General features: G+C 40.2%; 1 protein-coding gene and 1 long non-coding RNA gene across 4 annotated transcripts; both read left to right on the top strand.

Annotated features, from left to right (window-relative positions):
• Positions 1–8,068: 8,068 nt before the first annotated feature.
• On the top strand, positions 8,069–10,966 carry LOC144377051 (uncharacterized). The gene is made up of 2 exons (XR_013437618.1): positions 8,069–8,993; positions 9,773–10,966. It is a non-coding gene; the product is annotated as an uncharacterized LOC144377051 (long non-coding RNA).
• Positions 10,967–45,372: 34,406 nt separating this feature from the next.
• On the top strand, positions 45,373–69,385 carry Api5 (apoptosis inhibitor 5). Of its 3 annotated transcripts, none has more exons than XR_013437617.1 (15): positions 45,373–45,592; positions 51,767–51,928; positions 53,089–53,182; positions 53,760–53,825; positions 54,496–54,647; positions 55,730–55,936; positions 56,551–56,655; positions 57,788–57,877; positions 58,860–59,041; positions 59,747–59,840; positions 60,314–60,370; positions 62,872–62,948; positions 63,451–63,587; positions 67,257–67,334; positions 69,103–69,385. XR_013437617.1 is itself a non-coding variant. In XM_078046207.1 (15 exons), exons 1-14 carry the CDS (start codon positions 45,524–45,526, stop codon positions 67,332–67,334), a joined length of 1,575 nt encoding a protein of 524 aa, XP_077902333.1. In that variant the 5' UTR covers positions 45,373–45,523; the 3' UTR covers positions 69,103–69,385. The 3 variants fall into 3 exon arrangements, 2 of the variants coding, with proteins under 2 accessions (XP_077902333.1, XP_005330101.1); XM_078046207.1 differs by having other exon boundaries at positions 67,252–67,334; XM_005330044.5 differs by having other exon boundaries at positions 67,257–69,385.
• Positions 69,386–72,089: the final 2,704 nt, after the last annotated feature.

The following is a 72,089-nucleotide window of genomic DNA, read 5'->3' as shown; positions in this document are numbered from 1 at the left end:
TAGATGGGGGTTACCAAAGGCCAGAGAGGGAGTGGGGTGAGATCAAAGGGTGCTAAGTTTAGCTAGATAGGAGCAAGAAGCTCTGGTGTGCTATTATTGCACTGTAAGGAAGCTGCAGACAGCGGTGATGTACTATCCATTTCAAAAAAAATAATAGAAGGAATGATTTTGAAAGTTTTTACCATAAAGAAATGATAAATATTTGAAGAGACAAATGTGTTTAACCTGATTTAAACATTATGCAATGCATACATATATCAAACTATGACATGGGCCAGTTGGATTCATGCACTCCTGTTATCCCAGCTACATGGGGTGGCAAAGCAGGGGTATCACAAGTCTGAGCCAGCACCAAAAACTTAGTCATATTCCATTGTGTATATGGACCACATTTTCTTTATCCATTCATCTGTTGAAGGGCACCTAGGTTGGTTCCATAGCTTAGCTATTGTGAATTGGGCTGCTATAACCATTGATGTGGCTGTGTCACTGTAGAATGCTGATTTTAAATCTTTTGGATATGTACTGAGGAGTGGGATAACTGTGTCAAACGGTGGTGCCATTCCTCCTTCTTTAAGGAATCTCCGTACTGCTTTCCAGAGTGATTGCACTAATTTGCAGTCCCACCAATAATGTATGAGTGTACCTTTTTCTCCACATCCTCCCCAACATTTATCGTTACTTGTATTCTTGATAATTTCCATTCTGGTGGGAATGAGGTGAAATCTCAATGTAGTTTTAATTTGCATCTTTCTAGTTCCTAGACATGTTGAACATGTTTTCATATATTTGTTGACCAGTAGTATTTCTTCTTTTGAAAAGTGACTGTTTAGTTTCAACTGTCCTGTGTAACTAAAAAGAACAAATATTTCCTTTTAATTGAAAACAAAATTAGTGAGTCCCTAAGTCAAAATTAAAAAAAAAAAAAAACAATTTAAAAGGACTTGCAACGTAGCTCAGAGATGAACTCCCCAGGATTTAATCCTCTGTGCCACACCTGATTAACACGTGTAGATTTATGTTTTTAAGGATCAGTTAAAAATAAGTTTTAATAAAAGAAAAACACTACACCAAAATCAGGAATCCTTGTCCAAAATGAAGAATAACTTTTTTAATGCTACATAATCGTTATTTTTATTTTTAGCTATTTCATAATTATTGTGACAAATACAATTTTTTATTTTTTATTTGTTCTTTTTAATTATACATGGCAATAGAGTATATTTTGACATATTTATACAAACATGGAGTATATCTTATTCTAATTAGGATCCCAGGCTTGTGGATGCACATGATGTGGAGATTCACTGTGGGGTATTCACATATTTACCTCGGAAAGTCACATCAGGTTCAAACTTTTCCAGATCCGTTGTAGCAAACAGTCGCAAGCAGAACAGTTGTCCTCTGAGGTGACCCTGGAGACCGCTAGCTCATGAGAGACCTGACAATAGTAAAAGGCAGAGCAGGAGCCACAGGTATGGGAACGTGCCACTCAGTGACAAATTATCTGGAAAAGAGGCTCATTCCAACCAAGACAGGTTGCCTCACAGGGCAAGAACAGCATCATTAGCCCCCAAGAGTTGAGTACTGAATCACACAAAAAAAAAATTAGGAGGACCTCCTGCCCATGAGAGATCTCCCTTCTCAGCTTCACTAGGCTGTTAAATCTAACCTACCCAGGACCATATCTTGTAACCCTGATGTCACCCAGTTGTCTAGCAAATGCAAACTGTCAGTAACGAGGAAGAATAAATGAGAAAGTATGAACACTGGAATTCTGTTGCCACTAGAATAAATGATGTGGCTTGTATGCAATAAACTGCATTTTTGTTCTACAAATCAAGTATTTCTATTCCAAAATTAAGGAATAATTAATTTTGGAATAGAAATATTTGCAAGGTGTAAGGTGCTTTTGGACAATTTCTAGAAAGTTTTCCAGTCTGGAAAGATCCCTTACATATAGCACAAAACTTTGCTCAGGGCTCAGCAAATGGAGCAAAGTCCTTGGTTTCAGCTCCTCCTCACCTCTCAGTCTTGGTGTTTTGTGCAGTGCCAAAAATGACAGCTGTATACAGCAGTCCCAACAGAAAACTGCACAATGGAAGAATGGAAACCCAGCCAACGGCCTGCTTATTTCAAGGAATACTTAATAGTCACACACACATTGAAATTCCAGGCCACAGTAGAAGGTGTGATCAAGAGATCAGGGCTATATGCATGGCTGATCCATGACAATTCTGAGCAGCAATCCAGCCACATCAATGGTTATAGCAGCTCAATTCACAATAGGGTTCTCTTCCTTGTCTCACCTTAATTTTCTCATGTGCGCTTGATGGTTTCCTAAGACACCTCCAGCTCTGATCTTCAGTTATTTAAAACAGACTGGTACAAAAAGCATAGAGGGCAGCATTCTTTGCAAAGCAATCAACAATTTTTTTAGAAAAAAAATCACGGGAAAAATCCTGATCACCACCAAAATGTCCATCAATAAGGGTGGACATAAAGAATAGTACAACTAGGCACAACAAAAATTGGCAATAATTTATAAATGAGCAATTCAAATCTATAGTGAATGATATAGAATAACATGCAAGATATAGTGTTAAATGGGGAGGGAGGCTGTTGGAAATATAGGAAGATATATATGATTTAAACACACAGAATATACACTGATTTTCATTAGCACTCTCTCAGTGGGATAGCACAACAAGTATTCACTAGTACTAAAGTGTATGTTGGAGAGATGAGAGGTAAGAAGGAACTTTTTAACTTTTATTTCCTATATTCTGGGAGTTTCCAAATTTAATCATGAGCATTGCTTACTTTGGGGATTAAAAATAAGACAATAATATTTTTTATTAGGATATCAACAATTAAGATCAAAATATAGAGGACTTTTTGTTACCTCCAAAAATTTCACACCATTTTCTGGACATTTGGTTCTTCCAGGGTCTGCCGCATTTTTGTTGAGGATGCACCCCCCAGGGGTTGTTTCCACACGTCAGCATTCCCTGAGATGCCGACCCAGCCAGGTTCCAGGTCAAGGGCCTTCCTCCTCTGCTCCTCTCTATGGAGGACCAGGCGTCTCATTGCAGCCTTCTGTGAAATAGCTTGAGGGTTTTTCCAAAGTCAGGCTCTCTCTTCTAGATACTAATTAAGAAGCCACAGAGACAGTAAGAGCCACTGCAGGAGACTTGGAACCAGTAAAGACAATTCATTCGAAAAGGTGAGGCCCATCAGTCATCTGGAAGCTACGATTCCCACGGCTGGTACTTGTCAATTGCCGATCTCCATCCACTGTAATGGTACCTGTTCCTGTTGAGGGTGGACTAAATGTCAATGTGGTGGCCTCCGTCCCCGATCACTTCACAGGGCAGTGGTCCCTACTGACATCTCCCGAGGAAAATCTAGTCTTTCAACACCCCCTCCACTCTGGTTTCCCCTTCTATTAAATGGGGTCCTAATTCTTGCCTCTGTTGCTTTTAGAGTGAAAAGAAATCAATCAGGAATGACCAAAATACTATGTGTCTATAAAACACAACAAAATAATCACAGCTATTATAACTTTAAAAACCCATCAGGGCCTCCAAATCACTTGGGGAAAGCACTTTATATGTGAATATAAATCACACCATCTGCTGCACTCTCTTAATTTTAATAAGATTACTGCCAAGTCTACCCAGCAAAGAAAAAAAGAAAATAAGACCATTTTCAGGTTTATCAAGAGCTTTGGGCTTCTTCACCTCACTGCAACTCAGATTTGCCTTCTAAGATTTGCTTCTTCCCCAAAGATATTCTTTCAGATTGACTTTATAACTGATTGATTTTAAAAAATGATATATATATATATATATATATGTATATATATATATATATATATATATATATAGAGAGAGAGAGAGAGAGAGAGAGAGAGAGAAGAGAGAAGAGAGGTAGAATCACTGAACGCCCTCTCCCAATGCTGAAAAAAAAAAAATTAGAAATGAGATTTGGATTGCCTTATAGGATAGAAAGAATTTTTAGAAATTAACCAAACTAGATAATTAATTCTTAAGAAGTTGATGAAACAAACCAGAAAGTAAAGGACCATCCTCTCACATGAATATGTGTAGGCTGCTTCCTCTTCTTTCAATAGCTATTTCTCAGGCACCTGGTAGGAGGCAGTGGGAAGTAGCGCAAAGAGCACAGGCTTGGAAACAAGAATATGTCTGTCTCTACTGCTTCCAGTCCTGTGCCTTTGGGCCAATTGCTTTATCTCTCTGATCCTTAGTTCTCTCATGTGCTAAATGAGATTGTCAAGCTTTCTTTTTACTTATTTATGTATGTATGTGGGTAGGTAGGTAGGTATTTTTTTTTATTAGTACCGGGGATTGAACTCAGGGACACTCAACCACTGAGCCCCATCCCCAGCCCTTTTTTGTATCTTATTTACAGACAGAGTCTCACTGAGTTGCTTAGCGCCTTGCCATTGCTGAGGCTCCTTTGAACTCATGATCCTACTGCCTAATATTAATATTAACACCCTGATTGCCAAAGCCTCCCCATCAAACTTTCTTGACAGAGTTGTTTGAAAATGAATTTAGACACCTAGAAAGTACCTAGCACAATCCCTGATGTATGGGAGACAGTATATGCGAGTTATTCTCATTCTCTGTCCCATGCAATGGTTGGAGAAGAAATAACAAATAGAGGACTGATCCTCAAGGGCCTCGTCACCTATTAGAGTCACTTTCCTCCCAATTCTGTTTTTTTATTGACACATGAAGACTAATAATAGTGGGATTCATTGTGATGTGCTCAGTTGCACATGCACATAACACAATTTGACCAATCTCATTCTTCCATATATTCCCTTTCTCTCCCCTCCTCCCTCCCCCATCCTCCTCCTCTACTTCACCAGTTTTCCTTTTATTTTTATGAGGTTGACTTTTCTTTTTCTCCTTTTTTCTCTCTACCTTCCACATATGAGAGAAAACATGTGACCCTTGACTTTCTGAGTTTGTCTTCTTTTGTTCAACATGATGGTCTCCAGTTCCATCCATTTTCCTGCAAACAACATAACTGCATCCCGCTTTATGGCTGAATAAAACTCCATTGTGTATATATATATACACCAGATTTTCTTTATCCATTCTTCTGCTGATGGATACCCAGGCTGGTTCCATAACTGAGCTATCGTGAAATGAAGTTCCACAGAAGAGAGACTAGGAATGGAACCACCCTATGACCCAGCTCTACCACGCCTTGCTATTTTTTCCTAAAGAATTAAAGTCAGCCTACTACAGCAATATGTGCACCTCCACCATCATACCAATCTCTGTCTCGAGCAGGGAAGCACTGAGTCATGCCTAAATCAGGAATATTAATAACTCATCTGTTTCCAAATCACAAATAGCTGAATCACACACACAAAGGAGCATCAGAAAGCGAGAAGAGCTTTCCGGAGGAAAATGGGGGCCAACCCTGAAACACAAAACTGCATTACACCAATTATTCCTGGTCCAGACTGAGGTGCCTGGGTACGATGGATAATTAGAGCCCCTGCCCCCAGTCTTCTTGTTGACATGACTGGTGCTATTTAATGTAATTACATTACCGTAAAATGATGAGTTTTCCCATAATGGGTAGTTACAGCCTAATTGTGACTACACAGAATATTAACACCCTCATGGCCAGAGCTTTCCAAAAGCATGAACTAAGTCAATGTTTCCCTTCTCTCTAGCCAGCAAAATGAGAGAACTAGAGCTTTTCTAGCATAGCCTCTCACGTCTACCCTTGCTTTTCTTCATGAATCAGCTCCCTGCCCCTGATCTTTCAAAGGATCCCATTTTAGCCCCTTGAGGACACAATGTCATGCGTTTCCCACGTCCTTCCCTGTCAAAGCCTGCTCTGCAAACCAGAAAGCACCTGACAGATTCATTTCATTTACTAGTATTCTTGAGAGTGACGCAGGCCCTGTCCTAGTCTGGCCTGGCCCACTTCCTTTCTGTGTCACCTTCACCAGGCCCTTTGACCTTGCTAATTCTTAGTTTTTTCATCCGTATGATGGAGATTATACCACTCACCTCAGGGTACCAACGTAATGATTTGAATAGGCATAGAAGTCATGCTGGTTGAATTTTAGGATAAACAAAATTAACAGGATCCCATTCCCAGGATTATTTCTATTTTTAATGGGACATGTATACTTGGAATTAAGCTAATCAGGGTTGTTAATCAACAGGTAGATAAAATATTTGAGGAAGCAGAGGTTACTCCAGAACTCCTTATATGTTATATAGTAGTATCTGCCCACTTAAGAGACACAATAGTATAAGGTTTAAATGCACAGACTCAGATGGCCCAGGACCAGTTCCTAGCTCTGCCACTTTCTAATTGTGTGACCTTAAGCGACTTTACCCATCTATGTTACAGTCTTTATCCACAAAATGGAATATTATCAATAGCACTTAATCCCCGGTGTTACTACATGGATCAAGTAAGTTAAAACATATAAAGCTAATAGTGACTGGTCTGTGGTGGCACTCAATCAGTGTTGATGTTATGATCATTGTTCTGTAGACCACTGATCTAATTGTGTCATCACTGATAAAACAGAGGACATAACACTAGAGCAGAAGAATATCTCCTTGCTTCAGGAAAGCTACAAATGTCAACTTGGAAGAGAAATGGAAGGTTTATAGACATTAAAACAATAACTCATCTTTATGAAAAAATGTAACACTCTGAGTCATTATGAAAAGAAAAAAATGAGCTTTCCAAAATCCCACCAATAATATAAAAGTGTTAGTGTCTCTTGGAGGCCTCAGGCCACTGTGGGCTGGACCAATCAAAGTGCTCAAAGACAGCCTAGAAGATAAGGCCACAAATGAAGAACAAACACAAAAATAAACAATACATTATCATTTTTAAACTCAAAGGTTAGAATAAACTACAGTGGAATATAAATCTATATTTCTCCTTTTCAGGTTAGACCCGTCCAATGAGAGGCTTTCAACTAGTCTCTTATTGCCTTGTACTTAGGAAGGTGGTTGGAAATATTGAAAAACCAGAAACGTGCCTCTTGAGTGTTGTCTCATCATTAACATAGAGGTGAATGTAAAGGTGAAATAGAACTTGTTAAATGAGAGGGAACAGGTCACTCCCCGCCCCTTTTCATTTTCTCTATCCAGTACCTACTTTATCATAGGAAAGCTATTACCTTCCCCAATACAAACTAACCCTGAGGTTTATGTGAGTGACTACAGTCTCACCGATCCCAACCCAGGGCCCCTAATTATTGGTACTCGACTGAGCCCCAGATCCAAACAGGGCCACTGATACTCTACGTGACCCTCCTCCAGGGAGGCCACCTGATTTCTTCTATCACCTCAGGCCAACCTGATACCTTCCAACAACCAGCCACAGATTGTGAGATTAAGTCCTTGTCAATGGCAGGAGCTATAAAACATACAACATTGTTACTGATGACCACGATTCCCATCCATGGGAAATAAAGAAAAAAGAAAGAAAGGGAAAATCTTTATTCTGTGAGAAAGAATAAAGATAACAAACAAAGGTCATAATAAAGTAACAAACAAAGGTCAGGCTAATGATGTCCCAGTCCTTGTCCTGGTTTTCTGGCCTGTCAGGTCCCTATGACTTGGTTAGCCAGCTTCTCTTCGATTGCATAAGCTCACCAATTCTCTTTCTGACAAGTTGTATTTTTGTCTCTTGGAACCAAAGGAGATGTGATGGATGTACCCCTAAGTCCTGGCAAAAAGCACGCTGACATCCTTAAAAGTTGTAAGTGGATAAGTACTTGATGCCTTCACGGGAAACCTTCTCAACAGCTTTCACAAAAGGAAGAGATGGGCTGTGTGAATAGTTAATCTAAGAGGCTCAGGAAGGGTCCTGGGCCTTCTCTCCCCTCAACCTTATTTTGTCACTTGAACAGCTCCTTTGGTCTCTTCAACTCAGAGTCTTTCCCATTTATAAAACAAAGGGACGGGATTACAAGACTTCTAAGGCCCCTTCATGCCTGCAACTTTTGAGTTTTCAGTTTCATTTCTCAAAGTCAATTGCTTCTGAGCTCCCAGGATTCAAGGGCATTCGTCTGGCAAGACTTGTTTTTCGAAACTCCTCCTTCCCATTCTGTTTTTCTCAGTCTGGAAGCTGCAAGGGAAAAAAAAAAAAAAAAGTCTGAGTTGGCATCTGACCCAGTCCCATCCTTTCTTCGATTAATTGGAACATTTCTGGAAAACTGACTGGAAGGCTCAGCCTGGTTGGTAAAGAGGGGATTAACAAGAGTCGCTCATCAGCAGGAGAAGACTAACGAAGAAATGGCAGAAATGGTACGTGGAAGGAGAGGCCTGTAACCTTGGGGAGGGATTCTCCAGTGGCTGAAGACGCCAAGGCCTAGGAGAAGGAGGTACAGAGATCAGCCTGGGGGTGCACTCACGGAGAGAGGCAGCCTTAATAAAGGCACTTGGAATTTGTTCAGACCCATCTGCAGGGAGCAGATGTCGCCAGGAGCTCAGGCTGGGATGTGAGCCAAGGTCGAAGAAGGAGTCAGGAAAACCCTAGTGACAGATCCGCAGAGCCGGCGGCCATGTCTGTTCCAAAATGAAGCGCCCACTCCCAGCGTTGGCAGCGGGCTTGGCCGTGTCTGAGGAAGGTTGGAAGGAAGAGGGAAGGACAAGGACGGGAAGAGCCTGCCACGCAGAGGGCAGCCTTGCCCGCCACGTCTGAAGATGGCATGTTTTATGGCGGGAGCAGGCCACCTCTCGCCTGCTAATGACAGGAGGAAGTTCCTAATGAAGTTACTTGCTCTGATCACTGAATGACTGATTTCCAGTTACGCTGCTTGTGAACACACGGCTGAAAGCCCACGTGTTCACTGAGGTGGCATAGGGAGACTCTGACTCCACAGTTAACTCATCACACGTGGCAAAGAATTGAGAGGAGGCAGCACTAACAGGCCGTGGTCACCCGAACCCCCTGGGCCTGGTCAGGTATTTGGGAATTAGGAAAAAGGGGAAAGGAGAGAAGAGGGCGAGAACTGTCTAAAGACAGGAAAGACGCCCCAGAGGATAGTAAAGCCACTCATGTGCCCGACACCCAGCCTCCGCCACCCCCTGTACCCAGCCTCACACCCCACCCTTGGAAGCTTGGTCCTCTCCAATGTCAGTCAACCCCACTCTCATGGCAAATTTGCCAAATGCTGATGGCCTGCTTACTGTGTTTGCCGGCTGGTGAGCCTCTTGCTACAGTTAAATAGAGGAAGAAAGAAAAACAATTTTTTTCCTCCAAGTGTGTTTTTTAAACCCTTCAGAAGGGCATACCTCCTGTAAGGCCACAGGCTCACCTATGGCCTCACGGGTGCACGCCAGGAAGGAGATCCACAAGCCAGCTCAGAGGCGACAGGCTACATCCCACTTCCTGGGGCTGAGGCTGCTGCCATCTGCATCTGAGTCAGTCAGGGACCTAGCGCACCGCAGGGCCCGAGCAAGCCAGCCAGCGCTGCCAAATTACAGAGCAAGGAGCACTTGGGGCCGTGGGACGGGGAGGGAAGGAGGAAGCTAACTGATAGGTTGCAATCCTGTCTGCTGCAAAGCCTGTTAACCAAAGAAGCTGCCATCCCTTCATCCCTCCCACTCCTGCCTGAATGTACACTAATTGAAAATTAAGTTTTCAATTTGAAGCCATTTTCTAATTCCGTCTCATTCAGGAGCAGTTAGAGCCCCGGTGTTTTGCTAAATTCCCAACGTGCTTTTTTCACGCATTCCCTCAGGAAGCCAACAAAAGAGCCTCCCCAACATGTTATTGACAGCAGCAGGCAAAAAGGTCTGTGTCCAGGGAGAGAGTCTGGCAGGAGCCAAAGAAGGCAGTGCCTGATCCAGGCTGAAGATTCGGCAGATCATGCCTGGGAAGGTATGTCCTGTTCCCTTCCACTCTCCCAGGTAACCATGTTGCAACCCTGTAAAGGGCACCCACACTCCTCACCATCCTGTCCCCTGTGCGTGAGAAAAAACCTCGGCAAGAAAACTGGAAGTTCCTTGTGGGTAGGTGCTTTGAAACATGTAGATGGCACCAACCACCTGAGGAATGGACCCTAAACCTACTTAAAAGGACAGGAAGCCTCGCAGACTTCTTGGAACTCCCTATTGAGAACTGAAAAGTTTTGCAAGTTGGTTTATTTTAGCTTATGTTTTTTAAAACTTTTTAGGTTGTGACTATTCCAGAACAAAGAATAGATCGTGTCTTGATTCTTTTGGCATGATTTTTTCTGCAAAGCTGTGTGATTGCACAATAGGGCCTTCTTCGTTTCATCTTTAACATTCTCAGTGAGATCAAATAAGACATTCATTTTTCAAAGATATTTAAAGGGTTCCTCGGTTTTTCCCAAAGGACTCCTTAAGCATTTGATCTTCTAATCATCTCCTTGAGAAAGCTCAGGGGTCCTCGTCCTTATCCACTTACCCGGTTTTTAAGGGTTCTTCCTTATCCTGTTTTTCCAAGGATTCAGGCAGCCCTCCAACATCCATGCCATTGACTTCATGAAATCCTAATCCTTTCGAAGTACTTCCAGTCTCACTTTGCAAGTGACTACTGTTGAATCTGCATTACACCATTAGATGTTCACCTTTCATAAATTATCAAAAGCCTGACACCCACCCACAAAGACATGGGCGATAGAAAAGAATAGAGGCTAGCACTGACCAAAAGGAATGGGGAGCTATTGATGTGGAGAGTTTATTAGTGGAAACTTCACCTGCAAATCATTCCCTGAACAATGTCATAGGGCCCCCAGGATGTGCCAAGTAACTCAGATATCGGCCACAGGTTGTTACCAAGCGGTGATTTCAAGATGATCTAATTCTAATGGATGGTTGGGCAACAGGAAGGGGGAAGGAAGGAGGCTTTGTTTGGAAGATTAATTAATTAAGTGCTTCCCAAGTATCATTAAATAAACTATGATAAATGACCCAAGCATTATGCCCTTCTCAATACCTATGACAAACAAGAATCTCACATGCCTTGATTTAAATGTAGTTCTGAAAATGCAAATGTCAGGATGAATTGGGACTTCAGTGACATACACTGTGGAGTGCCTGCTAGAGAAATCCAGAAATCTGAGAGACAGAAGGAAACGGGTGCATAATCTGTGTGCACTTGCCTAGGGTTTGGAGAGTGGAGAGAAGAAGAGAGACATGCAGAAGCTTAAGAAAAGCAAGGTTCTGAGGGTAAAAAAGAGTGGAGGAAATTTAAAGCCCAGAATAGAGGGGAAAGATTCAATGAATTTAAAGGTCAATTCATTTTGCTGAAAGGGGACTAGGACAACAGCTACAGAAATTGATGTTTACTAGTAAAATTGGGTGTTTCGCAGTTTTAGTCTTATAGAGAATGTAGATTCAACAGGAAATTTGAAGAGCTTCTCTTGGTTCAAAGTCTGGCTCATCTGCTGCATGAATGCAAAGAAGTGAACTGACTTCTCTGACAGTCTCCTTCAAAGAGGTGTTTGTTTGTTTGTTGGGGTTTGTTTTGGTGGGGGGCAGGTACCAGGGATTGAACTCAGGGGCACTCGACCACTAAGCCACATCTTCAACCCTATTTGGAATTTTATTTAGAGACAGGGTCTCACTGAGTAGCTTAGCACCTCCCTTTTTGCTGAGGTTGGCTTTGAACTTGCAATCCTTCTGCCTCAGCCTCCTGAGCCACTGGGATGACAGGCATGCACCACCCCACCCAGTTTTTCAAAGAGTTTTTGAGGATTAGAACTAATACCCATGTTATTATTATATATAGTATATATTATCTGTGCATATTAATCATATGCTACATGGCAGTTAGGAGAAGGAGGAAGAGGAGGAGGAGGAGAAGAAGAAGGAGGGGTAGGATATGGATAAAAAGTAGCCAGACCACCAGGGAGAACTGTTAGGCTGAGCCAGGACAGTTGCTAATCCCAATCCCGTTAGAAAGCACATGGTTCTCTATACACAGGACTCAGGGCAAGGACTGAGAAACAGGCTGCGGAAGTGAAGCCAGAGGAACATGCAGCAGTCCCATGAGCTCTCAGGGTGACCCGTAGTGGTGAAGGGCAGCTCCCTCCAGATGCACCTGCACAGCCTCAGCCAGCGGCCCGAGGATGTATACAGGAAAAACTTTGTCATTCTTGACATTGTAAGATAAATGGCAAGAAAAGTAAAACGTAATTGCAGTATCAAATCTCGGGGTAGACAAGGGAGATTCAGAGGCAAATTCCAAGTGCCCTGAAAAATGTTAAGAATAACAACAGCTGATGCTTTCGCCCTGGGCCCTTGTCTCAGGTTGGTCCCCTGGAAGCAGAGCCTGAGGCTGAATTCAGATGCACAGGATTTACCCAGCCTCCGCTCTCAGGAGAGATCTGAAAGAGTGAGGCAGGGAGGGAAAGCTGAGCAAGGGTGTGGTCTCAGGTGACAGCAGGCGTTGGCCAGGACACCCACCAGGGAGAGGAAAGCAACCTCCAAGCACCTCCAAGATGGTTGCCTTCCACTGAGAACAGATCTCCATGGAAGGTCACTGGTGTGAGCTGTCAGCCATGGCTAGGAACAGTGTGCCAGGCATAAAGGGGTCTGAACGGGACACCAACAGTTTCTACTACCACACTCCTATAGGTGCTTTATGTGGGTTAAAACATGGCAACCCTGACGGGCGTGGTGGCACACACCTGTAATCCCAGCAGCTCAGGAGGCTGAGTCAGGAGGATCGAGAGTCCAAAGCCAGCCTCAGCAAAGGTGAGGTGCTAAGCAACTCAGTGAAACCTTGTCTCTAAATAAAATACAAAATAGGGCTGGGGATGGGGCTCAGTAACCAAGTACCCCTGAGTTCAATCTCCAGTACCCCCCCCAAAAAAAAAAGAAAACATGGCAACCCTGTGAGGTTCTCCTTCGAGGCACAGAGGCTAGTGAAGCTCAGACAGTACAGGTAATCACATCACTGGGCAACACAGCCAGGATCTGAGCTCCTCCATGCTGGTTCCGGAACCCACACACCTGACCACACTATACTGCATGTTGATACTGTTCAGGTTGAATTGTGCCCCCGACCCCAATGCATTAACATCCCAACCCCATCAGAATATGACTTTATTTGGAAATAGGTCATAATTAGCCAAGTTAAGATGAGGTTATATAGAGTTGAGTGGGCCTTTAATCCACATGGCTGGTATCTCACACAAGAGAAAAAAAAAAAAAAAACATAAAGACAGGAGTAGAGATCGGAGTTATGGAGCTACAAACCAAAGGATGTCACCAACTACTAGCAATCGCCAGAAGTTAGGAAGAGGCCGGGAAGGACTGTGCCCTACAGGTTTCAGAGGGAGAAGGGCGAGACCTTGATTCCACAGTTCTGGCCTTCACACGGGGACATGATGCATTTCTATTGTTTTAAGCCACCCAGATTGTGGTAGTTTGTTGTGGGAGGCCAACCTGGTACATGACCAGCATTTGTCTCCCCTTCTGGTTGGTGTGGTATTGTCAGTCACCTTGTGATCTGGTTGCCTAGGTAACCATAGAAAGTAGCCCCGATCTTCAGGGTGGAGCAAATGTGTCTTCATGCATGGGCATGCCTTCCTACAGCCCCAGGGATCCAGCTCAGCTCACCTGTTCCTTTGTGATGTATATTACCCCTTTGCCCTGTTTGGGGTAGAATGTTCCCTAGAAACGCCCTTTGTGTGTCCCCTTCTTACTCTGCCCTTGGGTGTGGCCTACCCAGATGTCAGTCACCTGCTGACAGCAGACATCAGGAAGCTAGACTTCACCCCTTGCCTCATTTGAATGGCTTCTCCTCAAGAAAAGGGGTCAGCACGTGCGGGATCTCTCTCTCTCTCTCTCTCTCTCTCTCTCTCTCTCTCTCTCTCTGGACCCCTAAAGTCAGAGGAGCCGTCACAGAACCCCCAAAGAAAAAGGTATTTCTGTCTCTTGTGTGGTTATTTCTCGCTGTCCTGTTCCCCCTGAATGTTTAAGTCGCTGGGAACTCGACAGTTTGTTATGGCTGCCTTAGAGAACTAACACAGATACCCAGAGAAGGTACTAAATGTTGGGAAAGAAACCATCTTGGTATAATTATCGTTCTGGTTTAGATAACAGGTATGCCCCCGCAAAAGCACATGCAAGACAGTGTAGCAACATTCAGAGGTGAAATCATTACATTATGAGAGCTGTAACCTAATCGTGGAATAATCCATTTGATGAATTAATAATTTGAAAGGACTATTGTACAGGGTGGTAAATATTGAGAGGTGAGGAGTGAATGGAGGAAGTAGGGCACTGGAGGTGTAACTTTGCGGTTTATATTTTACTCCTGGCCACCCCAGCACCTCTCTCTCTCTCTCTCTCTCTCTCTCTCTCTCTCTCTCTCTCTCTCTCTCTCTCTCTCTCTCTATCTCTCTCTCTCTCTCCCCCTCCTGGTTGCCATGAGCTGAGCAGTTTTCTTCCACCATGCCCTTCCACCATGCCCTTCCACCATGATGTTCTGCCCCTCCTGGGCCCAGAGTGAGCCAATCATGGACCGAGATCTTTGAAAACATGAGCCCAAAATAAACTTTCCCTCCTCTCAGCCGTTCTTATCAGGTATGTTGGTCGCAGCGAGGAAAAGATGACTAACACAACTATTAACTTTAAGGTCAAAGTATCGATTTACTCCAAAGAACATTATAATCACACGCAAGGATTTCAAAATGACATATATATGAGGAATTTATACCACCCTCAGGGGGGACTTAAACTGCGTTGTTGTTTAAGCGCTCAGTCTTGACATCGTCTTGGTTTGGGTTGTAACTGTAGATCAGTCATTTGCGTAGCAGCTGTGTGGCCTTAGGCAAGTGTATTGACTGCTCTCTCCTTCTGTTTCCAAGTATCTTCTCCTTAGAAGAGAATTATATGAAATAGCACGTTTAGCATTTACCATAGGGGCCTGGTCCACAGCAAGCACTGAATAAATGTTGGCTATTAGTTCTGCTTCTCCTTTGAAATCCAATCACAGTGACACAGAAATCCTGAGCCCACATTTCAGCTATCAGCTATATTCTGAGATGTCTGTGTAGATCTTATTCTAGTGTCCCCAGCTCTGCATGAATTGGAGCTAAAGGGTTGTTGGAAAGGTGAACCACCAAATAGGACAGGTGTGTGTTTATACATAGCAATGTCCCGGAGGAGACTTATTACCGACAATCTGTGATGTCAGGGCAAGCTTCATCTCCACTGAGTTAGAAAATGGATCACAGGTTGGGGGGAGGAAGCATGTCCCTCTGCTCTCTGATAGGCCAGAAATTTTCAATGTTTAAAGAATATACCAGTCCCCTGGGCAATGATTAAAATGCAGGGTCTGGTTCTGCAGGTCTGGGATGGGGCCTGACATTCAATATCTCCAAGAAGCTCACCAGCGGTGCCCACACACACGGTGAGTCCAGATCTTATACAAGCATCTAGCTCTCTCAGAAAACACGGAGAGATTTCGCACTGAGATGAGGTTCACTTCATAGCCATTAGGGCTGTGTCCCCTCTGGGACTGAGTGAGATTATGTATCTCTGTTTGGGGAACAAAATGGAAAGTCTTTTATTATCAATATAAATTTTGTATCTGAGCTTGCTGCACTGGGGATAAATAAGTACCATCAAAAGTGCTCTGGAGAGGTTCTCTGGGGTGGGGATGAATGCCTATTTGTGCCCTGGGGGGGGGGGGTGCTTACAGCTTCCCCTGGGATTCCCTCACTCTGAATTGTTTCCAACACTCCCCGGTGGGCTGGTCCCACATCCCAACCAGCATTTGGCTGAAGAGTACATGCTGGATAAAGAAAACTGACGGAGACTTATCGCCACCTACTGGATCAGGAAGGAAAAGTAAGGGTACACTTGCAGTAAAGTGTCTCATTGATTGCAGCTGTTATGTCTGAGAACCGCCAGAGAGAGGGGGTGCATGATAGAACTGCAAAGGACCACGGAGACTGTACATTCACTCTCTGAGCAGGGAGTTCAACCTGCAGCCTAAACCACCTAAGCCTGATGCCGTCTCATCCTTCCGTCTCTTTCCTGGAAGCAGGAGTTATTTTTCCAAGGGGGCTCATTGTGTGTAGGGGCGATATCCATATTACCTCATTTAATCCTCAGGACAACCCTCAAGTTAAAAGCTATTGTTACCATTTTTTTCAGAGGGGGAAACAGGCTGACGGAACTTAAGGAATTTAAGGTCAGCCAGGTATAGGTAGAAGCCTGGAGGTACACCTGGGCCTATTTTCTCTCGAAGCCTGAACTTTAACCAGTACCCTAAAGGCAAGTAGGGACCTGACCGTTCCCCCTAGTACCTAGCCGTGTAGGAAAGGCACAGTCACTAAAGTGGGGAGCCAGGCTGCCCTTCTACTCCCTTGCCTGCATCCCCACCGATACTGAAACACAGCCTTAACCTTGGTTTTTGGAGAGGCTCCAAAGTTTAGTCTCTCTCTCTCTCTCTTTCTAACCTGCAAGCTGAGGTATCTTCAATCCTTCCTCCACCCTAGAATACAGATGCCACTGTCTGAGTTTCCTGGGACTGTCATAACAAAGCATCACAAACTAGGTGGCTTATAACAACAGGAATTTATCCTCCACCAGTTCTGGAGGCCGGAAGTCTGAAATCAAGAGCTGGCTTGTTGCCCAGATTGTAAAGCCTGGCTTTGCTGCTCACTGGGGTGCCATCCTGGATGTGCTACTCAACCCCCGTAGGTCACAGGGCCCTCTCCCATAAACTGAAGCATGACAATGATAACTGCACCTACCCATGGGGAGTGGCAGATTATGAACACTTCAAGAGTTAGAGCCGTACTTGGTGTGCTATATAATGCTCAATAAATGTTACCTAAGATCATCTACTTCAGAGCTCTGAGAAGGATTAAATGATGTACTGCATTTAGACCCTGAGTCTCACTGCATGCTCAATAAATTCATTATTATTTTATCATCATCGTCATCATCATTTACACGAGGTTCATAGGAAGAGGGTGCTGGGCTCCAAGCAGAGAGACTCCACAGGCAGGAAAATAGAAAGAGCCAGTTTTCACGAAGCAGGGATTGTACAGGTAACACTTTGTACCTGGTGACCTGAATTAAGCCTCCACATTGTCAACTCCCCAGGGCAACATCGGTGCTGCCTTCCCTCCCACACAGGACCCTGCCATCTTCCAGCCTCCTGATCTGTCCCCTGGGTCTCTCCCTCAGGTCCTCTGTGCAGTGAGCGGCACAATCACTCCACCTCCGCCCTTCCTTGGGTCCATGCCAATAAGCTTCTTTCCTAAAATTTCTTTAAAATTCTGATTCCTAATCATTTCAGGAAACATGAAATACAACGAACTGGGGAGACGGCCTGTGTTCCTTAACTTAGGACTTTATCCCAGGTGCTGTCCCTGCTCTCGAAGCCTGAACTTTAAGCAGTCTCCGAAAGGCAAGTAGGGATCTGATCATTCCCCTTAGTACCTGGCTGTGTTCTTTCAGACTCCCCCTCTTAGGGCTGCCCACAAGTTCAAAGGTCTCCTCTCTCTTATTTCTTATAGTGGTGTGCACTAAACCTCTGGTTATATCAGCCCCAGGCCTTCCTCACATGCACAGTCTTACTACGTAGGTGTAATTTAGACTCACAGGAATAATTTGCATGCGTTCACGCAAAACAGATTTATCCGACACATACTAAGGGCAGATGCTACTCCTGGCTCTGGGGATACAACACTGAGAACACTGAGTTTTGCTTTCCAATAAGGTAGCTACCAGCTACATATGGCTATCTACATTTAAAGGATTTAAAATCAAACACAGGTCCAATATAGTTTCTCAGTTTCACTGGTCACATTTCACGTACCCAAAAGCTGCAGGTGACTCTTGACCACTATATTGGACAATGCAGACATAAAATATCTCCAATTTTGCAGAGAGTTCCATCAGAGAGCACAGGTTCAAAGCGGGAGAGAGACACTGCGCAAATCCATATATAAACTGATTAACTGTTTCTCCCAGCACCTCTAGAAAGGGTGTCATCCATCTTAATGAGCCTCTGACCCACTTTGGAAAATTGGTACCCAGCTACCTTGCACCGTGAAGCACAAAAAAAGCAGAGAAAGGGAACGCCATTTCTCAAACACCTCTTCCCTGCCTGGACTCTGGACCCAGGTGGACACCACAGTACTGAGACTGAGACTCTGCAATTTCACGGCCCCAGAGCAGTTACACCGGAGAGAGGCTTAGCTGAAGTCACTCTGAACAGTAAGGGATGAGCCAGGATCGGACCCCAGGCTGCCTCCAGCAGGCTCGGCTCACTCACTAAGAGTTCTCTTCCATGAAGCAGAAGGTGCTTAGAGAGAAACTCAGGGTGGTCTAGAATCTTAGGGCCACACCAAATCCAAGTGGTCCACTGTGCTCACTTTTCATCACCTCTCCAAAGAGAAGCTATCTAGCTGTCTGTGCACATGTGTAAATATATAAATAAAGAGAGTGTGTGGAGTCAATGTAGTAAGTGTAAGATTCATAGCCTGCCTCCTAGGATCCCATTATCTACTAGCTATAACTTGGTGATTACTTGGCATTTCCATCCCCTAATCTCAACTTTAAAATGAGATGGGGAGATAGTAGTACTTACCTCACAGTATCTTACAAGTTTTAAATAAAGTAGACTTTACAAGCTCCTTAATCCAACATCTGGCACTGAACCACAGTGTTCAATTGTCTTAGCTCACTTTCCTGTTTCTGAAGCTGAATACCCCAGACTGGGTAATTTACAAAGAACAAGAAGTTTATTTAGCTCACATTTCTGGAAGCTGGGAAGTCCAGCATGGTGCTGGCATCTGCTCATCTCTGGAAGCCTGAACTTTAAGCAGTTTCCTAAAGGCAAGTAGGGACCTGATCATTCCCCATAGTACCTGGCTGTGTTCTTTCAGACTCTCCCTCTTAGGGTTGGGGAGATAATAAACACTTGCTGGGTCATAACATGGCAAAGAGAATTTCCCTGGCAGGATAGAGAATAAGAAAGCCAGAGAGTGCTTGCTTTTGTAAGAAAGCCACTCCCACAATAACCTTTTGACCCATGAGTGGAATCGTCCATTCATAAAGGCAAAATCCTGCACCTTCTAAAATCTCTACCTCCCAGAAAACTTTAACGTGTGTCTTTGGAGATTAAGTTTCCAACACATGAAATTCAAGAGACACATTCAAACCATTACAATAATGGAGGTCAAAGCTTTAAGTTCATGGGCTGTGGTCATGGCTCATTGGTAGAATCCTTGCCTCACATGTGTAAGGCACGGGGTTCGATTCTCAACGCTGCATATAAATAAATGAATAAAATAAAGGTCCAATAACAAAGAAAATATAACTTAAAAAAAAAAAAGCTTTAAATTCAGATGACCAGATTGAAATCCCGACTGAACTCAGCTTCTTCTAGTTCTGTTACCTTGGACAAGTGATTTACCCTCTTTGACAAATTAAGAACAATAATACCTATCTTAAAAGACTGTAGTGAGAAATAAATGAGTTGATTTATGAAAAAATGCTTAATATAGTCATTTACTAGACCCATAGTCACTTCTCTATAACCACTGTATTAGCTATTAGCACTGTTATTCCAGCACACGGGGAAAGAGGGAGGGAAACCAGCCACAAAGAGGAGCCCTAAGTCATAGAAGGCGGGCGCCATCTGGTGGCCACCAGGCGCAGCAACGGACACAGCCAAAGGAAACAGACTTTATGTTTAAATGTAATATTCCCAAGTAAGACCCGAGGGCCCCTCAAAGTCGTATCTGGAGGTTGATATAGGAGTAAACGCAGGAGAGGGAGAAAAGCAAAGCATAAGTAGCTTTCTAAAGACTCCTCTGCCACCCCTAGTGAAAGGCACACGGCTGATAAACTGTAACTGTCAGGCAATGTCTTGGAGCCCTTGAAGTGTAAAGGACAAAGTTCACAAAGTTCAGAGTCGTTAAGCTTCACCTTAGCTAACGTTATGGTCTTTCTCATCTCCCCCAATGTACAGCTTTATTTCTCATTTCTGCAAAGCAGCGTGGTTCCTGGGAAAGAAGTTCCACCATAGAGCAGCAAGTTTCAGCTGTGCCCTCAAGCTCCTCATCTAGGAAATGGGTCCCTACTGCCTAGTGGGAGGGGTCCCCACACTGATGTCAGCTAGAGCTGGGCTCCAGTCCTGAGTGCAAACTTTGCTTTTCTAAGTTTCTAATTTCCCTCCTATGTATTAAAATTAGCTGGGAAACCAAGAGACCAAGGCAACTCTGTCTGATTTTTTTTATGTATGCAAACCAAAATCCAAGTCAGCATAAATGGCCAGATCCTAGGAAATGAAAATCTATACCAAGCAGAAACTACGAACCAAGGCAGTTTATCCTCCAACAACGAGGGACTTTACCCATCAGAAATCAACCAATAGCCAACTTTAACCAGGGACCTTAAGACTACTGCTTCCCTGTATGTTAGAGTCTGTAAACAAGTCAGGAGGGCGCCTGGTATTTTGCCAGGGGGAGTGGTTTGTGAGGTGGCGCCAGCGAGCCATTAAGTGTGGAGATTTCTTATTGGTTGACTGCTGTATCTAGTTTATGTTAATTAGATAAGCTGTGTGAAATGTATAAATACCTCTGTTGTCCTACAATAAACGGCTCCCACTCCTGCTGTATCAACGTACACAAGTTGTTCGTCACCACCACGGTTATTTTGCTGCAGCCGGACTGCGGCACCTGTAACCAAATATTTTCTTTGCCTTATGTCCACACGCATCTTACAAAAGTTTTCCTTTTGTGTCCCTTCAGTGGAGTCCTGAACCACTTGGAGTTTCGTGCTGAATCACGAATCACTGTTTGCTCAAATAAACTCTTCAATATTTTAATGTGATTAAGTGTACCTTCACCATGTCTTTAACACACCACAAACGTAAGAAAAATGACAATTTCAATCTTGGTAAGTGGCTAAGAAAATTATTAGGAACCGCAGTTTATAAACCCCTGGAAGGCACTAAGAATATAACCCTTTGCGTTATTCCTTCCACAGTCTGGTTGTGAGATTTAAATGACATGATGGATGTGGACATTCGTAACATGGTGCTGGGCACACAGTAGAAACTGTAGGTGGGTGTGGAAGGCTGTGCAATGCCCCTCAGGTCCCCAAAGCCTTCAGCAGGGGGTATTGACAGTGGAGTCCCCCTATGGTCATCATGATCAACTGAAGACAGAAGACTTGCCCAAGCTCATGTCCCTTACCAGGGTGGCCCACACCCAAAGACTGGTCCATTGTGTGCCTTACAGGCCCAAATCACTTGTCTCATTTGGACTAACTCTGCAGGGTCTTTCCAGGTTCAGAGCTCCCCACGGATGATTGAGGCCTTTTCTCTGAATCACACCCCACATCTCCCTCTGTCCATTCCTGCTGCCTTCACTTCCCCATAGGTGTTGGCCCTGAGAGCAATCACCCATGAATTTCCACATTGCAAATCTCCATGTGCGCTTCCTGGGGAGCTGTCCTGTAATACCAAAGTTAGTTTTTTCTCGTACTTTCCTGAGTCCTGTCTCTTCCTTCCTCACTTGTACATGAGGATATGGAACAATAGTCCTTTTCTCCTCTCAGCTCCCCTGGGCAAGAATAAAGATGACTGGGACAATAGACAAGGAACACCCAACTCCTCAACCTCACATTCCTCTTCCTCTCCTTTACACTGAGATTGATTACTACCATTAATTTGTTTATTGATTTAGGTACTGGGGATTGAACCCAGTGGTGCTTTACCACTGAGCCACATTCTCCAGCCCTTTTTTTTTTTTTTTTTTTTTGATTTTTGCTTTGAGACAGGATCTCACTATGTTGCCTAGGGCCTAAGTTGCTGAGGCTGGCTTTGAACTTGCTATCCTCCTGCCTCAGCCTACCGGGTTGCTGGGATTACAGGTGTGCCCCACTGTGCCCGTACTGTGCTTCTTCTTTCAACATTTTTGATGCAAATAAAAGACATACAGAAGTGAGAACAATTCAGGAGATGATAAAAATATTCCATGAAAATCTAAGGAATTAGGAAACGCTATTGAACTGACTGATGAGTTAATAATTATGATAGCCACGATCTGTTGAATATTTAGTATGTATCAGCCACTGTGATGCACACATAGATTATGTCATTTGAGATAAAAGTTACAATTATTGTCACAACTTTATAAATGAGGAAACCTGAGTTTAAGAATATTAAATTATTTACCCAAGGTCATGCAGTTGTTGGATGGAGGGGAGGCAGGGTTTGTTGCTGGGCAGCCTGACTCAGGACAGGTCATTCTTATCCACCAACTCTGTGTCATCAACTAGAAATAACGAGGAGGTGGGGCTCTCTAGTTCTTTGATGATTAACTTTTCATTGTGCAATAATTCCGATTTCTTAAGGTCTTAGCGTTCTAGGATTCCTAGCAGAAATTCCAGGCTCTTGGGCAATATGTGAATTGACGTGAGCAGCCACCGTTTTACGGGGATAACTTTCTATTGATGTCATGAGACCAACTGGGCTTGGAAATTCCCATTTCTCCCTTACATACCTTTAAGTTATCCCGATCAGATTTCATGAACCCTCCTGGTTTGGGGGCAGGAGGAGAGAATCTCCACCACCGTTTGGAATTTTGGAAACTGGCACCTCCCCCTCCCACTGAAAGGAGCACATCCACAGGTTTCTTTTTGTCCCTCCTAGAACCTTCCAACAGACAGGCTAAAAACACATACTGCTGACTTTCCAATTTTCCTAGGGCCAGGCCTGAGAAATGAGGGCATTCCACAGCAGGGAGTCGTCGGGAATGAAGTCATGGCAGTGGCCCATGAGGACACCTTGAGTAAGGAGGATGTGCTGGTTATTTCAGTGATCCATCGAGCAAAGCAAACTTTCCCAAAACCTAGTGGCCTCAATTCAGCTTGCCACCTGCTTTCAAAAAATAAGTTTTATTGAAAGACAGCCACGCTCGTTTGTTCGCCTGTCATCTGACTGCTTCAATGGCAGAGTAACTGCAACAGAAACTGCATGACCGAAAGCCTAAAACATGTATGCACCGTCTGGACCTTCATGGAGAGCTCGCAGACCTCTGGCCTAAACAAGGGTGTGTTATATCTCACAATTCTGCGGTTTGGCTGAGCTGTTGGGCTGGCTTCTGCTGGACTCACTCAGTCAACTGCACTGGGCTATAGGGTGAGGGGGGCACTCAGCTGAGACACTGGGACAACGGAGCCTCTCCCTCCCTGGGGTCTTCTTTCCTCCTTAAAGATGCTAAACTGGATCTCCCCCCCCCCATGGTGGTGGTAGCTTTATAAGAGGACAAGCCCCAAGGCACGAATACTTGTCCCGCTGCCAATTGCATTAGGCTTGTTGCTGTGCCATTGGCCAAAGCAAGTCACATGAGCAAGCCTACGAAGGTCCACTGGACGTCATTACACAGGGCGCAAATAAGAAGGAAAGTCTGATTTATTGGGAGCCACCAAGGTAACTAAGTAGCACATGGGCATTCAATATTTTTTGTTGAATAAATAAATGGAATAGGCCTGACTACATAATAGGGTTTATTTGTCCCAGTCATGGTGTTAGGCTTTCCTTGCTGTGACAAAATACTTGAGAGAAATCAACACAAAGAAGGAAAGGTTTATCTTTGGCTCATGGTTTTGGAGGTTTCAGTCCATGATCAGGTGAATCCATTTTAGGCCTGTAGGGATGCAGAACCTCATCAAGGGCACACCTGGTGAAGCAAAGCTGCTCCTATCATGACATCCAAGAAGCAGAGAGAGAAAGAGAGAGATGCTTTTATTACAAAAAATCTTACCCCAACCCCATCAAGCTGTGAATTCATAAATGGGTTAATACATGATCCAATGATCCAATCACCTCTCAATGGCCCCACCTGTGAACAACACTACATGGGGACCTAACCTTCAAAACCTGATCTTTGGGGCAGGGACATTTTGGACCCAAGCCATAGGACTCATAGCCAAATATTTCACAAACCCCTACCGCATGCCAGGCTGATGTGATTGATTACAGGTACTCAATAATTTGTTAGTCAAGTGATCTAGGGTCCACAAGAGCTAAAGTTGTATTGATGATCTTACTGTGAAAATTATAAGCATTTTCATGCATGCTAATAATAGCCAGTTCAATGCAGTAGAAATGCACCCCACAAAGGAGTCCAAAACGATTATGCTTTTACTATGTCTAGTTCTACATTTGCTACCTTGAGGTATATTCTGGGCAGGGTTGATTTGAGTCTTACCTCAGTCCTCAAGCTCTTGGTAGATGTCTAGTTTCCATTATGGTAGCACCACCTCCAGCAGGAAGAATCCTGGATTGGAACACCAGAGTCCCACATTCTCATCCTGGCTGCATAAGGTCCTCATTTTGTATCTGTGGAATAAAGTCAAGATCATGTTTTCATGAGACATTCACACCTCTTGCCAATATCCTATCTTCTTCTACTTTAGGAGAACCAGGAAGGTATGACATTAGGTATGGTCATGTGTATAAATCAGTTTTCTGTTACTATAACAAATATCTGAGATAATCAATTTATAAAGATGAAAGGTTTGTTTTTGCTCACAGTTGTGAAGGTTTTAGTCCATGATTGGTTGGCCCCATTGCTTTGAGCCTGTGGTAGCACATTATGGCAGGAGCTCATGGTAGAGCTACGCCACTCACCTTCGGGGCAGGAAGTGAAAAAGAGAAAGAAGTGGGTATGGTCCCACAGTCCTCCTCAAGGACATGCTCCCCAGTGATCAAAAGACATCCCACTAGGTTCCGCCTCTCAAAGGTTCCCCCCATAGCACTACAGGCTTATATGGGCCTTTGGGAGACACTCCAGATCCAAACCATAATACCCTGTGACTTCTCAGGCCGATGAAATACTAGAGGAAGTGGCCGTCTCTGGGTGGAAGTATTAAATGGCCAGGGCTCAACTCTACCTCACTGATACCAGATGCAGTGGTCAAGAGTTGACAGCACATAGATGAAGAGCACGATACCGAGCCGCCGTGTGGGGGATGGCTGCCTCAAATGCCACTCAACCCCACAGGAGACTTCATATAGGCAAGAAATAAGCCTTTCTTGTTTTAACCCAGCCTAACCAAGCCAGTTTGATGCTCAAACTACACACACAAAAAAAAACATCAATGTATCAGATGAGGGAAAAAAATTGTTTTGTGGGAGGAAAAGGAAAGGAGATCAACAAGACACTGGATCTCTGCATGTTGACATGACCCCTCCTTGTGATCTCTTCGAGTCTTCAGGAAGGTGGTCATTAAACATCTGTGGATGCTTAGTAAGAAAGGAACTGTCTTATCATTTATTAATATGCTCTTGGTTTTGTTGTTGTTGTTGTTCCTTTGCTTGTTTTCTTGCATTTTTTTTCCATTTTGGGGGGTAGAAGCCAGTGAAGGGGCAGAGCTTCAAGACACAGGTTAACACAGACAGAAATAGAGACAGCTCAGGCCACCACTCCCAGGAGGAGGCAGAGGAGGCCATAAGTAAAAATGCAAGTCCTTGGAATTCACAGAACTCACCTGCACGGTGACTCTCACCACCACAGCAGCAGCTGACACCAAGCGTTTACCAAGGGCAGTGACTGAAGTCAGTGTTTCCCATCACAACTCCACGTGCTCCTCTTAGTACCACCTTTAAATCAGACACTGTGTTATCCTCATTTTCCAGATAAGGAGACTGAGGCATCCAGGAATGAAATGTCTCAGGTTCATAAACAGCCCCTCTTTCTGAAGCACTCTCTAAATGACTGACTCTCTCTTTGTCACTTAGGTCCTAACACAAATATTTTGTTTTCAGAAAGACCTTCTCCAAGCTCTGTGTCCACATCTATCATTCTCAATTACAGCTCCTTTTACGATCCATGGCAATTTCTTTTTAATTTATGGATTGTTTTCTTTTCTGAAGCTCCAGAACCACAGGAGTAATGTTTGCCTTGTCAACTGTTTTATCCCTGTTCTGGTTTAGATATGGGGTATCCCCCAAAAGCTCATGTAGGAGACAATGCAAGGTTTAGAGGTGAAATGATTGGGTTCTGAGAGCCTTAGCCTAATCAGTGCACTAATCCCCTGGTAGAAATTAAGCGGGTGGTAACTGTAGGCAGGTAGGGTATACAGGAGGAGGGGGGTCATTGCTGGGGGCATACCTTTAGGGTATATGTCTTGTCCATGGAGAGTGGAGCTGGCTTTCTCTGCTGTTCTTGTCAGATATTTTGGTCACAGTGGGGGAAAATAAACACGGCTGACTAAATCCCCCTCCCCACGCAGTTCCTATAGCAGCTGTGACTGTGTGGGCATGACTTGGAGAATCCAGCAGAGATAACAGTGCTTGGATCAGTTAGGAGGGACATCAGAATGCTTTCAACTACAAATAACAAACTCCCTGATTAAAATGGTATTTGATAAGAATGATATTTTTCCCTTGTCATATAACAAAAGTTCCAGTCCGGACAGTTCTAGGACTTGTTTGCCAAAGTCAGTCAGCTTCTCAGTGATAGTCTTGGTCTTCTCTCCATGGTCAAAATATGGTTCCTACAGCTCCACCTATTGTATCTCTACCCAACCATATTCAAAGGTTGGGAGAAAGAGAAAGTTACCTTTTCCATAGGATTGAAATTTTCACAGTGTTCTCTGGATTCCCTTCCGGACCCATTGGCCAAAGTGGATCACACATGAGCCCATGCCTTGGCAAGACAGACTGGGAAAATCTAGAGCTGGTACATGCAGTAAGAGGTAAGCTCTGCCACACAGGAAGGTGGCCACCGAATGCAGCCAACAATACTGACCACAGGAGACTCCTGGGAAAGAGACAGCAATCTCTGTATGTCCTCTAGAAAGAATAAGCAGATCTGTCTGGAGTAGCTGCCCCAAAATATTGACTTTGTGTATAAATCAACATTGGGGAGAAAAGAATCCTTTACTTCAAATAAGAAAATTCTTCTTAAAATAACCCTCTGACAGGAATGGAGAGTGGTAAAATCTTTCTGAAGAATAATTTGGCAGCATGACTCAAAAACCTGGGAAAATAAGTCTCTCTTCTAAGCAATTCCACATATAGCAATCTATCACCAAAAAATAATCAGACACGTAATCCAAGATGTCCATCAGGCACTGTTCATAGAGTGAAGTACAGGGAACAGCCTAAATGCCTGATAGTATTTGAATGATCAAATAAGTTATAATATTGTGGGATGACAATGAAGCTCTTTAAAAAATCATATTTAAAGAGCTAGCTTTTAGCCAGGTGTGGTGGCTCACACCTATAATCTCAACAGCTCAAGAGGCTGAGGCAGGAGGATTGCAAGTTCAACACTGGCCTCAGCAAGGTGGTGAAGTCCTAAGCAACTTAGCGAGACCCTGTCTCAAAATAAAAAATAAAAAGGACTGGAGGTGTGGCTCAGTGGTTGAGTGACCCTGGTACCTGGTACCAATCCCTGGTACCAAAAAAAAAAAAACAGAATTAAAATGTTCCTGATTTAAATGAAAAACAAGTTGTAACACAATATAACCATAACACAAATTTTAACTGTTTTCTGTAAATTAGAACCTGGGGGCAGGGGAGGTTGTATAAATAGGAAAAAAAAAATTCAGTCAATATCCCCAAGTGTTAATGGAGATTGTCTCTGAGCATAGGATAGTAGATTTTTATTTCTTTTATAGTCCTTTTCTTTGTTGTTCAATTTTTTTTCAGTTCATATGACTTATATTTTTAACAAAAAAAATAAGTGTAAGAAAATCATTGATACTTTTTTTTAACATCTTTTTGTCATTGAATTTGTGAATAAATTCTGGGGTCACTCTGCCTCGACAGCTTCTCTTTCTCTGGGCAAAATTACATTGACACCAACTTGTGTCCCTTTGCACACAGTAGACCAGTACTATCTGTTGTGATTACTGAGTGGGCAGCAATGTCAGGTTACGAAGGGACACAGAATCCATGCACTCTCTGTGAAGGGAAAACAAAGAAAAGAGAGAATCTTTGTGAGCTTCCAGCAGGGGCTCAGCATAGTGGGAGGAGATGGAAAGCCGTAGAATCTTAAGAGCTTTAAAGCCAAATGAACCTGAGTTCAAATCCCATCTCCATCATCAATCAAGCCAAGTAACCTTGAGCAACTTGTGTGACCTGATGGCAGAGATTGAAGCCCACAGCTCGCACAGCTGGAGGGAGAGGGGTAGACGCACAAGGAAAGCACTTAGCATGAAGCTACGTGGTGACACACCAAAAGCACTCAGTATATTGGCTGTCATTTTTGTGGTTGTTATTACCCTTGTTATCATCAGTAGCAGGTGCTGCCCCATCTTAGCTACTCTCCCCCTCCTCCTTTGGGTGCTTGCCACCCCTGACACCCTGTAAGTTGGCAAGTGATCCATGCAACAAAGATGAGACCAGATGGACGTCCACCACACCTGGGTGACTATTAATTCACAAAGTGTTAGATACCCCGCTGATCATGATTGGACCATATTTATGAAGTACTTTGCATTGTATAAAGTGACTACAAAGCTCTTTTGCACAAGATGCCACAATTCAGGAAAAAAAAATTGACTTTCTTTCATTTATGGAGGAATTTGCAATTATTCTTTGAGTCTTATGAACTCCCCAGTTAGTCAGGAAATCTAGAGCAAATCTCTAGATGTTTAAGCTCTTGGAAAATAAAGTGACTCTACAAAAATGAAGATTTTTTTTTTGAAAGTATAAACTAAGTGATACCAAGCTGTCAGTTACTTAAACGTGGGCCAAAAGTCATTAAAATAAAACAAGCTGATCATCCTCAAAGTACTTCTCACTTACGTCCTTGAATTTCCACAATACATTAATGTAGGGATTACTCTTATCTGCAGACAGGAAGGGGGACTGAAAGAGTAAAATTAACTAAGTGGTCGGCAAAAAGAACGTGTTAATAACAATAATTTCTGCCACTAACCTCTCTTGGTCTTACTTAATGTGAACTTCAGTGGTTTCATCTGTAAGGTTGTGATATCCAGGAGCACATCACAGGAAAGCAATCAAAATGTATGATGGTGGTGGTGATGATGATGATGATGATGATGATGATGATGATGATGACTATGTAACAGGCTCTGTGAAAAGAGCTCTCATTTTAACCTCACAGCGCTCTATGATGTGGCCCCACTCTGGCCATCTTAAACGGGAGCGCTAAGGATTGGAGCAGCTCAGTAACATGCTCAGAGTCACAAGAGTAAAGTTTGTTTGGTCTTCTCCAGGGACATACCTCTCTCTCTCCCTGTCTCCTGGTCTTGTGGAGTCAGAACCACTCTGACAACATCATGGCTCCTGCATTCTGGTGGGCAGTAGATGGCTGGGAGGAGGCGAGTTATTACTTCTTGGTATGGTTGCCGGCCTGAAGCTAGTCACCAGCTAAATAATTCAACTTTTCCATTAGGTTTTACCACTCCCGGTTAATTTTTAGAAAACCAGACTGAGTTTCTGAGTTTTATGACCTAGGGGACACTTAATTGCTTGCAGAATCAACTGGTAAGCCCTGTGGTGGCTTGTTTTAGGTACCAACTTGACTAAGCCACAAGGTGCCCAGATATTTGGTCAAACATTATTCTGGGTGTTACTCAGATTTCAGTTACTATTAAAAAATACATGAGATAATAATCAACATGGAAAAAGATTAAGGTTTATTTTGATTTAGGGTTTTCAATCCATGATTGGTTAGCGCCTTGTTTTGAGACTATGGTGGCACTTCATGGCAGAAGTGCATGATAGAGCAAAACCACTCACCTCATTACTATAAACTGAAAAAAAAAAAAAAAAAGGAAGAGGAAGAAGCAGGGTCCCACTATCCCCTTCGAAGTCTGCCCCTGGTGGCCTGAAGAGTTCCTCCTAAGCTCCACCTTTTAAAGTCCCACCATCTCCCAATACACTAAGCTGGTGAGGAAGCCTTTTATACAGGAACCTACATTTAGGAGATGATTAAGAGCCAAACTTTAGCACAGGGTGTTTTTACAAGGGTTTTGTTTTTTCCATTTTTTTAATTTGCTCATTGTAGTTATACATAATGTTGGGATTCATCGTCACGTATTCCTACGTGCATACAATATAACTTGGCCAGTATCACTCCCCAGTATTTCACCTATTCCTCCCCTCCTCCCCCTCCCTAGTCTCTTTCCTCTACTCTACTGATCTCTCTTAGATGTTCAGAGATTGCACCCACCCCCTCCACCCCCGCCACATTTTCCTTTGTCCTCTCTAGCCTCCACATACAAGAGAAAACATACAACCCCTGACCTTCTTCGTTTGGCTTATTTTGCCTAACATAATGTTCTGAAGTTGCAATGATTTTCTTGCAAATGACATCATTTCATTTTTCTTTATGGCTGAATGAAACTGTATTGTGTATATACACCACATTTTCTTTATCCATTCATCTGTTGATGGACACAGGCTGGTTCCACAGTTTGGCTATTGTGAATTATACTGCTATAAACATACCCATTTTCTTTTTCCAACCATCCATTGACAGACACTGCTTCCATCTCCTTGCGAGTTATTTGTCTGTTTAGGTTTTCTATGTCCTCTTGATTCAATTTTAGCAAGTCTTATGTGTCTAGAAATGTATCCATTTCTTTTATGTTTTCCAAAGTTTCCAAAAAAGTCCCTGAGAATTCTCTGGATTTTGGTGATATTCATGATGAGTTCTCCTTTTCCATTTCTAATTTTATTAGGCTGGGTATCCTCTCTTTTTCTTTTGGTTAGTTTGGCTAAGGTCTTAGCAATATTGTTTATCTTTTCAAAGAACCAGTTCTTCATTGATCTTTTATACTTTTTTTTCTAATTTCCAATTTCATTGATTTTTAGCTGTGATCTTAATTATTGCCTTCTTTCTACTGGCTTTGGGTTTGTTTTTTTCATTTTCAAGGGCCTTGAGATGTATTATTAGGTTGTTTATCTAGGGTCTTTCTGATTTTCTTATGTAAGTACTAGTAGTTATAAGCTTTCTTCTTAGAATCACCTTCAAAGTGTCCCAGAAATTGTATATTGTATCACTATTCCTAATTGATTCTAAGAATTTTTAAATGTTTCTTCTGATTTCTTCTATCATCCATTCAATATTCAAAAGTGGCCAGGCATGGTAGCACACACCTGTAATCCCAGCAGCTCAGGTGGCTGAGATAGGAGGCTCACAAGTTCAAAGCCAGCCTCAGCAACTTAGTGAGGCCCTCAGCAACTTATCAAGACTCTATCTCAAAATAAAAAAATAAAGAGTTGGTAATGTAGCTTGGTGGTTATAAGTACCCCTGTGTTCAATCCCCATTATGAAACAAAATATGTATTGTTCAAGCTCCGTGTATTTATGTAGTCTTTGTGGGTGTTTTTGGTGTTGATTTATGATCTCATTCCATTATGATCAGATAAGATGCAAGGAATTGGTTTTAGTCATCTTTTTCATCACCATTACCAAAAGACCTGCCAAGAATAATTTTAGAGAAGGAAAAATGTATTTGGCACTCATAGTTTCAGAGGTCTCAGTTCATAGACATTTCATTCCTCGGGGGTCAAGATGAAGCAGAATGTGGTGGAAGACAGTGGCTCAGGACATCACACCCAGGAAGCAGAGAGAGAAAGTTCCACTTGCTTGGGACAAAATATATACCCCAAAAGCATGTCCTCGGGGACCCACATTCACACTACCTACATTAGCCTGCATTTCACAATCCTCTTCAATTCCAGTGATTCTTAAAACTTGTTCTCTTCATGTTGTCCCAGAGTTCTTGTGTATTCTGGTCAGGGTTACTTATCTTATTTTCTTTAATACTGCCTGCAGGTTCAGAGCTGGGCCATTTTATCTTCCAGTTCTGAGACTCTATCTTCATCATGGTCTACTCCATTGGAGAGATTTTTCAACCAAACATTTTATTTGATTTACTGTGTCTTTCATTTCCAAGATTTATGTTTGGTTCTTTTTCAATATCTGTAGCTCCTTATTAAATTTTTCATTCACTTCCTTAATTCGTTTTCTGTGCTCTCTTGGAATTCATTAATCATTTCTAGAATTATTATTTTGAAATATTTATCTGACATTTCATCCACTTCAATATTTTTGGGGTCAGTGGCTGGTGAATTATGAACTTTAAGAGGTGCTGTTTTACATTGTGTTTTTTTCATATTCCTTGTATTCCTGGATTGGGTTCTATACATCTTTTGGGATTAATTTCTCTTCCACTCATGTGGAATGTGCCCTAAAGTGATATTGAGACCCCGTATAGGTGTACCCCTTATAGGTGTGGTACCCACAGCCTTTGTGTTGATTCTGGGTTTTTTTTGGAGTAGGAGGGCGTGTCCATAAACCTGACTAAGGAGTTCTCTGTCCCCAGCAGTTCCTCCTTGGGGCCTGGTCAATACTTTGGGTTATTTGTCTCTTCTATTCTCTGTATTAAAACATTGCTAAGGTCTGAGGTGGTTAATTTGTGTGTAGAGCAAGTCATGCTGTCTCTTGCCTGGATTTAGTTCAGAAGAAGACTCTCTGCTCTATGAACTTGTAGAGCCCCTGTAGATTCTCAGAATCTCACAGAAAAGGTAGAAATATTGGGGCTGGGGATGTGGCTCAAGCGGTAGCGCGCTCGCCTAGTGTGCGTGCGGCCCGGGTTCGATCCTCAGCACCACATACAAACAAAGATGTTGTGTCCGCCGAGAACTAAGAAAAAATAAATAAATATTAAAATTCTCTCTTTCTCTGCCCCCCTCTCTTTCTCACTCTCTTTAAAAAAAAAGAAAAGAAAAGGTAGAAATACACAACAGTAACAACTGGAGCAAACAATATACAACATTAAAATAAATATCCAGTATATTAGACAAAGGTGCCAAAAACATGCATTGGAGAAAACACAGCCTCTTCAACAAATGGTGCTGGGAAAACTGGAAATCCATATACAACAAAATAAAATTAAATCCCTGTTGAGAGCCACAGCTGAGTGGGAATGGCCCCTAGCATTTTGCCAGAAGTAGGTGATGCCGGCGAGCCATTAAGAAGTTAAGCTGTGTATAATTGCTGTGACTGGATGATGCTGGATTGAAACAGGCTGTGTATTCAGTTGTATATTAAACCCCTGCTGTCCAGCAATAGGGCGGCTCCTGATGCCTCAGGCGCCCGTTACTTTTGAGTTCTCACGGAGTTCCCCTTGAGTTCCAGTTTGAGCTCTCGCGGGGATTCCTGGGGAGTTCGCGTTGGTTGGTGAAGTTCTAGTGGAGGGAGTTCCGGTTGGTGTGTGGTGTGCCTGGGAGGGCCACATGAGTTTGGAAATAAACTTTGTTCCTGCTTGAGTGGCTCGTGATTTGTGCCCAGCCAGACTGCAGGCATATCCCTATCTCTCACCATGCACAAAACTCAACTCAAAGTGGATCAAACACGTAGGAATTAAACCAGAGACCCTACGTCTACTAGAAGAAAAAGTAGGCCCAAATCTCCATCATGTCATATTAGGCCCCAACTTCCTTAATAAGACTCCTAAAGCACAAGAATTAAAATCAAGAATTAATAAATGGGATGGATTCAAACTAAAAAGCTCCTTCTCAGCAAAAGAATCAGTGAGGTGAATAGAGAGCCTACATCTTGGGAGCAAATTTTTACCACTTGCACATCAGTTAGAGCACTAATCTCAAGGTGTATAAAGAACTCAAAAAGCTAAACACCAAAAAAAAAAAACCAAATAACCCAAACAATAAATGGGACAAGGAACTGAACAGACACTTCACAGAAGAAGAAATATGATCATTCAACAAATATATGAAAAAATGTTCAACATCTCTAGCAAGTAAAAAATGAAAATCAAAACTACTCTAAGATTTCATCTCACTCCAGTCAGAATGGCAGCTATCAAGAATGCAAACAACAAGAGCTGAGCACAGTGGCACACACCTATAATCCCAGTGGCTTGGGAGGCTAAGACAGGAGATTCGAGAGTTCAAAGCCAGCCTCAGCACCTGCAAGGCACTAAGCAACTCAGAGACTCTGTCTCTAAATAAAATATAAAATATGTCTGGGGATGTGGCTCAGTGGTCAAGTACCCCTGAGTTCAATCCCTGGTACCCCTCCCCCCCAAAAAAAAGAATACAAACAACAATAATGTTGATGAGGATGTGGGGCAAAAGGCACATACATTGCTGGTAGGAATGCAAATTGGTGCAGCCAATATGGAAAGCAGTATGGAGCTTCCTTGGAAAACTGAGAATGGAACCACCTTTTGACCCAGCTAACCCACTCCTCAATCTATACCCAAAAGAAGAATACTACAGGGTCATAGCCACATCAATGTTTATAGCAGCACAATTCACAATAGCTAAACTGTGGAACCAACCTAGATGCCCTTCAGTAGATGAATGGATAACAAAACTGTGGTATATATACACAATGGTATAATATTCAGCATTAAAAGAAATAAAATCATGGTGTTTACAAGTAAATGGATGGAGTTGGAGAATATAATGCTAAGTGAAGTTAGCCAATCCCAAAAAACCAAATGCCAAATGTTTTCTCTGATATGAGGATGCTGATTCATAGTGGGTTTGGGAGAGGGAGCATGGGAGGATTAGAAAAACTCTAGATAGGGCAAGGGGGTGGGAGGGGAAGGGAGGAGGCATGGGGGTAGAAAAGACTGTGGAATGAGATAGACATCATTACCCTAAGTACATGTATGAAGACATGAATGGTGCGACTCTACTTTGTGTACAACCAGAGATATGAAAAATTGTGCTCTATTTGTGTAATATGAACTGTAATGCATTCTGCATAACAAATTATAATAATTTTTCAATTTGCTCTCATGTGACCTTCTTATATGCCTATCAAATCTCCCCTGTGTGTCTCATAAGGATACTTATTATGGGGCTTAGACCAATTCTGATAATTTTAACACCCAGAACCTGTGAACATGAATTTGTTTGAGCAAAGAGTGTTTGTAGATGTAATTAGGTAAAGGATCCCAGGATGAGATCGGTGCCAGTGCCTTCTATGATCCACAATATTACTTAACACAAAACAGAAATGAAGGGGTTAGCAATTGCCAAATAGCAAAATCACTAAATAGTTGTTAACTACATTTGGCATTAAACACAGGTACTGTTATGGTTTAAATACTAGTTGTTCCCTAAAAGCTCATGTGTGAGATAATACAAGAAAGCTCAGAAGTTAAATGATTCAGTTATGAGACACTTGATCCAATCAGTGAATTAATCCCCTAACAGGGATAAACCAAATGGTAACTGTAGGCCAGCAGGGTGTGGCTGAGGAGTTGGGTCCTTGGAGGCATGCCTTTTGGACATATATTTTGTCCCTGAAGAATGGAAAACTATGAACTGAGACCTCTAAAACCATGAGCCCCCAAATAAACTTTTCCTCCTCCAAAATTGTTCCTGTCAGGCATTTCAGTCACAGCAGTGAAAAAGCGGACTAAAACAAGTATCATCTATGCCATCCACAGCACCAACAACATGAATGGAGGGGACCCGAGTTACATGAACCAAATAGTTCTAAAAAATGGTAAAAATATGGTTCAGTAAGAGAAGAGAACATGAATATGAAGGTAAAAGACCATATATAGTGTTAAAAATCTGAACAGAGAGAATGTTGAAGAGATGTAGCAAGCGATGGCTATAAAGAAAAAAAATAGAAAAAATCAAAAGGAGAGAAAGAGAGAACAAGAGAATTTGAGTGCTAGTGGGAGAAGAAAGGAGAAACAAGAGAGAGAAACAAAAATAAAACAAAACAAAATCCTTCCACAACTCTCAAAAAAAACAAGGAAAAATAACTTGCTTTAAAAATGTTAAAGATGAGAAGAAAAGAAACAAATATGTGTGTGTTATGTATCCATGAATGAATTAGAACACAAACACCCAAAAAAAGAAAAAAGAAAGAAAGAAAGAAAGGAAGGAAGGAAGGAAGGAAGGAAGGAAGGAAGAAAGAAAGAAAGAAAGAAAGAAAGAAAGAAAGAAAGAAAGAAAGAAAGAAAGAAAGAAAGAAAGAAAGAAAGAAAAAGGATTCTTATTGAAAAATGAAGGACATCTCCCCTGTGGTGGTCAAAACTCAGTGAGGATGGATGGTCCCTGGTTAGACCCAACCGACCTTCTTCCCATTGCTTCTTGGAGTACTTGTGTAAAAACACAGCACACACATTTATGTTGAATATATAATAGTTGATGATAATAAACAACTATGTTACTGGTTTGTGCATTTTCTATATTATACTTTTTATTGTTATTCTAGACTACTTCCTCTATTTATAAAAAATTAAAAGTTTGTTATAAAACAGTAGGCCCTGTTACACCAGGTGCAGCCCTCACGCATCTCGGGTTTACCATGTCTCTGGATCATAAAAAGAGATTGTGGGTCAAGTGATTGAGCTACACCAGCGGGCGGGTGTGTGTAAGTGCACTCCATGAGATAGACACAAAATGACCTAACCTTGCATTGCTTAGACTGTATCCCCATAGTTAATGCATGGCCACCACCACCCCACACACACACACACACACTCATTCATTCACTCCCCCCCTCTCTGTTCTGTTTCTCTGAAGAGCCTTGGCTAATACAAGCCCACTGCAGTCATAGGGAAAGGTGATCAGCAATCCTATCCTCTCAGCAGTAGGACAAAGAAACAAGGAACTTTGGCCCCTTCATTTGCAGGAAGAAAAAGCTGTATACTTTTGTAGCCTGAGGATCTCCTACCCACTAAATAAGCAGCACAACCAAGCTAACAATCCACCCCCGCCCCGTCCCGTAATCATCTACTCTTAACCCCTTGTAGTGTGTTGCATGGGAGGCTTCAAAAAGAAAAGTCTACTGTCTAACACCCCGATTTTGTTTGAGAATGAATTTGTTTGAGAAAAGAGTCTTTGTAGATGTAATTAGGTAAAGGGTCCCCGGATGAGACCATCCTGAATTGTCAGAATTGGTCCTAAACCCCATAACAAGTGTCCTTATGAGATACACAGGGGAGATTTGATAGGCACAGAAGAAGGTGACGTGAGGACAAAAGGCGGTATTAGAGGTTACCGCTGTAAGCCCAGGACAGCCAACAGCCACCAGAAAGTGGAAGAGGCAAGCATGAGACTCTTCCCTGGCGGTATAGGAAGGGCCACGGCCTGGCAACACCTCCTTGATTCCAGACTTGTGATCCCCAGCACTCCGAGAGCAGAAACCCCTCCAGAATTATGAGAACATAAAATGGCTTTAAGATCATGGCCACCACTCGGAAACTAAGACATTTGAGTGTCCACTATTTGAGACACAAGCACAGAAAATGAATTACACTTCAGAGAGCAAATGCAGTGACCAAGGGTCATTCATTCTCGACCTGTAAATTAGTAAGATCATAAGATGATAAAAGGGAAGGCAGCTGATACTGGCCGAGACTTGACGCAGGCCCCAGACTATTTCAGGCACTTCCCTCACAATTTCATTGAATCCCCAGCAACCCTACAAAGTAGGCACCACTAATATGTATGTCAAGTTCTACAGACAAAACCCAAATTGGATGAGAAGGTTGGAAGTGTTTGGATAAGGAAATAGAAGACTCCAGATCTGACTTAACAGAAACCATTAACCCCAAGGCAGTGTGGTGTAATAGTTAGGGATGCAGCCAGCCGAGCTTGGAGGCCTGGCTGCCAGAACTTCTACTCACCAGCTGTGTGACCCTGAGCAGGTACTTAACCTTTCTGTGCTTTGGTTTTTTCATCTACAAAAATGGGGATAATGCTGGCATCTGCTTTACATAAGGTTGCCGTGAATGTCACGAGTCGGAACCTACAAACCACTTAGGACAGAGCCTGGCAGAGAGCAGTCCTCCTGTAAGGGTCAGCTATTGCTGTATTATTAAGCTCACAGTCAACACCTAATGAATATTTTCTATTATTGTAATCATTTGTTCAATTAGACCTTAATTTGGAAATCTTTCTGTTTTTTGCTTGTTTTTTGTTGTTGTTGCTGTTGTTGTTTTTTAGAGAGTCATGATATTTCTTCTGATCGAATTAAAAAGACCGCCTTGGAAAAACAGAAATTATTTCTCAGGACACAGGCTAAAAAGAGTGATCCAAAATACCAGGCATATAAAGTAATGACCAAGGCAGTTCTTTAAGCCTTTCAATGTGTATTTAATAAATCACAGCATAAGTAGGCTCAAACGTAGTCAAAGCACTTGAAATTTACTGGAGCAAAGGACACTGATCATTAGGTAATGGGAAGAGGGGAGGTGAGAAGGAAAGAATGGTTTTCCATAAAACAAAATAATAAAAATAAATACAAAGTAGAAAAATTGTACGGCAAAGAAATCGGTGGGAACTTACTGTAATAAACAGTGTTCACAAAGTTCATATTAGCTTGTCATTCCTTTGTTCATTCTTTCATGATTCAGTATTTATGGAACATCTGAGAAGTAGTTCCCAATGACCAGGTTTTGTGGTCCAGTGGAGGTATGAGACAATCAGCTGGAACAGACCGGATAGAACTTTCAGGAGCGATGGAAGGAGATGAAATTCACTGCAGATTTCCAGGGAAAGTGTCAAACCAGTCGAGAGCTTGGATCTGGTCTAGATGATGTGAGACACGTAAGGCAAATTCCAGACTGCCATGGACCACACATCAGGACCTTCGACCACACACCAGGATGTCGGTACACAAGGCCTTTTTATTGACTGGTTTCACTCTAGGTTAATATTATTGCTTACTTTTGTAAACAAGATGCACTTGACTTATGTACTTTGTTTATTGATTTTTCTCTCTACCAGAAGAGAAGCTTCATGCCTTGCTTAGCTTGGTTGACTTCCAAAACAGTGCCTGGCTCATAGCAGATGTTCAAAAAAATACTTGCTGAATAGTGAACCAAAATGCAATAGCGACTCAAGCACTCGGTTTGTTAGGATGGAATCCATGTGGCCCTCAGATGTATGCACTGACAGAGGACACTAGCTTAGCCCTTTTATGCTGCTATGAAAAAAAAAATATCTGAGACTGAGTAATTTCGAGACTATATATATTTACTTCTTAGAGTTCTGGAGGCTGGGAAGTCCAAGATGAAGGTGCTCTTAAAAGGTCTGACATCTGGGCTGGGGATGTGGCTCAAGCGGTAGCGTGCTCACCTGGCATGCATGCCGCCCGGGTTCGATCCTCACCACCACATACAAACAAAGATGTTGTGTCCGCCGAGAACTAAAAAATAAATATTGAAATCTCTCTCTCTCTCTCTCTCTCTCTCTCTCTCTCTCTCTCTCTCTCTCTCTCTCTCTCTCTGGTGAGGACTGTGCTCTCGGCTTCCAGATGGTACCTTATGGATGTGTTCTCCAGAGGGGGAAAACACTGCACCCTCAAAAGACTGGGTGCCCTTATAAGGGTCTTAATTCCATTCAAGAGCAAGAAGCCCTCAGGACCTAATCACCTCCCAGAGTTCCACCCTGTTACTAGAGGACACCAACATTGAAATCACAGCATATGTGACAGCAACTCCCCCCTAAAGAGGATCAGCACCCACCACACCACCACATTCTCTAGCACCAGTCCTACCTTCTTCCCTTCCTTCTTCCCTGGACAGCCATGTTTGCTTTGTATGGCCTTGATTTCCTGATGGTAACTGACTCACCCAGAACAGACATGATATCCAAGCTCATGCAATCCAATTCTCTATTCTGGGACTTAATTTTACCTTCATAAGAACAGAGGAGTTTGACAAAAATGACCTCTGTCTTAGTCCGTTTTTTATTGTTATAACAGGATACCTGAGGCTAGGTGATTTTATAGAGAAAAGGGTTTCTTTTTTTTTTTTTTTCATTCTGGCACAAAGTTCTGGAACTCCAAAGTCAAGGGGCTTCATCTGATGGTGCTTCTTGCTGGCAGAGTTCTCAAGGCAGTGCAGAGATCACCCGACAAGAGACAGGCAGTGTACACATGCACACAGATCTTGTGATCTCTCCTCCTCCTTCTCCTCTTCTTCATCCACTTCCTCCTCCCCTTCCTCCTCCATCTCCTCTCCTTCCTTTTTTTTGAGATGGTGACTCAATGTGTTGCCCAGGGTGTCCTGAACTCCTGGGTTCAGGTGATCCTCACAGCATGTGCCACTGTGTCCTGTCTCCTTATAAAGCCACCCCATGGTCTTATCTCACCCTGATGACCTCCGCGAGTCTCCCCCTGTGAGCACCAGAGTCAGAGTCCCTTTCCACCCTCTGAATACCTCACAGCAGGGATTAGATCCCGACAGAACTCCGGGACACTCGCACCCTGTCCTGCACACAGGAACCTCTGAACTCACTCTCAGGCCCCAAGGGCAAGGACACAGAAGCACTGCAACCCTGCAAAGGTCCATGTGGAAAAGCTGGGCACTGCCTAAAAACTCAAGGAAGGAAATTTTTTTTAAAATACCCCTTTGTCAGAGTTAGTAACCATGGACAACAGGAAACAACCACACGTCCAAAGAGGAATGAATGAGTAGAACGTGGTCGATCAACACAAGGTAGAACAGTCTCAGGAACGTCTACCCAACACGTTGTCGAGCAGCAAAAGCAAGGTTCCAGATGAAGGACAACACACGTCGCTCTAAACTGCATCTGTACGGAAAGGTCTAAAAGGATGTCAACCATATGGTAGCCATGGTTACCTCCTGGGAAAGAACACGGGAAGAGAAAATTTGCTTCTTACAGGAAATATTTTGTAGTATTTGAATGGACCATGTTTTGACAACGTTGTATTCTTAGGTTAACTTATTTAATTAAAGGAAACAACTCAAAAATATATAAAGAGATTATTTGATCGGAAGTAGAATTGACGGAGAGTAGAGACCAGGGAATCCTGTGGGAGGTTGTGGCCGTTGCTCAGGTCCAAAGGATTGTGCCTGTCACAGGGTAGAAGGGACAGTGAGACACAGCTGAATGTGTGTGGAACCAGGACAGTGTGTGGATTGGAGGTGGCGGGGACGTGGCGGGACATCCGGGCTGAAGGCAGCAGGCTGCCAAGGTAAACCTAGGAGCTTCAGAACACAGCTGCCAGGACTCCAAGTCCAAGGCACCTCAGGGACACGGGACAAGTTAGTTCCCATCTCTGTGTCTCGGGTTCCTGTAAAGTGGAAAGTATGATATTTCCTAGTTCAGAGAATTTTTGAGAATTCGTTCACAAAAAGTGCTCAGAACTTGGCTGCACAATACATGCTGGTCATTGAGGAAGTACTGGGCACCGAAGTCTACCAAACTGTTACGTCCACGTACGAAGACACCACCTTGAACCCTGCTTATGGGTGTAATTGTGTTGGTCCTTGTTGGAATGACTGCTGGAGAGGGGTCCTGGGCCCTTAGCAGGCATGACCAGCTGGAAATAGAGAAAAACATAAAATGATTTCAAGCAAGCATTCTCCAGCACCGAAAGAAAGAGAAGAAAAAGGAAACCTGATGGTTGGGCTGACTCTCAGGCTGCATCTGCGAGGAAAGGAGAGACACTGAGAGGAACGCACCTGGCCAGTTGGCCAAGGATTAGGTTTGAAGGAAGTTACATGGAGAGCTATATTTCAAAACGGAGAAACACAGGTTGAGTCTTTCTACGCTTTCTCGTTTTTGAAATAGATATGCAAAATAATACATACATAGATTAGGCACGTATTCCCACACTCTTATTGTGATGGATGAAAATATTAAGCCTAAGCAAAGGTACCCTGAGCAAACGCAGCTTCATTTCCTGCCCCAGATCCCTTTCTCTGCTTCTGCTTCACGGCACTGAATACCCAACTTGGGGGATGAGATCAAAACAACAGCTTTATATCCCAGCAGCTCTGGAAGCTGAGACAGGAGGAATGCAAGTGCAAGGCCAGCTTCAGCAACTTGGCAAGACCCTATAAAACTTATCAAGATCCTGTCTCCAAACAAAAAAATACAAAGGGCTGGGGATGTGGATCAGTGGTTAAGCACCCCTGGGTTCAAGCCCCAGTACTACTACTAATAATACTAATAATAACAACAATACAGTATAATCATCATCTTTGACTATCTCTTTCAAATTTATTCAGGTGACACCTGTATCCATTCAGGCTGCTGTAACAAAATACCTTAGACTGGGTAATTATAAACAACAGATATTTATCACTCACAATTCTGGAAGCTGGACAGTCCAAGATCAGAACAGATTCGGGGGCTGGTGTGGACCTCTCTTTCCTCACGGTTGGTGTCCTTGCCCAGGAAGGGGTGAACATACTCCCTTAAGTCCCTTCTGCCACGCACTGATCCCATTTGTGAGTGCAGCACCCACGTGACTTAATCACCTTCTAACTGTCCTGCTTCCCAACACCATCCCCCTCAGAGCTCAGAGTTTAACTTGCAAATTACGGAAAGACACAGACATTCACACCCCAGCAAGGGAGAGAGTCTTATTCCAGCCCTAGAGGGAAACCCTAATAGGCCCCTGACTTTTCTGCTTCAGAAATTAACATGTTCATCCGAACCGCGGAACCCACACGGATTTTCAATCGCATCTTCTCTGGTCCAGCTGGGACCTGCTTCCCACCTGGCCCTTCTTCTCCTTCTCCCCCATTCAGGGTGGTGGGCAGCTTCCAATTCCCCTGGGGCACATGTTTCGGGAAGGCACTGTGAGAAGACAGGAGAAAGGAGGTCTCCATCTGTGCCATCCCACGGACGTGGGCTGGTGTGGAGAGACCGGGCTGCCCTTCGGAGCTCACCCCCAAGTGTAGCCCCCATAGAGGGTGTGTACGCCAGCTTTCCATCCATGTGACAAGGACCTTGAATGATCCCCTCCTAAAGAAAGGAAGCTTATTTCAGCTCACAGTCTCGAGGTCTCGGTCCATGACGGTTTGGAGCCATTGCTTTGGGTACATCATGGTGGGAGACTATGTGTAAGGGTAAAATTTCTAAGCTGTTTATAAACTGCAAAGCCTGAGTTAAAGTGTAAAAGGCTGGGCATTGTAAAGTTTCTAAGCTGCAAGGCCTGAGTTAAAAAGTAAAAGACCAGGTATTGTTAAAATTCCTCTGGTACCCCCAAAACCTGACATTCCTGTAGCTGTTAGGACAATACCCCAACAACCCAGTAAATATTCCCCCTGATCCTCTGGTTGTCTAATAACCTGGGATTCTGTGTAGCCTGGCACGTAGGCATTGCAGGACTTAAACCAATCAGTTTAAATGTGTACCCCACTTAGGAGTGACCAATCAACCCGGCGCAATCTGTTCCCGCCAATGAATGTACTAATCATGTCTCAGAGTTGTTGTTCAATTTTCCAGCGCCTCATGATGATTTGTTCTGATGTATGCAAAGCCCCCGCCCTCTCCAAAAAGGGTACTTAAGCACTGCTTGACCTCTGCTCGGGGCTCTGGGCTGCTCTCGCTTCTTGAGCGAGCCTGCCTGGGGCCTCAGCGTGCTGAATTGGATCCTCAATAAACTCCCTCCTGCTTATTGCATGAAGCCAGTCTCTTGTGGTCTCTTCCTCCGACGCTTCGCCGGACCCTTACATATGATAAAACAAAACTGCGGACTTCAAGACTGGGAAGCTCAAGGGAAAAAGGAAGCGCCTGGGCCCAACCATTTCTTTTAAGGACATTCCCCCAGCGAACTCCTCCCACTAGCCTCACTTCTGGAAGGTTCCACCACTTCCCAATGGTGCCTTGGCCTCTACCACATGGACCTATGGAGGGCTTTCCCGAGCCAAACTACAGCAACATCTTCATGCTCGGCTCCCGATCAGCACTCAGATTCGGCACCATTGACTCTCCTCTGGGGCCCTTTCTCATTCTCAGGAAGAAGTCTCCAGGAGCAAATGAATCCAGAGTTTCTCTTTTATGTCGTCCATCTCTGGTACCAAGGAAGAGTTCTTAACCCCCTTGCAATAGATGCCCCCAAGGCCACCTCCACTCTGTGACTACAGGTAACTTGAACTCATCAGGCGTGTGTCAGGGTCTGGTCCCTTTTGCCTCCCAACTACAGGAACCAAACTCCAGGCTCCTCTGAATGGTCCCAGGCTTGAGGGAAGGAGGTAGCAATTGCCCCAGCCTACTCACAACTACAGTATCCTCCCAAAGGGAAACTACTCCCATTACTAATTCCTCCCATTCCACCATCTAATCCTTTCTAATATCTTTAATCTGACTAAGAAGTACCAGGGTAAGGGAATTTGTTTGTAATCATTCTGCACAAGTGGACTGAGCTTTGAAATTGGCCACCCATTATATAGCCTGATGTTTCAATCTTGAAAATTCAATTTTAATATCCCTTTGCACATACACATTTAACTTTGGTTTAGATGCTCATCGTTTACACAAATGTTTTCTTCCTACATCTTCCTGGCGATTTCCATTGTTGTGTTTAGATGAAACTAAGCTGGCCTGGATCGCTTACTGGTAAGCATATGGTGTGAGTCAGCTTTTCATTGCTGTGATCAAAATACCTGACAACTTAGTGGCGGAAACATTTATTTTGGCTCTGGTTTCAGAGCCTCAGTCCAGGGGCAGCTGACTCCATTGCTCTGGGCCTGGAGGTGAAACTGAACGCTGTGGCAGAAGGGTGTGTTACAGGAAAGCAAACAGGAAGCAGAGGAGAGCCCACGGGAGCCATAGACAAAATATAAACCCCAAGGGCAAGAAGCACCCAGTGACCTACTTCCTGCAGCCACACCCCACCTGCCAACAGTTACCACCAAGCACAGAAGTCCCTTCAAATTATTTCATCAAACGCATAAACCCACGGATTAGGTTATAGCTGTTGTGATCTAATCATTTCACCTCTGAACGTGATTACATTGGATATCGTGTCTCCAATACATGAGCTTTGGGGGGAATGGGGCATGTCATAGCCAAACCACAACAACATACATGGTTTCACTTCTTAGATGTTAAACATCGTCCAGTGGCCCCTAATTCTTTGCAATGGCAGCAAGCAGTGATAATAAACTCTTCCAGCAGGCTAAATCTGACACCACGTCCCTTTAACTTGATGGACACAGAGGTATGTTTTTTTAAAGCGGTATTTGAATGCTTTTTGCTTATCCACGGTCCCATTTCCCTGCAGCTGCCACGGATTTGTTCATTTCCTTGAATCATGGAAGATGGTTTGTGATTTATACATCTTGCCTTTGTAATCTCTCATTCTATTTCCTCCCTCATAAGATCACCATTTTAGCAAATGTAAGATCTTTTAAGAGAGGAAAAGGACTTACCATAGCATTCCTCTCCTTTTCCCCCTCCCAGATCAAGAGCTCCTTCTTGGCTAGCTAGCTAGTATCCTTCAAGATTAAGAAGCAATTTTATAGTTCTTGCCGCTTTTTGCACCTCCAAGCGCCAGAGGGCGACAAAACCCGGGGGCTGTTCATTGGCGTCCCATAAAGGCCGCTCCCGACGTGACGTCTTTACGTAGACGTTGGGGGCGGGGCCGCTGTGCGCGGTGACTGGCGGCGGCACTGGCGGCAGCTGGAGGCGTAATAGTTCGGGTCGTGAGCTTGGAGAAGTTCCGAGGCGGCGGTGGCGCCGGCGGCGACTTCGACAGCAGGAGCGGGCCGCGGGCTTGTCGCTCACCATGCCGACGGTGGAGGAGCTTTACCGCAACTATGGCATCCTAGCCGATGCCACGGAGCAAGTGGGCCAGGTGAGTCCCGGAGCGGCCTGCAGGGCCCGGAGCTCCGCGGCCTCTCTACAGCGCTGCCCGCCGCGCACCCCGGGCCGGGCGGGGCTGCCGCTGTGCTGCCGTGGGCTCCCAGCCGCGCTGGGCTGTTTCGTCGGGTTGGCCACTCTGGCAGTATAGACTCCGGCTTCCCCCGGGAGAACGGTCCCCCGGGTCCCAGGCTTCACTACCGCCCTCAACCAGCCTTTTCTCCCCGTGGCGATTCCTAACTCAGCCCCTTCAGGCTCAGGTTAATTCTCTTCGCCCTGTAGAGATTCCTCTTCTCTCTTTCTTCTTCGTTTCGGTAGAACTTAGTTATTCAAAGATTAGGCTTAAAGTTTTCAAGAGATCAAAAAATAATCTCTTTGGAGGCAAAAGTTTCTATTACTTTAGGGAAAGTGCTGAAGAGATCAAAGGTTGTAAAAAACAGATAAGGGCACCAGGTAATGTGCAGGGCGCTGCAGGTGCAAATGGAAAAGATTTGTGCTCTCCCAGGAGGTGCATCTAGTGAGGGGGACTGGTGACACATAAGTAAATAGGAAAGATTTTACTTTGTTTTGTTTTGTTTTGAATAAAGAAAGTAATACAGAACTGTGCAAGGCAATGTCTTGAGAGGGGAAAGATGCAGCTCTTAATAGAGTCTTCTGGCAAGCACTTTCTGGTGTGTTTGCCGCAGACACGTGGTTTAGTTTTCAACTACTGTAGAACATTGAACTGTCGGGTGGGGTGGGTGTATTCTTGAGAACAAGGTTCAGGTTGCCCTGGAGGTAAACTTTATTGTTTAGAAATCCCATTCTATATGTTTTCAGTGCTTAGAAGCTTCTGTGCCTCTGCTTACACATCTCATAGAGTAGAAAGCGGACACCATCTTAGAAAGTCTATATTAAAGCATTGACAGTACTCCTCCTGTCCTTTTCTTGGATGTGTGTAGATCAACTACAGTGTCTTCCTAAGCTGAGCAAAAAATAATAATAATAAATTTATGTTGGGACCTTATTATAACTTAACCTAGAATTATGACTATACCAATTTCAAGTGCCAAATGATTTTCCTTCCCTACTTATTTCCATTTTAGTAGGGAATTTCACTGTTAAGTGTAAGAACTGTTTACTGACACTATTGTAAATGTATGGAGAGTATGCTAGGTTAGTTCTGAAGGAGTTTTCTGCCCATTAAGACAAAACGGGGAAAATTATGGTTATGGTTTCAATTTGTTGTTCCTAGTAAGAACTAGCACTGAAGAATTCTCAATCATTGTATAATTTGTCTTGTGATTGAGTTGGGGAAGATTGTAGCAAATTAAGCTGCCTAAATTTGACTTTGTTGCACATCAGCAAGAGGGAATAAGTTGGAAACTAGGACAGTGATTCTCACCTGCTTTGCAAATTGTGTTTTCCTGAAGAGACATATGTGGAATCTTATTTGGAAAACTTTGAAACTGTATGCAAAGAGATGTCTCATCCCTCACCCTCATTTCTGGTGGAGTAGAAGTTATTTAACTCCCTACTGTGAGTGTATTAGGGCAAGTGGTAACTAAGTTGTAATTTATATATATACAGATTGAGTATCCATTATCCGAAATTTCTGGGACCAGAAGTGTTTCAGATTTAATATTTTTTCAGATTTTGGAATATTTGCATAGCCTATATAGGTAAAGCATCCCAAATCCAAAGTGCTCCACAATCTAAACTGTTTAAGCACCAACATGACCTGTACTATGAGAAATTGAGATTTGCCAAGATTTTCCTGTTAGGGCATCTTTAATTACAAAAGCTTGAGATTGAGCTTGAGCTGACTCCAAGAGAGCAACAATGTCTTTCATAAAGCAAAAATTTGCTATTTAGGAAGAACATATAAGGGCCAGAAATTTCTGGAAAAGAGAAAAGGGACATAAATTTCTCCAGACCTTAATGAAGCCCATGATTTCATTTATTCAGTACATTTTTTGAGCACCTACCATGTACTAGCACTAGAATATAGCTTGTTTTCCTGTAAACAATGGGTAGTCAGTGCTTTCATGACGCCATAGTAACAGCCATAGAGCAACTACTTAAGGTTAAAAAAATCTTGAAGTATAGTAGAAGTGTAGTGATTTGCCATCAGTTCATTGAATTCTGGGAGAATTGAAGCTACTCAAACTGTAATGCCTACTAACTCTGCTCTGATGTATAATACTTCTTTCCTTTTAAAGAAAGTACCTAAAACTGTTCACCAAAAAAGATAGTGAGTTTCAGGATATTGGTTGTAATTTTAACTAACAAAGGCAAGAGCAGATTTAATGCAGAAGACACCATTAAATATTTGAATTTAGGAGATTTACAATCCAGACTTAAGTTTTCTGGCAATTCCTATCTGGCACTTTACTGAGACTGTATTTGAGTTTTTCATTCTCTAACTTCCTTCTGGCTTTTTTGATTTTCAGCCTTTGCCAGAGAGGTGAGCACATAGATTGCTCAGGTTGCTGCCACTCTTTGCACACTATTGTCAACATTTCTTTTAGAGTGTGCCCTCAAAATATATAAGGAAAGTACAAGTCCTCTGAGGTTTCATCAAGCAGATCATATCTTTATCTTTTTGAACCTCCTTAGCACTGTGTTTGTATTTATTAATAGTATTTTAGATTTGTATATTTTATTTCAATGTGGACTTCTCTTATTCCTTTACTAAGTTATATTCTGGAGATTGAGTTAAATCTATTTGTTTATTTATTTTTGCTTCTCTCTTTGCACCTGCCTTGCCCTCCAGTAGACATTTCTTTCTCAAAGTTGAAGAAATGCATACAAAGAAGGAACAGATAGATATACATACCAAAAAATGTTACAAGGATTCTGATGAATGACAAAGGGAACTTTTACTTTCCAGACATACACGGGAACATATATCTTCTAATAAGCCTGTTACAAATGGTAAATTCTAAGGGAATATTAATAACCAAAACCTTCTAGTTTCTCTTATCATATTTCTTTCTTTCTTTCTTTCTTTATTTATTTTTGCTTCTATGTTCCCTTTACTCAGCCTCCCACCACATCTGTTGATTGCCTTCAGTTCTGCCTCCTTTGCTGTGCTCCTATTTCTCTCTAACCATTTCCCACTGGCCATAATAAAGCAAGGTGTGGTCCATCGTTATTTTAAATTTTGTTTTAAAAATTTGTGAATTTACTTAATTTTTAAATTTAGATACTTAATTTTGTATTGTCAAAAATCTGAAAAGCTTAAGAAAACTTACCAGATACCTGTTAAAGGGATTGGTAGTGAGGCTGATCTGAGATTAGATCTATATAATGCCTAACCCTTCCTTTCTCCTCTTGGTCTCCTACCCATTGAATACATTGGCTCTTCATATAGAGCAGTGTGGACTTTATTGACTTTAATTTCATGAATACCACTCTTTCAGTGGCTTTATTTTGTATGATTAAGCTAAAGTACAGACCAGGTTCATAAGTACTCTAAAATATGTGGAAGTATTAACAGCCTGTATTATCATCACATACAAACTGGATTTACTGAGTTTAAGACAGAAGGTGGTAATGTAGCTTAAACATTTTCTTTTTATGTCATACTTAAGAAATGTATTTGTTGAAACTCCATCCTTCTCTAAAAGAATGTTTTATGTCAGAGAGGACCTAAGTGTGACTTTACCTGGCACATCACCTACCTCTTATGCCTATTAGATGTGTTTTAAAAGTCACTGCCATGAATTTTTTGTAGAGAGAGAGAACGAGTGTGTGTGTCTTGTGTTTTCTAGAGGAGGAGGAGGGAAGGAAGGCATACAAAAATTGTGGATCCAACTGTACCTTACTTTTTTTTTTACTTAAAAGTATCTTAGAGGTTTCTTTTAAGTTTCTATTTTTAGATATTAAAAATATGCCAATGTATGCAGCTTGAGAAATGTATTCAAGTGTTCACAATTACAACTTGTTGGGATCACAAATTTATCTGTCTAAATGAAATATACCATTGTGTTAGAACCGGAAAAATAATCAGTACTGTATGTTATTTGGAATATTTTCTTGTAGTAACATTCTACCTGTCACTAAGTCACTGTGATTACTTAGAATTTCAATTTCATTTGTTTCCTACTTTGAGTAACACAAGTAATAACTACTGTACCTTAAATTCTGTTTAGTTAAAAAAAAAAAAAAAAAGTTTTCCCTATATAGTGTTGTAGAAAATTACTCCAAGAACTGACAAGAAAGAGCACGCTTTATTTTGCATTATATTAAGGGTAATTGCTTGAAGTCTTTATTAATAATAGTCACTAAATTATTTGATGAAACTAAGACCCACTGATGGTAGAAACTTTGAATTCTGGCTTGAATGTGTTGAAATGTATTAAATTTCCAAAGGTCCTACTATATTTGCATGGCTGTGTCCCAGTTGAAGTGTCTGCATGGAGCCTATATTTAGGGCTTAAATTTTACCTTTGAAGGTCCTAGATCTGATAAGTGCTTTCCCCCTTTTTTTTGTTAAATAAGATCCTAGAACATAAATTTGAAACAGTCCAATTAAAGAAGATTGGTGTTAGGCCAGGTTCTTGACTATAGAGCCCAGCATAACTGTGTTTGGGTCCTGGATCTGCTCAACTTGCTGCATGGCCCTGGACAAATTATTTCACTTCTGTGAGCCTTGATTTTCTCACCAGAAGATAAAAATACCTGTCATGAGAAATGTAGACAAGGTATCACTATCCCTGGTAGACTTTCATTGAATCCTGCTAATGATTCCTTTTTATTTGATTCCAAGTTTTTTTCATTGGCCTGGGGAAGGTTTGCTGTAAGCAATTTTTTCATATAATTTTAGATAATATAAGGTATTTCTTCACATTACTTTAAAAGTAAAGCTTTAAATTTGAATAGAAATTTTAGATTTGTGGTTCTCTGCAAAATGTAGGGATGTCAGAACTGTCATAAAATCAAGACTGATTTTATGAAATCTGACTAGAAGCTGTGTGGTGAACCACAGGAATGTGAAATGGTAGAAAAATAAGCTATGATATTTTGAACCTTTGCACTGAAAAATATGTAATTTACTTTTTAAGTAATAACTCCTGAAGACTGATGTTATGTCTGCATTTCATGAGGAAGCTAAATGTTTTTCACAGAAATTTCTTATTTAGGAATTGGTGTTCTGTTTAGTATGTTGATAACTTTACATTTTACTTTATTTTTTTCCATTTAACAGAATATTGTCCATGGAAAAAAATAGTTATAAAATATTTTGCTGACTCTACAGTTTATTGGATATTTGTTAATCATTCCTCTCTTGATGGCATGATGTAAGCTCATATGACTAAAGCACTTAGTGCATTCCTTATACAGTATAAATGCACACTAAATTGTGGGTGGCATTTGCTATCAAGATTATAATTCTTAAGGACATTTTTCATTTATTAAAAATTTTATTCAGATGTCACACAAAAGATATGTATGGTCTTATTCTGTATTTATTACTGTTACTTACCAGCTTGACCAATGTCATTTAATAAGAGGACTGGTTTGGAGGCAGTTATGTAACAAGGATTAGGAACTTGTTGAGTATTCTCATTTAGAGCACTTAAGAATTCTTTTTAAAAGAAACAAATGACTTGAATGCGTTATTCTAATATGTAACTTTAGACTCTGATTCCAAATTTGGCTGGATTTATAGAATAAATTGTTACTATCATATCCTAAAAGATGAAGCAAAATTAAACTGTTCTTCCTAACCTTCCTGAAATTGCTTGATTTCAGAAATGTATTTCTTCTACCTTCTTCAAAGTGCTAATGGAAAAAGGGGTAATTTTTATGATTAAATGTAACGCAACTCTTTGAGAATTCTGTGGTGTTCATTACCATTTTTAAGCATCACACAGTCACAGAGCTAGAGTTAATGATCTCTAAAATGAAAAAAATGTTAGTATATTAACAATCTTATTTGCTTTTTCCATTTAAAATTGGAATTATCTTTGTCTCTTCCCTAATTGAAATAAAATTGGGGTATGGGTGAAGAAGCAACAAGGTGGAAAAATAGGTGTCTGATATAAGCAGTAAAACTCCAAAAATAAGTCTTATTTCTTAGCTTCTAAAAATTTAAAGCAGACCTGAACATGTTTGTTAAAGTTGTATTTAGATTCACATTCTTCGAAATTATGCTTCTTTTCTGCTGCATTCTTTCTTTCAGCATAAAGATGCCTATCAAGTGATATTGGATGGCGTGAAAGGCGGTACAAAGGAAAAACGATTAGCAGCTCAGTTTATTCCTAAATTCTTTAAGCATTTTCCAGAATTGGCTGATTCTGCTATCAATGCACAGTTAGACCTCTGTGAGGATGAAGATGTATCAGTAAGTTGATGATTGAAACTTTTCAACAATCTTTCAAATGTTTTTATATTGGAATAATAAAATCATAGTTATCGTATCAGTGCATAATAAAATATCACAGCATTTCCTGGTATTGCACCATATCTAGGCTTAAATCTACATTTAAGAAAATGTATTAGTTCTTTTACCACCTTTTGTTGTGAAAAATACGTAGAATCACAAAATGATTTGTTTTTTGTGTTCATTACTCACTACTAAAAATGGGTTGCGGCTCACATCTTTCTCATATATTGTTATTCATTGTGCTATTAAATTAGACTGGTAGTTAATACAGTTTTAACACCCTTATATGTTTTGCATGGCAGAAAAATAATTGGCCAATGTAATAATTATATATGATTACTAGAATAAGAAGAAATCATTTCTCCCTGGAATAGAATTAACTGTTAGCATTTCTGGCTGTTGATGAAAGGTTTCTAAGAATTTTCAAGTATTATCTCCTGGCTTTCCAAATGAAATCAATGAATCAAACATTTCATATAAATGAATATAAACCCTGGATGTAAACCCTGTGTGATTTTTTTTTTTTTAACGTTAAACCTAATAAGTTAAAATCAGTATTTGGAATTAATCATAACCACAAGTGCTATATTAAGTAGTCAGTACTGAAAATTCTAAAATAGAGTTCCTGAGTATGACATTGCCATAGAAGCTGTTTTAAAGACTGTATAATATGTCCAAAGGTAGTTAAAACCAAACAGTTGTATATAAACGTTTGCGATCTCAAATCTGCCTACACCAATCTCAGGTATTATATTTAACATCCTTTCCACTACATTTTGGTGACATATTCTGTAAAATTTGGATATTAATTTGAAGCAGATTTGTTCAAGCACTGTGCTCATACCTGTCATTTCCAGCTCCTCAAAAGATTAAGACAGGAAAACTGAAGTTCTCCCAAAACTTGCTAGCCTGGACAATGTAGTGACACCCTATCCGTTAAAAAGAAAAGAAAAACTTGGAGCAAAGTATTTATTAAACTACTAAAAATCTCATATCTTATATTTTAACAACTTTTCTTAACAATGTTTCTCTGTGGTTTTAGTTTTCTTAAAAAGCTGAATTTGTTGTTTTTAATGATAACAGCCTTTGATTAATTTTCTGTTTGAAATCATGCCCAGATTCGACGCCAAGCAATTAAAGAGCTGCCTCAATTTGCCACTGGAGAAAATCTTCCCCGAGTGGCAGATATACTGACCCAACTTTTGCAGACAGGTAAGAAATTTTATTATTACCTTTTTGTATAACTTCTCTCTGAAATAGTGTCTATTTGGGAGGAGTGCCAAAGATCCTACCAAAGAGGTTAAACTTTTTCAGTAATTTGAAACTTAATGACTTCTGATTATGTAATTTTTATTTTATTGTGTTTGGAGGGGTATTGGGGGGTTGAATGCAGGGCCTCACTTAGAAAACTTCGTATCACTGGGCTATATATATCCCCTGCCTCTGATTTTGTAATTCTTGGTGTTTTGTTTTTAATTTTGTTTTCAGGGGTGTAAAGACTGAATTCTCTTGGGAATTTTGATGGATCATCAGCATCATAATTTTACCCCCAGTTTCCTGTAGTTCAATAATTGTACCATCTTTACATAAAAGTTTCCTAGGTATGCTAGATCAGGTTCTCTGTCCTTATAAGGAAATGTGTCTTTTTGGTACTTGAGAAAATTGCTTAGATATAAGTTTGCTGATAATGTAATCTGTGAAAAGCTATGTTGAATATTAAGTTTGGAAATGAAACAAATGGTATTTAAGATTTATTTTATATTTACTGCACTACTTTTTCTCTATCCAGATGACTCTGCAGAATTTAACTTAGTAAACAATGCCCTGTTAAGTATATTTAAGATGGATGCAAAAGGTAAGGCCAGTTCTTATTCTGAATTGTGTTTGATGGTTTAAGAAATAAGTTAGATTAAGGACAAAGTTTGGAGTTCACCCAGAGATTTATTTCATAAAAACTGTAGGTATTCTTTAAAAAGCAAAACGAAAACAAAAAATACTTTAAGTCAAGATGTTTGTGACTAGAAAATTACAATAGAAATAGTTACAGGGGCTGGGGTTGTGGCTCAGTGGTAGAGTGCTTGCCTTGCACATGCAGGGCCCTGGGTTCAATCCTCAACACCACATAAAAATAAAAAATTAAATAAACGTATTGTGTCCAACTACAACTAAAATTAAATACTAAAAAAAAAAAAAAAAAAGAAAGTTGCAAAAACAAATCATACTTCTCCTTTAGAATTCTGTTGGAAAAAACTTATTTTGCACTTTATAGAAATTCTTCTGAAATATCTGGGATTTATTATTAATGATAGAAAGGGAAAGTCATGCTCAAACTGATTCTAGCCAAAAACAAAATGTGTGATTACTCCTGTATTGGGTCTATAGACATTTTAAACCAACTTTTAGCCAGTATTGATGATATCCATGATATTTATCTTGTTTGAAAAGAAATGCTATACATTGAGTTACATTTATAACTTCTTTACAGTATACATTGACTTGCTGCAGATAACTATTTTCTTTTACAGGAACTTTAGGTGGCTTATTTAGCCAAATACTTCAAGGAGAGGACATTGTTAGAGAACGAGCTATTAAATTCCTATCTACAAAACTCAAGACTTTACCAGATGAAGTCCTAACAAAGGAAGTAGAGGAGCTTATCCTAACTGAATCCAAAAAGGTAAGCTGCTGTCATTATTTAATAGAAATTCTCTAAAGCAATATAACAATTACCAAATTGGCAGTATTTGCCAGTGCTGTATATAGCTTGAGTAAAATGATACATCCCATTAGAACCACCACAGAACTCCCAAGTTTCTTTTTATATGGTATTTAGCATTTGGCCACTCATAATGATAAAGTAGTGAATTAATATAAAGGGATGTAATCATATTTAAATCCTTTCTGGTATTATCCTCAAAACTTATGTGTCTTTTAGGACTCTGTTTAGATCACCTCCTTTAGGAAACTCCCTGATTCCTACCTCTTTCTCCCCTTCAGGTATTCTGCACCATTTCAAAATGAAGTATATCATTATATTGTCACATGGAAATGATCTGTTTTTTCATCCTACCCCATAGCACTGTAAACTCTTCCAAGAGGGTAAAACCATGCCTATGTGTATGTGTTCCCAACATCTAGTATAGTTACAGATGCTAAAATTGGCAAGGTTTGTCAGAATTAACTTTTCACTCATTTTAAAGTGCCAAAGTTTGGAAACAATTTACATTTCCTAATATGTTCAAGAAGTTTCAAAAGTTTCTCTATAATAGCACCACTTTCTTGCTGATAAAATTTCTTCCTTGAACAAAACATGACTTTCCTGGGAATACCTTGAATATTTTACCTATTCCCATCTAATAAGTCATGATGCAAGAGTATGTCATGATTGCAAACTCCTTTGGTCGGTAAATACAAAGGGTTAGACCCAAAGATATGAGAAGAGAGCCTTTTTGTATGTATTTTTTCTTAGCCACTCTTTTTAATGCCACAGGCATTTTGTATATCTGTTTACATTCTGGATGTGTATCTTGTGCTTTGTAGGTAACCAAGTAAAATTTCCTAAGAATGAATTTTTGTCCCCTTGGAGAGTGCATGGTTTACCCTGAAGCCAAAAGTTGTCTTTTCATCAATATTTCAGAAGCAATAATATCAAACTGACTTTAGTAACTGAAATAAATTTGCCATTCTTTCATGAAGTTTTGATCTTTCCTGCCCATTCCAGTGATAAAAACATTGTTATTCTGAATTGTCTTTTTTCAGGTCTTGGAAGATGTGACTGGTGAAGAATTTGTTCTGTTCATGAAAATACTATCTGGGTTAAAAAGCTTACAGACAGTGAGTGGAAGACAGCAACTAGTAGAGCTTGTGGCTGAACAGGCTGACCTAGAACAGACCTTCAACCCCTCAGATCCTGACTGTGTGGACAGGCTCTTACAGTGCACGCGGCAAGCAGTACCCCTCTTCTCTGTGAGCTCTTTGTTTTATATAACTCATATTTTGATTACTCTATTATCTATAGATATTCACTTGAAATACTCTTCTCAGACTTTTCCATAAAAGTATTCATAACACACTGGGGTGAATAGAGAGTCTGGAGTGGGGTTTGTGAGGAAAAAAAATGCAGGAAGAAATTTCATTAAAGCCTTGCTTTTAAGTCATGCAGATTTTGCATTCTGTCTCTAGCTTTGTGTTTTCCCTGGCCATCAGTTTTCTGGGTTATGTATATCTTAGTTTGAAACACCCAGGTTTAAGGATCTGTCCTTTTGAGAATTATGTAGTCTGAAAATGCAACACTAACCCTCCTGAATTTGACTTCAAATTGATTTGCTTCTTTGATGGAAGAGTTCAGAGGGTTGTAGATGTCCCCGTGTTCCAGGTGCCTGCAATGAAGTGTACAAGTCTGCTGATGTTATTTCTGGGGTGCCCTGGGGCACGCATTATATCTTACTTTTAGTTGCAGTATTTGAGGCCATGGTGCTTAGTTAACACTTTTGAAGCACATTCTACTGTAATATTTGAGAAAGTATTTCTTTCAACTTTTTTTTTTGACAACTTGATATTCTTTGGATTTTTTTATACAGAAAAATGTTCATTCCACAAGATTTGTGACTTATTTCTGTGAGCAAGTTCTCCCTAACCTCAGTACCTTGACTACCCCTGTGGAGGGTCTCGATATACAGTTAGAGGTAAGAAAAAATTCCTGTTTTCTGCACTGAAAAGACAAAAATATAGCCTTGTATTTTAACAAAATTGTAACCACTAACTTAGATATAATTTCTAAGGGAGTAATTTAAATGTCTGGTAATGGCTAGCCAGTAAATTCCTGGGCTAGGATTAATTGCATAGAAATGATTTATGGGTTCAATTGTAGTTTGCTGCAATGGAAAAGCACTGCCTATAGATTACATTATGGTCCTTGGAATCCTTAACATTTTTAAATAACATATAACAGTTTCTATTGAAGCCATAACTTACAGAACCAGAATTAAACTCAATTAACAAAATATCCGTAACCCCTGATCAATGGAATTAACTGTTTTCCTGCCTTTCTATCTTAACTGTAATATACATAATTTTTTTCACAGCATCTGTAATACTTTATACTTATTTATCTCTCTCTCTCCCTATATGTAATCTAATTCACTTCTGCATCCCCAGAATCTAGTAAAGATTCTGATTCTGAAGAGCACCTAATGACTCTTTGAGTTGGATAGAAATGTGGAAGTGGAAGTGCCATTTCCCTCTTAGGCTTCTGGGACAACAAAGTTTCACTATGCACAGATGTCCTGGGCTAGGCTCATCAGGTTGGGACTAATGAAGGAAGGGATGAACATTTAGAATATTGACAATTACCAGTATTTTGAGTTACTATCTGGAGACAAAGTTTAATAGTAAAAGAAGCCCACCTTAAATGCTAGTAAATAATTCTTTGCTGTTAAAAGTTCTAAGTGTCTTTTTATAGTACAAGTTAAGTTAGTTAACATGTTTATTTTTACATTTAATTAGCACTGTCATTTACCTATAACAGAAAGTGTCTGTTATTCTTTTCTGTATTCTCACAGATACATTAGGAATCATGAGATCTTGTTTTAGAGATCTCTGCCATTCACATGCACTCTTACCAAGTCACATTATTTCTGGCCTTCCACTTTACTCAACAGTGAAAAGTAGGGCTGCATTTCTAAGATTTTTTTCCCAGTTCAAACATAAGGATTCTGTAAAAGCATAATAGAAAATAAAGAAAGTCTAAACAGTTATCTAGGATTATTCTCATTTTATAGTCCTCACTCTCTCAAAAAATAATATTTTTTGTTTTAGGTATTAAAGTTGTTGGCAGAAATGAGTTCATTTTGTGGTGACATGGAGAAGCTAGAAACAAATTTAAGAAAACTATTTGATAAGTTATTGGTAAGAACTTTTTCCTTTTGGTATAGTCAGTATATATCTTTAAAGATTGATTTAGTATTAATTAATGACAGAGAACCAGCTTTTGACATTTAGATTAAGTATCAATTTTCTCAATTAATAGTTGGTCAGGCGAACATTGTCTACTTTTTAAAAAAGTTTGTTTTCATCTTGGTATTTCTTCTTTGTTAATGCTTTGCATAGTGCCACACAAAATTTAGATAGCAGATCTTTCTCTTGTTCCATATCAAAATGTCTTTGTCTGTGTGAAAGAAATTAGCAACTCTTCCAATTGTGCCAAACAGTCTTAAAACTAAAGTTAGCATTGCAGAGTATCATTTGTTCCAGGCCACCAGCTAGTAGCCTCCTGAGGCAAAGTAGCTTTAGCAACCGAAATAAAGTCTGTCATTTAAGTTGTAATTGTAGAGAAAATAGGCCATCTGATAAAATCATTATCAGCATAACTGAGTGATTTTCTTGACGGAAGCAGTTGTATAACTGGCATGATGATTAGCCGCAGGCCCTTGGCATGAATTGAGTCATCCACCATCTGCTGTTCTTCCAGACCTGCAATACCTATTGGAGTGTAATAGCACTGATATTGAATACCTTTGGTCAGATTTTCAATATAAAGATAATCAATACCCAAAATAGAATGGGCTCGTGATCTCAAAAAAATTTTGGTGTCATTAAGAGCATCAACTTTTAATCTCAACTCAGATTGAATTCTGACTCTTAACTTTAATGATGCCTTTGTTTGTGTAAGTCCTAATGTTAGCTACTTGAATTTTCGTTATTACTAATAACAGCTGTAACAGGTTAAATAAGGAAAACTGACCTGCTAGAACATTGATCCAAAATTTCTATTTTTGGTAGTTTCTAATGCTCCATGTTTTAAAAGTATGCCTTTTAGTTACGTGAGTATTTATTTATAATTAGAATGTTTAGAGAAGATTGCAAACATCTCTGTACTTCCATCTCCTAGGAATATATGCCTCTTCCTCCAGAAGAAGCAGAAAATGGGGAGAATGCTGGTAATGAAGAACCCAAGCTGCAGTTCAGTTATGTGGAATGTTTGTTGTACAGTTTTCATCAGTTGGGCCGAAAACTTCCAGATTTCTTAACAGCCAAACTGAATGCAGAAAAGCTCAAAGATTTCAAAATCAGGTGATATATGATTGAGGTGGTTCAGTCCTTGGCAAAGGTGATGGCTATCTTTAAGCTCCCTGGGTTTTGTTTTTGTTCTACAAGAACATTCTCTCCACCCTTCTTTACACAGTGGAACAGTGGAGAGTCTAAAAAACAGGCATGTATGTAAACATACGATAGATGTGGCATAACAATCCACTGGGGAAATGAACTTTAAAAAAAAAAAAAAATGGACTCTGGCTCTTCTGATTTGCTTAATTATTTTGGGCAGGCTCCATAACCTCTTTAACCCCCTAAATTTTTCTCATCTATTATATTTGAGTGATATAGTATCTACCTAACTCATAGAGATGTATGAATTTAATAAGACAGTGAATGTAAAGATTTCAGCAAATGCCTGGCATATAGTTAGGAGCAGTGCTAAAAAATTCAATATAAGTAGTTTTCATCAGGAAGTGTTTTGGGTCATTCTGTTAACAAAATTCACGTCTTAAATTTTGAATGTTGAGCCACAGTGTCACCTTTACTGTCCTCTATTGTGCCTGAGGGACTGATTTAATACTTAATGAAATCTTGGATTAGAAACAGGCAACCTAAGAAATTATTCTTTAATTTATTGGTCATATGCCATTTTCTGCACTTAGTATCAATTTGCTACAGATGAAGATTGTTTAAGAGCAAAATTGGAATGATGAATTGCTAATTAAATACTTTTTCATTTAGGCTGCAATACTTTGCACGGGGCTTGCAGGTTTATATTAGACAACTTCGCTTGGCTCTTCAGGGTAAAACAGGCGAGGCCTTAAAAACAGAAGAGGTAAGAATTTTGGTTCATGTCTCATAAACTGCTAATTCCATAAACACACTGTATAGGTACGTGTTGAGATTTTAGGTTTCCCTAATCTTGCCTAATTTAATCAGTCTTCATCCTAGTCCTATTGAAATACTTGAACAACTTTAATTACGTCTTCCTATAACTTAAAATGATTTCTTCTAAAGCAACTCTTATGTGCATCTATAACTTAAATATTTTCAAAAAAAAATGTGGACAACATTTTAAAAACGTTCTAACCTGTTGAGGGAATATGAGATTTATTTTCTTTGCCATCTGTATACTTTTTGTAGAGTCAAGAAATAGGAATAAGCATTATCTAGATTTAAACCAAGGAATTCTCTAACTGTAGAAAGTATTCCGAAAGAGAAATTTTAATTACTCTAGTTCTGTATCAGAATGCAATATATGCATAGAAGCTAGTGGCATTTTAATTTAAATTTGTTTTCTCTTTGCAGAATAAGATTAAAGTTGTTGCGTTGAAAATAACGAACAATATCAATGTTTTAATCAAGGTAAGTCTTTCTTTCCTTATCTAACCCTCCCAGCTAGCTAGAAAGACAGTACAAAAGGTTTTCCATGGTTTTTTTTAGGTCTGAAATGGTAGTGTTTAACAGAAGATGCCATTTCTTCCTCATTATTTTGCCTTTTGAAACTGTATACTTTTTTAATACCAAGTGGCATTTTTGCAGGTATCATAAAATCATATATTGTTTCACTTTATTTAAAGGTTTTGCAGAAGATAAGGGAAGCATGCAAATCTCCTTTGACCCAAAGCATTGCAGCAGATAGATTTAAACTCAGAAGTTTCCATGACTTTAAGTTCTAGTGGTCTGAATGCTGTTGGGCCCTTTGGATAGCCAGCAAAGTTACTTACTCTAGTGAGAAAGGACATGTGCTCTATAGCATATGAAATGTAAACTTGTCCATGTAATAAATTCAGAGCTTTTTGCACTGTGTGATAGGGTGCACCTTGCCCTCTCTAGATCTGTTTAGCTTTCCCAAACATCTGCTGACATATTTGTAATAACCTAGAGCATGAAGAAGACTGGTTAGTGTGTTAGCTAATCTGGTAAAAATCCCAAAAGAGAGAAGGAACATTTCAGAGAAAGTGAAAGTGTATTACACATTGAGGAATGAGTGCATTATTGCCAAATAGAAAGGTGATAAAGCATTAAGAATAAAAAGAGGTAAAAAAATTAATTCACATCGCCACAGGAAATTTTTATAATGGTTACCATTATTACCAGTCTTAAATATAGGTAACAGTTTCACAGTAAATTCATTTATTTATTAAAATCTAAGATTTGATTTTATTTCAATAAGTGATACAAATCTATGTTGAATTTGACAAGTGCGTGTGACATAATGCATGCCCATGATAAAATTTCCTCTTCATGAAAACATAAGAGATCTAAAGATGACTGTAATAAGATGTATGGAAAAGATAAGAATGGGATTAGCAACCTATGGTAGGATATCTTATTAGAAAATCCTGAAATATTTTTTAAGTTGAGCAGGAATGTGTGACATGATTTTATTGTGTGTTTGTTTTAGAGGAAGCACAGGAAAAACTGGTATCCTTTGGACCACCCTTGGCATTTTTTACTGTCTTTTAGTTTCTACTTAGTAGGCTATTCTTATTCCACCACTTTTCTGCACTCTATTTTCATGAATTCCCAAACTGTACTTCAGTTTCCTATTGTCATGTGAGATTTAAGATACTTAAATTAACCAATCAAACACAAATTAATGAGTGAAAGGAAGTCCAGTAGATAGAGGGAAGAGATAGGAGGGAAAAAGAGGAGGGAAAAGCAGGGATCAAGAACTGAAGTCAGTTAATTTCTATGTATGTATGTATGAGTATGTCATGATTTAACCCAGCTACTGTGTATAATCATAAAGCTCTAATAGGAGGGGGGGAAAGGGAGATTTTAAATTGAAGACTCTGCATGTGGCTCTTTTTCTAAGCTAAGAACATTACTTATATCCTAAGTCCGTCCAGCTAAGAAACCTTAAGTATTTTTTACTCAAAGTGTGTTTTATTGGCCAATTCACTATATTTATCCCATACAGTAGACTTCAATTTCATGTAGTTGGAGGTGGTGTTTATTAGTATACTCATTTTAAATGGGAAAAAATGTTTACTTTTATTAAACATTACCTGTATCCAAAAAAGAATTAAAGTAAAGCTATTAAGAAGTTTTATGGGCTGAGGTTGTAACTCAGTATTAGAGCGCTTCTCTAGCACATGCGAAGCACTGGGTTTGATCCTCAGTACCACATGAAAATAAATAAAAGAAAGGTATTGTGTCCATCTACAACTAAAAAATATATGTTTAGCAATCCACTCATGGTTTCAAAAATAATGAGGCTAAGTTATTTCAGTTCTGGATTATTTTAACATTTAAATTCAGCAAACGTTTTCATTTCTCCCATTATTGGTAACTTGGTATTTAAGTCATGATTTTTCCCTTATTGATAATTTATTTATAAATATTTCGAGGAGGAAAACATGATTAACCAGGATTTTAGTTTTGTTCTAATTTTGAGCCACTTAAAATTTGCAGAAGCAATACAGATTGCACCTTTGTGTTTTCCTAAATTGCACATTGGTGACTGCATTTATGCAAAAGAAAATATTTGATGGCTTTGTTTATTAAAATTGATAAATACTAATGTTTTATCTGAATTTTGAAATGATACTTTAAAATTAGCTTCATTCTAAGTGATATGCACAAAATTACCTAGTGGGGTAATTGGTGTGATTTGGAAACAAAATATTCCCTGTTTAATTTCTGTTGTGCAATTTTATCCTGGTCTCTATTTTAATCACCAGCACAGGAAGAATAAATCAAAGCCTCCTCCACTTAAACCTACCCCCAATTTTTTTTGGTAGTGGTTGTGCTGGGTATTGAACATTGTACCTTGCACAGCATTTAAGATGTGCCTTCACCACAGCTTCCTGCTACCAATAGATACATTAAAAATTTTGTCTAATATTCTCTGTCCCCAGGATCTCTTCCACATTCCTCCTTCATATAAGAGCACAGTAACATTATCTTGGAAACCTGTACAGAAGGTTGAGATAGGGTAAGTAATATCTTTAGAAGGGATTTGAGTGTTATCAAAATCTGAGTTCACTTGTCACTTTACTATATAAAAGGGTACATAATATAGTTTGATGGTTCTCAAGGTAATGTTAAAATATTAGTATTAGCATAATTTCAAACACAAAATCTGATTCCAGTATTTGTAAAATAAAGTTGTAGAATACAATTTTGGAGACTTGCTTGTATTCCTATAGCATAACTAGATTTTTCTAATACTCTTATAAAATGAGTTACTTGTGTATAAGTCTATACAGTTATGAATTTCAGATTATATTAGAACCTAATAAATGCCCTTTGACAATGTGTAATCAAGCCACAAATTAATCTGATGCTGTGGAGCATTATTTCTTTCTTCCTTTTTTTTTTTTTAATGATGAGATTATCCTCTTGAGTTTTACAGCAGATACGCTAAGTTTATAAACATATAGATAACTTCTAGCATAATACAGTGTTTTTAATTACTGCTCTTCTAACTATTACAGGCAAAAGAGAGCTAACGAAGATACAACTTCAGGTTCACCACCCAAGAAATCTCCAGCAGGACCAAAAAGGGATGCCAGGCAGATTTATAACCCCCCCAGTGGGAAATATAGCAGCAATTTGGGCAACTTTAATTATGGTGAGCGTTTCCGTTTGGGTACAAGCAGTATGCAAGATTAGGCAGAAACTGGATTTTACTTAATTTTAATTAGTAATTACATATAGCTCTGTCAGGTGACTTTTCTGAGTTAGCTTGGGAGCTAAAGTTGTGGGGAAAATAATTTCTCCCATTTCTTTCTAACTCATCTTTGTGGGCTCACTGAATTGAGCATGCAACACTTAAGCACTTAAGAATGAAAAATATGCTTCATGTATTTAGAGGAACCAACAGAAATGAAAGAAATTTGGCACTAACCATCCAGTCCTTGCTTTCTCATATCGAGCTTCAAGGCAGAACATTCTGGGTTTAGGGGTATAGATCAGTGGAAGAATACTTGCATTCTTCTTCAGGTATGAGTATAGCTTCGCCAAACATGGGATTAATGACTTTTTTGGGGTCTTGTCTGCCTGTTTCTTTTTCAAAGGGAGAAGTCTTAAAAGTAGAATCAGGTATTTAAGCATTGCCTTATAAGAAATGCATATTCTATTGCAGTCTGTCCCTTTGCCCAGAGTGTGTCTTCCTGTCCATATTTCCCATATCTCCTTGGCTAGGAGAGCTTCCTACCAGTCCATTCTCTCCCAAGGCTGTGGAATCCGAAGTAAAGTTTCTCTCTCATTGGCTTCTTTCCTCATAGATCTTTTTTTTTAAAAGAATGGACAAAAATACGAGCTCAGCTCCTTATCTTGCTGAGGTAGACAAAGCAATACCAGCAACTGAACATGCTTGTGGTTGTTTTTGATTACCAATCAGAATTAATTTTGCAGTATTTATCATAAAGAGTATATCCTGAACTATATACTTCTTGTTTCCAAGTGAGATCACAGACTGAGAAAGAAACCCTTCTACTCCAGTCAACACTTGACGACAGTTTAAGGAAATATTTCAGAACTCTACTCTCACAACAATATGTAAATGTGCATCTTTCCACTTCTTATCTGAAAAATAAGGATAACAGAGCTCTTTATTATTGTACTAACTGGTGTCTTTGTTTTTTGCTTTACAAACAAGGTATTGGTTTCCACAAATTATTTCACCTTTCTAATACATTTTTAGTCAATTTATTTGTAAATATACACCCATGTTTTGTTTCCTTCCGGTACATAGTTCCCTTTAGCCTAAAAGTGCTGAACATTCTATATTTTCTGACTTGTGTTCTTTGTCTTTAGCCTTTTTAGAATATACAATATTTATAATTTTAAGCCATGCATAGTGGTGCACATCTGTAATCCCAGCTACTGAGGAGATTGAAGCAGGAAAATCACAAGTTTGAGGCCAGCCTGAGCAGCTGTCTCAAAATATAAAAAAATGGCTGGAGGTATAACTGTTGTGGAGTACTTGGCTAACATGTGTGAGGCCCTGGGTTCAATTCCTAGTATGCAAAAAATAATAATATTTTAATTGGAAGTAGTAGTTTTTTAAAGAAGTTAATATAAAGCTGGAAACCATTGAAAACACTGTGAAAATGCAGACTGGTGGGCTGGGGATGTGGCTCAAGCAGTAGCGTGCTCGCCTGGCATGCGTGCGGCCCGGGTTCGATCCTCTCAGCACCACATACAAACAAAGATGTTGTGTCCACCGAGAACTTAAAAAAAAAAAAAAAAATTTAAATTCTCTCTCTCTCCCTCTCTCTTTAAAAAAAAAAAAAAATGCAGACTGGTACTTCAGGATGCAGCCCTTCAAAACCAAGAAAATTTGATGAATTCCTACACTATAAAAATAGCTATATCGGGATTCCACCTCTTGGGTCCCCTTCTTCCTCTGGGAGAAGTCTTTTTTGCTGTCCTTTAATAAACTTCTAATTTCTACTCTGAAAAAATAAATAAATAAAAATAGCTATATCATTCAACCAGTACTAAAAAAACTACATCAAATAATATCTTCATCCCAGTAGCTCAGGAGGCTGAGGCAGGAAGATCAAGAGTTCAAAACCAGACTCAGCAATTAAGTGAGGCCCTGTCTCACATTAAAACAAAAATGGCTAGGGATGTGGCTCAGTGGTGATGGTATCAAAAAAAATGTAATAATGCCTTTATACAGTATTTAATATACTCATTAGGTGTTTTTTCATATGAAAATTGGAAAGGTTATTTAGTAGTCTTTAGCCAAAAAATTTTAAGTCTGCTAAGTGTGTTGATGTTGAAGAAGAAAACAAGAAAATGAAGATTTTATGAGCTGAAGGTATAGCTCAGTGAGTGCTGCAAGATCCTAGGCACAATCCTTAGCACCACCAAAATGGAGGGGGGGGCACACTTTAAACATGTACAGTAAAAATAATAATAAATTCTTGAAGGTTTTATGAGTATCGTAGGAGGAAAATGTGCAGATATCTGCATTGATTGGCCCAAATCTAAACATTAAAAACTGCAGGAGTTACAGCCCACTAAATGCTACTATCTCCCTGAATGTAGCCATTGTCACTACATCTTGTCCTCAGAACACCTCTGATTTTTTTTTTCAGAACTAATTACTGATAGGTTAAAATATTTTGCATACATGGCATGCACTTTGAAGACTAGTAGGATTTTTTTGTTAATTTCATATTAAATATAGAAATTATTAGTTTCATTAATCATCTTGGGTAGTGACAGGCACCAAAATAAACTAAGAAGTATAGGTATCTTAACATTGTCACCTTGTATGTGTTCACTAGGGTAATAAACATGATGACATTTTTCAATGGTTTCTATGCCAATCCACATACAAAAAATGTTGGCTAAGCTGGGAAAAGAGCTATTTATTTTCTATCTTAATTGAATTATTTCCTTCTAGGGGGAAAAAAGATAATCAAATCATCCTAATAAGTAATAATGGCAAAAAAAAAAAAAGAATTATATGGTTGATTTAAAGGGTATTTTTCAAGCCATCAACATTGTGATTCAAAAAGCAAAACAGTCTCCTTATTGCTGCTAACAAGATTGCTGCAGTGAGTAAGTTTGAAAATTCAGTGAAGGGATTTGATCCTATTTCCATGTGATTAAAAAGTCCACCCTTCCTGATAACTTCAGTCCATTTTCACTGGATTCTTGGGGAATATTTTTCTGGACTGTGAAAGTGACTAACCAGTGGATGAAAGACTGGATTTTTCAGCAAAATTATACCACTAATTCAACACACACACACGGCAAAATTTTAGTAAGTTCATATAGCTCATAAAACAATGAAAAGAACTCTGCATTTATACCCATGTTTTCATGAATACAGGTGCCTTTAATATTGTGTTCTAAACCAAAAACACTACCTGTTTGTTACATTTGAAAGGAAATTTTTCAGTCTACCCTAGTTTTTAAAAATTAATTACAGACTAATGGCTTTGTTAATTCCATTTTAAGTATCTTTAGTAGTGATAAACACCAAAATAAAGAACTGATGAGTATAATTATCATAACCTTGCCACCTTGAAACAACTTAATGGGTTTCATTTAATTCAGTAGGTATGAACGTATAAGGCACTTTGTTCTATATACATCATGCCATATATGCTTCAGTATAAATGTTACCGATTTTAAGTACGAAATGGACTAGGAGAAAATCAAGTTTTGCTTTTAAAGGGCCTACTACTTTCCGAGGCACAAGCTGTATTTCTTCTGTTTGCTCTACCATGAAGTCCTGAGCAAGACCTAAACCCTTGTTCGCTTTTTCGTAGAGCAGAGAGGAGCCTTCAGGGGAAGTAGAGGTGGCCGAGGTTGGGGAACCCGAGGAAATCGTAGTCGAGGAAGACTCTACTGAGTAAGATATCACATTCTTCAGCATTGTCATGAGCTTAATATACTTAAATTCTACTACTCATTGGATTGCCGGGGATGTCCCTTTAAGGACTGCTGCCTTCAGCTAAAAACTTAACGTTCTTTATACCTTTGTATGTATGATCTACTTTTGTAATAGACCATGGTTATGTCCAAGGTAAAACCTCAATAATATTTTTGGATGCTTTGTCCACAATCTTGACTTGTTTTTCCAATATCATCATTATTCGGACTTCATATTGTGAATCTTTTTGCTTTTAAACATCTTGATAACTTGTTATTGAGAACTTTTGAGTCTAAAATGTAATGAAATTCAATTTTGTTCTGATATATGGTAAAGATCATCAGTTTTGAAAGGTTACTGATTTTCCTCTCCCCTCTTAGTTTTTTGCCCAATATATGGAGAAGAGTAATGGTCAATCTTAACATTTTTTCATTGTTTTTTAATAAAGCTGCTAGGCAATGGTGCAGCATTTCCACCTACTACTGTCAAACACAAAATACTTACCAGCTTTCTTAAAATGTAGAAATGATAATGCATTTTTAGGAGGAAGTAAGTTGCTTTGCACTGCTTACACTGTGCTCTTCTCCATATATTGGGATATAGCTTTTGAATATGGGATCTTACTATTCGAATAAAAATGTGTATGTATGATATACATACACACGTACATAAACATATGTATGTGTATGTGTGTATATATATATATATGCATGCCGTGAAACTTGAGTACACAAAAATCAATATTTTAAATTCCAGGAACAGGTAGTCTTTGACATGGTGATTATCCTTTTGAGGCTAAATCCACTATTCACTTGTTATCTAGGGTTTTACTTCCAGTAGAGAGGAATTTTGAGTCAGTTGCACTTACATGATTATTGTTATTTAAAACTAAAAATAAAGGCTGTATATTCAAAGATAAAATGTGGAGATCCCTGTTGGTGAAATACAGCCAAATGTGATGTACATATAGATTTTCACAGGATGACATAGTATAATTTAGGATTTGGAGATTTAATAACCAGGGCTACCAAGGAAAAAATGAATTGATAACATAGAACCAATAAGTAAGGGATGCTCTCTTGGTTTGCTTTTGCCACTTTCAAGATTTTAACTTCTCAGGTTATTAACCAAATTATTGTATAAGTTAGGTAATAGAGAATCTTTAGGTTAAACAACAGATGGGAGGTTTGTGGAGTGTCTAATGTCATGGGCATTTTTAATAGCATAGACCCTTTGCTCTGCATTCGAATGTTTCATATATTTTTGTTCCACAGTTAATCTTCCCTTCCCAAGTTTGCTATTCAAATCAAATGCCACAGTGACATTTCTAGTAGTTTAATGTATTTTTTGAGGAATAGTTTGTGATTCCAATGCAGGTGTCTTTGTTACCATTATTCTACACTGGGAAGAAAGCAAAACCCCTATGTTAGAATTACTGTACATGTTTATGAGGAAAGTATTTTTTAAAAGGCTAGAATGATACAAGTGAGCATTAAGAAGTTGGTCAGCCTAACTGTGGAATGGTAGCAATAATCTAAACATTCCAAAGACTGAGCTGAACCTAAGCTCCCTTGGAATCTGAACAGACATAGGAACATGGAATTACCATTTGAAAATTAACCAGCTAGTCTGGACCTCAGAGACAGATCAGCCAGTGGCCTAAAGCCATTTCAAGGACAAACTCTATTGGAAATACAGCTATATAAATTTGAACATTAAATGTACTTTTTCCTTCTCTTTTTTAAAGCATATTTGTAAACTCAAAGCTGAGCAGAAGTGACTTGACTTCGAGTTTTGATACTGAGTTGACTATGTTCCTTCCCTCACCACCTCATCGTTCTACTTCCCATTCCTAAGGCAATAGATACAACTTAGGATTGTTTTGTTGTTGTTGTTGTGTTGTTTTTCTTCATAACTTTGAAAAACTTCATGCCATGGATAGTTTTTCTTTTGCAAGACACCTGTTTATCACCTTGTTTAAATGTAAATGTTCCCTTATGCTTTTGAAATAAATTTCCTTTTGTAATTTTGTTTTGGGTCTTGATGTGTTATAATTGTAATTTCAGATTCTTGGATACTTATTAACATTTATTGATTGCTTCTTGTATATCAGGTAGTATTTCAGACCTTGAAAATATAGACAATACTCTGCTATTTGAAGCCTTGATCATCAAACCTTGTATGTCATCTCATTCGGATTCATTTTTATGTGCTCTATATCTTCTGAAAACAAGGACTTGGTTCTTTTAAAGAAAGATGGAACTAATTTAACTATCAGTCTTCATTAAAAAGCCTTCCTAAAGTAGCACCAAGGATGGTTAGAAATGCTGGAAAGCTAGTGTTTAAGTGGATCATGATAAAATAATTAAATTCCTAGTCCTCCAACTTTAAGTACCATTCACATACTCAAAACTGCCAACTTTTTATCTCCATTGTTTTTTGCCCAGAGTTTAAGCATCTCCTAATTGATTCCCCAGGTATTACACTTAATTCAGTTTTTAAAAGCAGAAAAGAAACATACCACTCCTCTACTTGAAGCTGTTCAATGGTTCTATTTAAACCTAAGGTTTAAATAGAATGAATTTTAATCATAAAATCAGAAGGTTGAAATTTGAGTGTACTTGAGACAGAAAACCCAGGAGATGGATGTAGGTATGATCTTAGCTATTTACAAAATGGTCACAAGTATAGTTATTCCACAGAAACTACCCTGTATGAGTGTATGAACACTGCAAGACTTTGGATAATCAAACTTGGAGGATGATGGTCATACCATCCTCAGGGCAATCCTGGTGTCTTTGAGTTAGAATTCTGGACTTACTGGACACTGGTTTCATCCATAGCAGTCCTCATGCTTCCAACTGCCTGAAACCATTTGGCAAACTATTTCCAAATCAAATTGCTATATTTAGGTTTCCTCTGCCTCCCCTTTGAAAACCCTCTTCACTTTGCTTGTAGATCTGGGAAGATACACATGTATAGCTCTTCCTGCCATAACCAGATTACCTCCCTGTCCACCATTTCCCCCACACCAATTCAAAACTGTTCTTAAGGATTGAACTGTGTAGAATGCTGCCAGTAATTTCTTCCATTACTGTTGGGACATGCTATCTCACCTACCAAGGGGAGTCTGTTCCTATTCTTCCTTGAATCTAGGTTAGCCCTGTTACTTTTTTTTAAAACCAAGAAAATGCAGAAGTGATGCCTTGCCAGTTCTGGGCCCAACCCTCAAGGAGCCTGGCAGCTTCCCCTTTCATTCTTTCAGATCCTGGGACACACTGTAAGAAGCCCATGTAATTAACCTGCTTGAGAGAGGCCCAGCCATCTCAACCCTCCATAGAACACCGGACATGTGAATGGAGCCATTCTGGAACATTTTAGTCCCAGCCAAGTTCTTAGCTAAATGCAGCCTATGAGTGACCCTGACCAAGACCAGGAGGAACAAAAGAACCCACTAGCTGTTCAACCCATGAACTATGAAAAATAATCAAGTTCAAAGGCTTAAAATTTAGGCTTCTAAGGTTTCAGTCAGCTTACTATGAAGTAAAATATAACTAACAATTTAAACCAGAGTGTTACCTCTGGGGGATACTTAGTAGATATTTAGTCAAGTTTTTTTCACTAAGGAATAAACAGAGATCCTTTGCAACTTTCAAGTAAATGGCCTTTATCTGAGAGAGGAAGTTAATCCAGAAAGATCATTTTGTTGATGTCCAATTCTTAGCTTTAAGAATTCTATAATTTATAATAGCAAATAAAGGACCTTTTTGCTAAAATATGTTGAAAGATCAAATCACATACATTTATGAGCTTTCGTATATTTTTTCAATTAAGAAACCACAATGTGAAATCAATAAGCTATTTTGCCAGTTACCATCTTATAGTTCCAGAGGTTATACCTGAAAGTATAATTATAGACAAGGAAACACCAGAGTTTAGAAAAATAGAATTTAAAAAGGGAAGAAGTGATAGTAATAATTTTACTTAGTTTGGGATTTATAATTGTTTTATTCACTTAAAATGGGAATGCTATTTTTGAGAGGAGCTGAAAAACCAAGTCAACAAACTAAATGTGGAAGCTCTATGAACAATAAAAATATATTAGCATAGGAAACATTTTCCTGCCCTTGACTGCTAAGAATTAGGTGAGTAAAGAATTGCAGGAGGACAAGCCCCTGGATGATTTTTGCCAACCCAGCCCTTCCCTCTCTTGCTTGGAATTCTCAGGCAGAATATACCAAGAATGCAACATCCTAAGCTGAGGAATTGATCTCCACAACAACCTGGGTTGTGTCATTGTTTCTAGTAAAGTACTGCAATGCTTGGGCTCAGAAATACCATTTATACCCAGAGTATAAAACCCAGGTCAGAGTGCTTTTGGGGTCAGTTTTGGTGCTCCTTGGGTCAGGCACAGACAAGACTCCATCCGCCGTGGGCAGCTTTCCTGAACCTTGGGAAACCAGCTCACAATAGATCTCAGACTTCTGTTTATCCTTGCTGCATATCTGTAATAAATTTCCTTTTCCTGAGTAATGTGAGTGTCCTGTCTTACTGGCAGAGATCTAAGAAGCTTTGCAAGAATTACTCAAAAGAATTTAGCTGTTAAAAATGTATGAAGTCACATCACAAAGTAACACAGTATTGTCAGAAATCAAAGGAGGCGAACAGAAGTTGACAAACATTTTTTAGATGGGATTTGAGCTATACCTTAAATGAAAGATTTGAAAAGGAGGC

This window comes from Ictidomys tridecemlineatus, chromosome 4, assembly GCF_052094955.1.
Source record: "Ictidomys tridecemlineatus isolate mIctTri1 chromosome 4, mIctTri1.hap1, whole genome shotgun sequence".
NCBI classification, from domain to species: domain Eukaryota; kingdom Metazoa; phylum Chordata; class Mammalia; order Rodentia; family Sciuridae; genus Ictidomys; species Ictidomys tridecemlineatus.
Note: the sequence above shows the minus strand (reverse complement) of the source record. Positions and strands in the feature narration are given on the sequence as shown.

Excerpts from the sequence above, each read along its gene's own strand:
- Api5 (XM_078046207.1), top strand. The coding sequence starts at position 45,524 with ATGCCGACGGTGGAGGAGCTTTACCGCAACTATGGCATCCTAGCCGAT. Across the intron at positions 57,878-58,859 it reads AACTATTTGATAAGTTATTG|GAATATATGCCTCTTCCTCC; the intron begins GTAAGAACTTTT and ends TCCATCTCCTAG. Across the intron at positions 62,949-63,450 it reads GTACAGAAGGTTGAGATAGG|GCAAAAGAGAGCTAACGAAG; the intron begins GTAAGTAATATC and ends TAACTATTACAG.